The 72089-nt window shown below is 43.5% G+C and overlaps 1 protein-coding gene and 1 long non-coding RNA gene across 2 annotated transcripts in view; one reads left to right on the top strand and one right to left on the bottom strand.

Annotated features, from left to right (window-relative positions):
• Positions 1-35886: 35886 nt before the first annotated feature.
• On the top strand, positions 35887-36324 carry LOC134934606 (uncharacterized). Its single transcript, XM_063930004.1, has one exon. It carries the CDS (start codon positions 35887-35889, stop codon positions 36322-36324), a length of 438 nt encoding a protein of 145 aa, XP_063786074.1.
• A 33226-nt stretch (positions 36325-69550) lies between these two features.
• Positions 69551-72089, bottom strand: part of LOC134935387 (uncharacterized) — a 9016-nt gene continuing 6477 nt past the window's right edge. The window contains exon 3 of the long non-coding RNA XR_010180104.1: positions 69551-69619. This is a non-coding gene — a long non-coding RNA (uncharacterized LOC134935387). The remainder of the gene's footprint in view (positions 69620-72089) is intronic.

Here is a 72089-nt window from a genome sequence, read left to right as displayed (position 1 = left end):
TCTGAGGGACTTCAGTGCTTGATTCTGACTATGTTCCTCAGGTGAACGAATGAGAATTTGATTGTGGCTGATATTTGATGTTTAAGTGTCAAGCCACCATCCAGGACAACGCTAAGATTCCACACACGATCAGGGGTTTATAATTCTGAATCCCCAAGTGTAAGTCCAGTTGGTTGGTTATGCTGCAGTTTTGTCCTTTGATGTTGCAGTCCTATCATAAGGACCTCTGTTTTATCCAGGTTCAGTCGCAGCCAACTGACACTCATCCACTCCTGGAGCTCAGCTAGACAGCCATTTAGGGATGTTATTGGGTTATCAGTGCCCAAAGCAAAGGACAAGTACAGTTGTGTATCATCTGCATAGCAATGGTAGACCAGGCCATGGCGTCTTATTATTTCACCCAGCGGGAGCATGTATACTACAAAAAGCATGGGGATAATACAGAACTTTGTGGGACACCACATGGCAATGGCACTGATGGTGATGAGTATACTCCAGACGACACTCTCTGTGACCTCCCTGTTAGAAATGATTTTAACCAGCTTAGTCCACAGAAATTTATCAGTCGCTCAATCAGAAGCCTATAGTCCACGGTATAAAATAAAGCAGAGAGATCCAGAAGGATTAATATTGAACAGTCACTTCTGTCTCTTGCCATCAGAAGATCATTCAACACACACCAGGGCTGTTTCAATGCTAAGTCTTCTCCTGAATCCTGATTGGAAATTGGATTTGCAACCACTTTCTCAATAACCTTTCCTAGAAAAGGAAGGTTTCATACCAGTCTATAGTTGGTCATGCAGTCGGAATCGAAATTAGTTTTTTAAGAAGAGGTCTAACAATTGCTTCCTTTAGGGGTCCAGGAAAAATGCCTGTCTGCAAAGAGCATTGAACAATTTTTGCAAAGACAGGACCAATTATATCCATACAACCTATTAGAAGTTTGGTTGAGGCAGGGTCCAGATCACAGGTAGTGGGACGCAAAATCCGAGCAATTTCAGCAATGTCCTCTACATCCACTGGGTCAAAGATGGTCCATGAAGGCAGGTGGCTTACATTGGCAGGCTTTGTAGTTTGGCACTCCTTTGATGGCACTGTAGAGATTCCAGCTCGGATGGTGGATATTTTATCTGCAAAGAAGCTTGCAAACTTATTGCATCATGCCTGGGAGAGGATTTCATCAGTCTGCAGGCATGCTGGCTTGCAAAGCATCTCCATTGTGCGGAAAAATTGATCTGGCCTATTGTTTGCTGCTGTGATCTCATTTGACAGGAACTGTGATCTCTTATGGGTGATTGTCGATTGATAGTCTTCATTATGCTTTATTAGTTTTATTTTGTCATCCACTAGGTTAGTCTTCCTTCATCGTCTTTCCAGTCAGCATCCCCATTTCTTGAGCTCACTAACACTGTTGTTGAACCAGGGAGCTCGACGTTGTGGTTTACGAGGTCGTATACACACAGGGGTGATAATATCAGTTGCAGCCGTAACATCCCTATTATAATAACGGACTAGGGAACAGGGATCTTCACAGGCACCCAGTATAGCAGAGAGATCCAAATTTGCTGCAAGAGCCTGGGGAGTCATACCCCTTCTTCTTGGACGATACCTGGTCAATGCCATGAGCAAAGATCTAATTTGAGGGGTTGCAAATGAGGGTTTTAGATTGCATAGCAGGTAGCCCATATTATTGGGATAATCGGTTTAGGCCCTGGCTAAACTGCTGCTTTGTTCCCCATGTCTTTGGCCACTTCAGGGCAAATGGAGTGTGAGTTGCCAATTACAGTGCTGACAGATAAATACAATCTTAACTTGGGATATAATTCAATAATGTATAGAATAAATACAAAAACTTGACTGCTGGTTTCCTCATACAAGAAGATCTGTGTATTTTATTTTACTGTTTGCTCTTGGCAGGACTAGATTTCAATGCAGACACATATGTGGGTTAAGGATTATAGTGGCAGGATTGATTGATTGATTGATAGATAGATAGATAGATAGATAGATAGATAGATAGATAGATAGATAGATAGATAGATAGATAGATAGATAGATAGATAGATAGACAGACATGGAGAATAATCTTCCTTTACTGTCACAGTTATAGCTGAACTTATTTTTATGCAGTATTTCTTACATTCATAGACATGTCCTTTGGAGTTTTAAGATATATATATTGCAGTCTTGATGTGACATCATATCACATTTCTGCTCCACATATCTAATCTCCTATGTCTCCTACTTTTGGAACATCTTGATAATACCCACTTGACTCATTTCCTAATCTCTCACTGTAGTCTGCAGCCAGACTTAACTTACAACATTCCAATCAGACAGCACTGATTAATGTGGCCAGTGATCAGTCAGTCTGCCATTATATCATCAGCATTCTCTGTTCAGTTCCTTGAAACATTTAATATTGTTTAATTAAGTGCCCAACTGTATACTAGTATTCTTATGAAATAGCTGTTGTTCAAATAAAATTGATAATTGATATTAATCATATTATTAAATACTAGAGATGAGCGGGTTCGGTTCGACGAGATCCGAACCCCCCCGAACTTCACGTGTTTTACACGGGTCCGAGGCAGCCTCGGATCTTCCCGCCTTGCTCAGTTAACCCGAACGAGGCCGTACGTCATCATCTTGCTGTCGGATTCTCGCGAGATTTGTATTCCATATAAAGAACCGCGCGTCGCCGCCATTTTCACTCGTGCATTGGAGATTGAGCGGAGAGGACGTGGCTATGTTCTCTGCCTGAAAAGCTCAATATCTGTGCTCAGTGTGCTGCATTGTGGTGACCACCAGTGTATCCATATCTGTGCTGCATTGTTGTGAGCAGACTATAGTAGTACAGTGCAGCATTTTGGTGACCACCAGTCTATAGTTGTACAGTACAGTAGGCCATTGCTCTATCTTGCAGCTCTGTATCACTTCAAGTATCCATATCTGTGCTGCATTATTGTGAGCAGTATATAGTAGTACAGTGCAGCATTTTGGTGACCACCAATATATAGTTGAACAGTACAGTAGGCCATTGCTGTATCTTGCAGCTCTGTGTCACTTCAAGTATCCATATCTGTGCTGCATTGTTGTGAGCAGTATATAGTAGTACAGTGCAGCATTTTGGTGACCACCAGTATATATATAGTAGTACAGTACAGTAGGCCATTGCTGTATCTTGCAGCTCCATGTCACTTCACGTATCCATATCTGTGCTGCACATTTGTGAGCAGTATATAGTAGTACAGTGCAGCATTTTGGTGACCACCAGTATATAGTTGTACAGTACAGTAGGCCATTGCTGTATCTTGCAGCTCTGTGTCACTTCAAGTATCCATATCTGTGCTGCATTGTTGTGAGCAGTATATAGTAGTACAGTACAGTAGGCCATTGCTATTGATATAATAATATTACTGGCATATAATTCCACACATTAAAAAATGGAGAACAAAAATGTGGAGGGTAAAATAGGGAAAGAACAAGATCCACTTCCACCTAGTGCTGAAGCTGCAGCCACTAGTCATGGCAGAGATGATGAAATGCCATCAACGTCGTCTGCCAAGGCCGATGCCCAATGTCAAAGTAGAGAGTGTGTAAAATCCAAAAAGCAAAAGTTCAGTAAAATGATGACCCAAAAATCTAAATTAAAATCGTCTGAGGAGAAGCGTAAACTTGCCAATATGCCATTTACTACACGGAGTGGCAAGGAACGGCTGAGGCCCTGGCCTATGTTCATGGCTAGTGGTTCAGCTTCACATGAGGATGGAAGCACTCATCCTCCTGCTAGAAAAATGAAAAGAGTTAAGCTGGCAAGAGCACAGCAAAGAACTGTGCGTTCTTCTAAATCACAAATCCCCAAGGAGAGTCCAATTCTGTCGGTTGTGATGCCTGAACTTCCCAACACTGGACGGGAAGAGGTGGCTCCTTCCACCATTTGCACGCCCCCTGCAAGTGCTGGAAGGAGCAGTTCCTGATATTCAAATTGAAGATTTCACTGTTGAAGTACACCAGGATGAGGATAAGGGTGTTGTTGGCGCTGAGGAGGAAATTGACAAGGAGGAATCTGATGAAGAGGTGGTTTGCTTAAGTCAGGCACCCGGGGAGACACCTGTTGTCCGTGGGATGAATAAGGCCATTGACATGCCTGGTCAAAATACCCCAAAAAATCACCTCTTCGGTGTGGAATTATTTCAACAGAAATGCGGACAACTGGTGTCAAGCCGTGTGTTGCCTTTGTCAAGCTGTAATAAGTAGGGGTAAGGACGCTAACCACCTAGGAACATCCTCCCTTATACGTCACCTGGAACAAATTCATCAGAAGTCATTGACAAGTTCAAAAACTTTGGGTGACAGCGGAAGCAGTCCACTGACAACTAAATCCCTTCTTCCTCTTGTACCCAAGCTCCCAGTGGAAACCACACCACCAACTCCCTCAGTGTCAATTTCCTCCTTAGACAGGAACGCAAATAGTCCTGCAGGCCATGTTACTGGCAAGTCTGACGAGTCTTCTCCTGACTGGGATTCCTCCGATGGATCCTTGAGTGTAACGCCTACTGCTGCTGGCGCTGCTGTTGTTGCTGCTAGGAGTCGATCGTCATCCCAGAGGGGAAGTCGGAAGACCACTTGTACTACTTCCAGTAAGCAACTGATTGTCCAACAGTCCTTTGCGAGGAAGATGAGTGAAACAGGGAAGAATAAGGACTACATGACAGTGACAGCCCACTGGGTAGATGTATTGCCTCCCGCAGCAACAACAGCAGCGGCGGCACCAGTAGCAGCATCTTGCAAACAACAACTCGTTCCTAGGCAGGCTACGCTTTGTATCACCGCTTTCCATAAGAGGCACACAGCTGACAACCTCTGACAGAAACTGAGGAACATCATCGCAGATTGGCTTACCCCAATTGGACTCTCCTGGGGATTTGTGACATCGGACAACGCCACCAATATTGTGCGTGCATTACATGTGGGCAAATTCCAGCACGTCCCATGTTTTGCACATACAATGAATTTGGTGGTGCAGAATTTAAAATAAAAATGACAGGGGCGTGCAAGAGATGCTGTCGGTGGCCCAAAGAATTGCGGGCCACTTTCGGCATTCAGCCACCGCGTGCCGAAGACTGGAGCACCAGCAAACACTCCTGAACCTGCCCCGCCATCATCTGAACCAAGAGGTGGTAACGAGGTGGAATTCAACCCTCTATATGCTTCAGAGGATGGAGGAGCAGCAAAAGGCCATTCAAGCCTATACATCTGCCTACGATATAGGCAAAGGAGGGGGAATGCACCTGACTCAAGCGCAGTGGACAATGATTTCAATGTTGAACAAGGTTCTGCAACCCTTTGAACTTGCCACACTTGAAGTCAGTTCAGACACTGCCAGCCTGAGTCAGGTCATTCCCCTCATCAGGCTTTTGCAGAAGCAGCTGGAGAGATTGAAGGAGGAGCTAAAATGGAGCGATTCTGCTAGGCATGTGGGACTTGTGGATGGGGCCCTTAATTCGCTTAACCAGGATTCACGGGTGGTCAATCTGTTGAAATCAGAGCACTACATTTTGGCCACCGTGCTTGATGTTCAAAGACCTGCTGGTAAGACACTTGTCAAGTCAAGCGGAACGTGACCCACCAACAGCTCCTCCTTCATTTTCTCCCACCACTGGAGCTGCCAGGAAAAGGATCAGATTTCCAAAACCACCCGCTGGTGGTGATGCAGGGCAGTCAGGAGCGAAAACTGACATCTGGTCCGGACTGAAGGACCTGCCAATGATTACTGACATGTCGTCTACTGTCACTGCATATGATTCTGTCACCATTGAAAGAATGGTGGAGGATTATATGAGTGACAGCATCCAAGTAGGCACATCAGTACGTATACTGGCAGGAAAAAGAGGCAATTGGAGGCCATTGCACAAACTGGCTTTATTTTACCTAAGTTGCCCCCCTCCAGTGTGTACTCCGAAAGAGTGTTTAGTGTAGCCGCTCACCTTGTCAGCGATCGGCGTACGAGGTTACTTCCACAAAATGTGGAGAAGATGATGTTCATCAAAATGAATTATAATCAATTCCTCCGTGGAGACATTTACCAGCAATTGCCTCCAGAAAGTACACAGGGACCTGTGATGGTGGATTCCAGTGGTGACGAATTAATACTCTGTGAGGAGGGGGATGTACATAGTGAAAGGGGTGTCAAAGTCAGAAAAATGTCTCTATGCACGTTGCCATATTTGCACCGCACACTGGTCCGCGCTGCGCATGCGTACGCTCTCCCGTGAAGGCGCATACCCGCAATAGCGTGCACTCGCAGGCGCGGTATGCGTATTTACGGTAGAGTTTATGTAGTCGTAGCGTGTGACTCATTCGTTACATATTTTCACAATTAATGTAGTTTGTAGATCATGATCTCTTTGATAGATTCTGAAAGTTTGGTTAATATAGAATGTCCCTGAGCTGAGGAATCCCTCTTTGCATCGTACGAAGGGTCTAACAGGAATCATACAGCAGTGTTTGGTACCCATCGGAAGAGTATTTAATTAGCAATATTCCGGTGTTGGTTTGGAGCGTATTAATCGCTCGTGCGAATAGTTATGGACATAAGAAGTTTATGTCCATTTCTATTATTTACACATACTCAGGTATGCGGCGGGAAACCCAGTTTCCCACCCACCTGAGCTGTTGGAAATCGTCACAGCCCACCTGTATGAATCACCCTATGACCTTTTGTTATGATGCAGGGCCGAATTCCTTCGGCCAATGGACAATGGGATTGTAGGACCAGGAGATTGCATTGTGTGTGGGGCATAAATAGGCAGGCCGACCACATCCAGCTCTCACTCTCTCATCAACGGTTATCTGCTGATAGCCGGGAGCTGGATATCGAGGCGCAGGCGATCATACCCTTTGTGCGTAAGTTTCTCTCCGTAATCATTGTCTTTCTGTGAGCCAATTTCTCTCATCTCTCTCTCTCTCTCTCTCTCTCTGTTCTGTTTCTCTCATATCTCCCCTAGACTAGGCTAGTATTGAATTAGATAGTATTGTATTGTATTGCATTTAGGTCAGTGTAGTATTGTCTTTTTGTATTTATTGTTTAGTTCTGTGGTTAGGAAGTCTCTGTTATATTGTAGTGTATCATTTGTACTGTTATCCCCTTTTTCAAATATATTAGATATAATACAATTAATAGGCTTTGGAACCTAAACCAGTATCTGTGTATTTTCTATAGTGTTAAGTGTTCACTTGAGCGTCGGTGACGCTCAAGCAGCTTTGTAGTTAGTCAGGTTACACAAGGTTGCACTTACACCCTGTATTCACATTAAGTTATTCTGTGTATTTCATTGGTATAAGGTTTAAACATTAAGGTATAGCGTTGTGAGCGTCTGCGCCGCTGGTGACCTCCTCGTGGTCTCGAGCGTATGCTACGCCATAGCGAATCATTACTCTAGTCATAACCAATAACGTGTCCTGTGATCACTGGGCCGTGAGCGAACGTGACGCTTGAGCGTCTCGCCTACGGCGGAGCGATCATTACGCAAATAGCGTACCATTACGGTACTTCTTAAGCAAGCAGCGTACAGTGTTCTTAGACTTCATAAAGGGTTGTTTATACGACAAAAGTATTTAGAATTGTCAGGGGTGAGGAATCGGAGGATGATGATGAGGTCGACATCTTGCCTCTGTAGAGCCAGTTTGATCAAGGAGAGATTGATTGCTTCTTTTTTTGGTGGTGGCCCAAACCAACCAGCCATTTCAGCCACAGTCGTGTGGCAGACCCTGTGGCTGAAATTATGGGTTTGTTAAAGTGTGCATGTCCTGTTTATACAACATAAGGGTGGGTGGGAGGGCCCAAGGACAATTCCATCTTGCACCTCTTTTTTTATTATTTATCTTTGCATCATGTGCTCTTTGGGGCCGATTTTTTTAAGTGCCATCCTGTCTGACACTGCAGTGCCACTCCTAGATGGGCCAGGTGTTTGTGCCGGCCACTTGGGTCGCTTAGCTTAGTCATCCAGCGACCTTGGTGCAAATTTTAGGACTAAAAATAATATTGTGAGGTGTGAGGTTTTCAGAATAGACTGAAAATGAGTGGAAATTATGGTTATTGAGGTTAATAATACTATAGGATCAAAATGACCCCCACATTCTATGATTTAAGCTGTTTTTGAAAAAAAAACACCCGAATCCAAAACACATCCGAATCAGACAAAAAAATTTAAGGGAGGTTTTGCCAAAACGCGTCCGCATCCAAAACACGGCCGCAGATCCGAATCCAAAACCAAAACACAAAACCCGAAAAATTTCCGGTGCACATCTCTATTAAATACTGAAATATCCATCATTACAACTGAGGTGTAAAACATAGTGTACTTTGTGACTGTCAATAGCATATATAGAGGTCAGACACTTATGTTCCATGACAACGTCAAATGGATGGTTATTGTAAGCAGATAAAGTATACGTGGGTCAGGTAACTATGGAGTCAGAAAACAAGGGAGAGGAGAGCAGAGTTCTGTCCTTAATGAATTTCGACTGGACATGCTTTTGAAATCTTTTAAGTGCTGGATGGACATCACAAGGAATTCAATGCCTCCCCAACACTGACAATAAGAAATGCCTGTTATGTTCTCATGTGTGGCAGGAAGGAATGTCATACATACTTGAACAAGTAAATAATGGGACCTACATTAAGGTGATCAAAAGCAATGAGTATTTTTAACTAACCACAACAAGGATACACCACAGGGGTCTAAAATTCCTAAAACTTCAAGAAGTGATTGTGTTACTGATTGTGATTGGTGCTAGCTTTATATTAACTAAATGCCCTATCACTTACATTCTTCACATATATCCTTCTCATTACTATATAAACTTATGTAATAAATAAAAACACAGACAGCAAGGGTTGGCTTTAAAAAAAATGAAGGTCCAATTTCTTTTGACAGGTCGAATTGCTAACTGAGGGGTGTACTAAGCCTTGGAGAGAGCTAAAGTGGATGGAAATAAAGTACCAACCAAAAAAAAACAAATACAGCCTGTGACATAACAGTTAGGAGCTGATTGGCTGGCACTTTATCTCTGTCCACTTTATCTCTCTCCAGGGCTTAGTACATAGACCTCTGAATTATTAAGATTTAATTTATTTAAACTAAAGCTAAAGTTTATATGTTGGTGGAACAAGAACAGATGACAAAGACAACAAAAACAGTCATACAAATTAAACGATAGTGTTTAACTCTCCATAAATCAATAACACACCGAGGCAGTTTGTATTAATTCCCTGGGGGGGACATTCATTTGGCCATTGCATCATATAAATTAGAGTGCACCTACTAAAACTTATGCTATATAAAACAATACAGCCATTGTACAGCCACCTATCGAGCACACAACATATATGAATACAAAAATATATGGAGGGTGGGATTTCCAGACAAAAAGGAGGAAAACTACTAACTGACAATCACCTAAAACACATACTTTCAACTAGAGATGAGCGGGTTCGGTTTCTTTGAATCCGAACCCGCACGAACTTCACTTTTTTTTTCACGGGTCCGAGCGACTCGGATCTTCCCGCCTTGCTCGGTTAACCCGAGCGCGCCCGAACGTCATCATGACGCTGTCGGATTCTCGCGAGACTCGGATTCTATATAAGGAGCCGCGCGTCGCCGCCATTTTCACACGTGCATTGAGATTGATAGGGAGAGGACGTGGCTGGCGTCCTCTCCATTAGAATAGATTAGAAGAGAGAGAGATTGTGCAGACAGAGTTTACCACAGTGACCAGTGCAGTTGTTGTTAAGTTAACTTTTATTTAATATATCCGTTCTCTGCTATATCCGTTCTCTGCCTGAAAAAAACGATACACAGCAGTCACACAGTGTGACTCAGTCTGTGTGCACTCAGCTCAGCCCAGTGTGCTGCACATCAATGTATAAAAGCTTATAATAATTGTGGGGGAGACTGGGGAGCACTGCAGGTTGTTATAGCAGGAGCCAGGAGTACATAATATTATATTAATTTAAAATTAAACCGTGCACACTTTTGCTGCAGGAGTGCCACTGCCAGTGTGACTAGTGGTGACCAGTGCCTGACCACCAGTATAGTAGTATATTGTTGTATACTATCTCTTTATCAACCAGTCTATATTAGCAGCAGACACAGTACAGTGCGGTAGTTCACGGCTGTGGCTACCTCTGTGTCGGCAGTCGGCAGGCAGTCCGTCCATCCATAATTGTATAATTATATACCACCTAACCGTGGTATTTTTTTTTCTTTCTTTATACCGTCGTCATAGTCATACTAGTTGTTACGAGTATACTACTATCTCTTTATCAACCAGTGTACAGTGCGGTAGTTCACGGCTGTGGCTACCTCTGTGTCGGAACTCGGCAGGCAGTCCGTCCATCCATAATTGTATTACAATATATACCACCTAACCGTGGTTTTTTTTTCATTCTTTATACCGTCATAGTCAGTCATACTAGTTGTTACGAGTATACTACTATCTCTTTATCAACCAGTGTACAGTGCGGTAGTTCACGGCTGTGGCTACCTCTGTGTCGGCACTCGGCAGGCAGTCCGTCCATCCATAATTGTATTACAATATATACCACCTAACCGTGGTTTTTTTATACCACCTAACCGTGGCAGTCCGTCCATAATTGTATACTAGTATCCAATCCATCCATCTCCATTGTTTACCTGAGGTGCCTTTTAGTTCTGCCTATAAAATATGGAGAACAAAAAAGTTGAGGTTCCAAAATTAGGGAAAGATCAAGATCCACTTCCACCTCGTGCTGAAGCTGCTGCCACTAGTCATGGCCGAGACGATGAAATGCCAGCAACGTCGTCTGCCAAGGCCGATGCCCAATGTCATAGTACAGAGCATGTCAAATCCAAAACACCAAATATCAGAAAAAAAAGGACTCCAAAACCTAAAATAAAATTGTCGGAGGAGAAGCGTAAACTTGCCAATATGCCATTTACCACACGGAGTGGCAAGGAACGGCTGAGGCCCTGGCCTATGTTCATGGCTAGTGGTTCAGCTTCACATGAGGATGGAAGCACTCAGCCTCTCGCTAGAAAACTGAAAAGACTCAAGCTGGCAAAAGCACCGCAAAGAACTGTGCGTTCTTTGAAATCCCAAATCCACAAGGAGAGTCCAATTGTGTCGGTTGCGATGCCTGACCTTCCCAACACTGGACGTGAAGAGCATGCGCCTTCCACTATTTGCATGCCCCCTGCAAGTGCTGGAAGGAGCACCCGCAGTCCAGTTCCTGATAGTCAGATTGAAGATGTCAGTGTTGAAGTACACCAGGATGAGGAGGATATGGGTGTTGCTGGCGCTGGGGAGGAAATTGACCAGAAGGATTCTGATGGTGAGGTGGTTTGTTTAAGTCAGGCACCCGGGGAGACACCTGTTGTCCGTGGGAGGAATATGGCCGTTGACATGCCAGGTGAAAATACCAAAAAAATCAGCTCTTCGGTGTGGAGGTATTTCACCAGAAATGCGGACAACAGGTGTCAAGCCGTGTGTTCCCTTTGTCAAGCTGTAATAAGTAGGGGTAAGGACGTTAACCACCTCGGAACATCCTCCCTTATACGTCACCTGCAGCGCATTCATAATAAGTCAGTGACAAGTTCAAAAACTTTGGGTGACAGCGGAAGCAGTCCACTGACCAGTAAATCCCTTCCTCTTGTAACCAAGCTCACGCAAACCACCCCACCAACTCCCTCAGTGTCAATTTCCTCCTTCCCCAGGAATGCCAATAGTCCTGCAGGCCATGTCACTGGCAAGTCTGACGAGTCCTCTCCTGCCTGGGATTACTCCGATGCATCCTTGCGTGTAACGCCTACTGCTGCTGGCGCTGCTGTTGTTGCCGCTGGGAGTCGATGGTCATCCCAGAGGGGAAGTCGTAAGCCCACTTGTACTACTTCCAGTAAGCAATTGACTGTTCAACAGTCCTTTGCGAGGAAGATGAAATATCACAGCAGTCATCCTACTGCAAAGCGGATAACTGAGTCCTTGACAACTATGTTGGTGTTAGACGTGCGTCCGGTATCCGCCGTTAGTTCACAGGGAACTAGACAATTTATTGAGGCAGTGTGCCCCCGTTACCAAATACCATCTAGGTTCCACTTCTCTAGGCAGGCGATACCGAGAATGCACACGGACGTCAGAAAAAGACTCACCAGTGTCCTAAAAAATGCAGTTGTACCCAATGTCCACTTAACCACGGACATGTGGACAAGTGGAGCAGGGCAGGGTCAGGACTATATGACTGTGACAGCCCACTGGGTAGATGTATGGACTCCCGCCGCAAGAACAGCAGCGGCGGCACCAGTAGCAGCATCTCGCAAATGCCAACTCTTTCCTAGGCAGGCTACGCTTTGTATCACCGCTTTCCAGAATACGCACACAGCTGAAAACCTCTTACGGCAACTGAGGAAGATCATCGCGGAATGGCTTACCCCAATTGGACTCTCCTGTGGATTTGTGGCATCGGACAACGCCAGCAATATTGTGTGTGCATTAAATATGGGCAAATTCCAGCACGTCCCATGTTTTGCACATACCTTGAATTTGGTGGTGCAGAATTTTTTAAAAAACGACAGGGGCGTGCAAGAGATGCTGTCGGTGGCCAGAAAAATTGCGGGACACTTTCGGCGTACAGGCACCACGTACAGAAGACTGGAGCACCACCAAAAACTACTGAACCTGCCCTGCCATCATCTGAAGCAAGAAGTGGTAACGAGGTGGAATTCAACCCTCTATATGCTTCAGAGGTTGGAGGAGCAGCAAAAGGCCATTCAAGCCTATACAATTGAGCACGATATAGGAGATGGAATGCACCTGTCTCAAGTGCAGTGGAGAATGATTTCAACGTTGTGCAAGGTTCTGATGCCCTTTGAACTTGCCACACGTGAAGTCAGTTCAGACACTGCCAGCCTGAGTCAGGTCATTCCCCTCATCAGGCTTTTGCAGAAGAAGCTGGAGGCATTGAAGAAGGAGCTAACACGGAGCGATTCCGCTAGGCATGTGGGACTTGTGGATGCAGCCCTTAATTCGCTTAACAAGGATTCACGGGTGGTCAATCTGTTGAAATCAGAGCACTACATTTTGGCCACCGTGCTCGATCCTAGATTTAAAGCCTACCTTGGATCTCTCTTTCCGGCAGACACAGGTCTGCTGGGGTTGAAAGACCTGCTGGTGACAAAATTGTCAAGTCAAGCGGAACGCGACCTGTCAACATCTCCTCCTTCACATTCTCCCGCAACTGGGGGTGCGAGGAAAAGGCTCAGAATTCCGAGCCCACCCGCTGGCGGTGATGCAGGGCAGTCTGGAGCGACTGCTGATGCTGACATCTGGTCCGGACTGAAGGACCTGACAACGATTACGGACATGTCGTCTACTGTCACTGCATATGATTCTCTCAACATTGATAGAATGGTGGAGGATTATATGAGTGACCGCATCCAAGTAGGCACGTCACACAGTCCGTACTTATACTGGCAGGAAAAAGAGGCAATTTGGAGGCCCTTGCACAAACTGGCTTTATTCTACCTAAGTTGCCCTCCCACAAGTGTGTACTCCGAAAGAGTGTTTAGTGCCGCCGCTCACCTTGTCAGCAATCGGCGTACGAGGTTACATCCAGAAAATGTGGAGAAGATGATGTTCATTAAAATGAATTATAATCAATTCCTCCGCGGAGACATTGACCAGCAGCAATTGCCTCCACAAAGTACACAGGGAGCCGAGATGGTGGATTCCAGTGGGGACGAATTGATAATCTGTGAGGAGGGGGATGTACACGGTGATATATCGGAGGGTGAAGATGAGGTGGACATCTTGCTTCTGTAGAGCCAGTTTGTGCAAGGAGAGATTAATTGCTTCTTTTTTGGGGGGGGTCCAAACCAACCCGTCATATCAGTCACAGTCGTGTGGCAGACCCTGTCACTGAAATGATGGGTTGGTTAAAGTGTGCATGTCCCGTTTTGTTTATACAACATAAGGGTGGGTGGGAGGGCCCAAGGATAATTCCATCTTGCACCTCTTTTTTCTTTTCTTTTTCTTTGCATCATGTGCTGATTGGGGAGGGTTTTTTGGAAGGGACATCCTGCGTGACACTGCAGTGCCACTCCTAGATGGGCCCGGTGTTTGTGTCGGCCACTAGGGTCGCTAATCTTACTCACACAGTCAGCTACCTCATTGCGCCTCTTTTTTTCTTTGCGTCATGTGCTGTTTGGGGAGGGTTTTTTGGAAGGGACATCCTGCGTGACACTGCAGTGCCACTCCTAGATGGGCCCGGTGTTTGTGTCGGCCACTAGGGTCGCTAATCTTACTCACACAGTCAGCTACCTCATTGCGCCTCTTTTTTTCTTTGCGTCATGTGCTGTTTGGGGAGGGTTTTTTGGAAGGGCCATCCTGCGTGACACTGCAGTGCCACTCCTAGATGGGCCCGGTGTTTGTGTCGGCCACTAGGGTCGCTAATCTTACTCACACAGCTACCTCATTGCGCCTCTTTTTTTCTTTGCGTCATGTGCTGTTTGGGGAGGGTTTTTTGGAAGGGCCATCCTGCGTGACACTGCAGTGCCACTCCTAGATGGGCCCGGTGTTTGTGTCGGCCACTAGGGTCGCTAATCTTACTCACACAGCTACCTCATTGCGCCTCTTTTTTTCTTTGCGTCATGTGCTGTTTGGGGAGGGTTTTTTGGAAGGGACATCCTGCGTGACACTGCAGTGCCACTCCTAGATGGGCCCGGTGTTTGTGTCGGCCACTAGGGTCGCTTATCTTACTCACACAGCGACCTCGGTGCAAATTTTAGGACTAAAAATAATATTGTGAGGTGTGAGGTATTCAGAATAGACTGAAAATGAGTGTAAATTATGGTTTTTGAGGTTAATAATACTTTGGGATCAAAATGACCCCCAAATTCTATGATTTAAGCTGTTTTTTAGTGTTTTTGGAAAAAAACACCCGAATCCAAAACACACCCGAATCCGACAAAAATAATTCGGTGAGGTTTTGCCAAAACGCGTTCGAACCCAAAACACGGCCGCGGAACCGAACCCAAAACCAAAACACAAAACCCGAAAAATTTCAGGCGCTCATCTCTACTTTCAACGAATTGGTTAAAATCCTTATTACTTATTTTCCAAACAAAATCATCAAAGGAACACAATAAGAGTTTATAAGGTGCCATACTTGAAAATCTTGAGGGTTTGATTATGCTCATTCAGATCCCAGGCTTGCACTTCAACTATAATAACATTCATATAATAACATATCAAATGAACACTACTACATAAGATTCTGAGCATAATACATAATAAAAAAAGACAGCATACATATTTGGTAAGCATAGAATCATAATATGGTTACAATACTTGTAGATTTCTGTTACCATGGTGCAGTAATTGAGCTCCTTTTGTTTAATGTGAAATCACTTTATAGAGTTGTACAGAACACCACAGTATAGCACTTGGCATAACATGGTAATATTTTCCTTATACATTAATATAGTAGAAGACTATAATACTGGGTATACAGTAGCTATAATGAATGACACAGTATCCTATTAGCAGATATTAGTGGAGGAAGTTGTACAATTTGAGTATATAATATAAACATGCTTGCTGTTATGGGTTAAATTAATGGTCTCTACGTAAATTGCAGATCTCAAATGAATACAGCCACAATATTTGTTTTTCCATCCCTGTGTAAGGCATATAGCAACACTTGACAGCAGTATACTGTAGTTAGACCCTGCTCATTATGTTCAGTTTTCCACATTGAATTTGTTATTTCAAATTCAAGCTCTAAGTTTGACTAAGGGTATGAGGAACAGGTTCTATGCATACGTTTTCAGTTTTCCTTTTTGTCCTTCCATTGTATTCCTTAATGCAATACCTGCTGCAATGACCTCATCCTGTCTGCGGTGTTACAGATCTCAATTTATTACCTGCAACCTTTAATAAGGAGGACCAACTGAGAAGGAACCCAATCCAGATGTCTCTTCCACAGGAAGAACAAGAGACTGTTAGTAATCATGCCAGTAGCCCTCAGAAAACTTTGATGTAAGAAACCACTGACTCACCTGTCTTGTAGGTACAATGCTATACATTATTTACCTGAGATTAAAAGGTATATACAGGTGTCATTAGTTTAATATACCAATTTAATATAACGTCCCTCTCTATTCAGGATTTGGACTAATGCAAATACTATATGAGCACTTTTTCAGATTTTAATTGTTGTGCTCTATAAATAATGTGCACTTCTTATTCCAATGCTCTTGTGCTTAAAGATGTGTGATCACAAAGGAATATGAACTGGCAGATTAGATCTACAAATGATTTCTTTAAAGTAACATTGGATTTAGTTACTCGGTAATTATAATTTTAGTGTACATATTGAGATTATTAATGCTATCTTAAGGTGGGTACACACTTAGCGATAAAGTAAACTATATAGCTCATTTTCCACCTCCTGAGCGATATGTAGCCCAGTGTGTACGCAGTCAGCGACGAGCGATGCACGGCCCCACGGGTCGTTAATGACCCTCGATCTTGGCCGAGCATGCAGCTCAATTTGGACTCATTGCCCAAAGCTGCATGCTCCAGCCGGCCACAGCATGATGTCACTGCATGGTATCGTTAGTGATATAGCACAGTGTGTATGCCCGCTGTCGGGTGGCCTTGCCTGGGAGTGGAAAGACTAGGCAATGTCGCTCACCGAGCACATCGCCTAGTATTTACCCACCTCAGGTACTTTTAGGATATCAGCTTTGCAATAAATAATATATAATATTTACTATAGTGTTCAACACTTCTATTTAATATTGTGGATTTTATATAACCATTGTCTTCCAGCAGGATGATACAGCCAGAAGACCATGGTTAATTGCTAACTCCTCATTCCTATGCTATAACATCTCAGAATAAAACAAGTATTACAACATTAACATTGCAAACATAAGTCTCGGCCTTGGCTGCTCTTCCCAAATCAGACTCCAACAGGTGTTTTCTTCTCCATATCTGCTAAGTGACAAATTTACCACACTAAAGCTATAACAACAATAGACTTCAAGTATTAGAATAATAGTTACAACAATCAGGGAAGATGGAAGATGTTTCAGCTTATATTCTTTGCTGAAATGACAGGTGACTGGCTGCTGTAGAAAGATACATTGCAGCTAACCCCACATCTCAAAATTTGAGGAATTTGAGGAAGCGTCCCGTTGCACCGAGAAACGTGTTGCAGAGACACAAGCACTTTCTTTCATGTGAGAAATCCATTTCTATTTTTTATTTATTTAACTTTTGTCATTTTATTCACCTACCCAGGGATCGGGTTTTGGTGCTCTGGTGAGGCTACTGGTTATCGAGGCTCCTCGCCATTCCTGTGACTACCAGTGCAGTAAAGTGATGTTACAAAGTGGCAGCTCACTTTACAGCACCGGAGGTCACAGCAGCAGGGCACCCTGGTGACCAGCAGCCCTCCAGGAGCATCGATCACTGATCCCTGGATAGGTGAGTATGATCAGCAGTAGTAGGTTGATCACGGCAGGGGAGGTGCTCGATGGAGTCAGTAGCAGCGATGTCAGTGGTGGTGCATGCGCAGCGCATACTGTGGGTATTTTTATTAAGGAAACCCCCGATAATGTCGCTGAGTTACATCACAGGGATATAGCTTTCTCGCAAGCTCTGTCCCTGCATGTGATAACTGATACATCCACCTATCTCATTACAGATTGGGTTGATTTTATCACATCACATCCCATCCTCATCATCAGAAGGAACCAAGCCATGCTTCCGTTTGACTCAGTATCCCAAAATTCAGTATTGTTGGATTAAAACCACTTATCTCTAGCTTGAATATTTTTAGCAGGGAAGCAATTGCAGTATTGAAGGTACAGATGTTTCTACACTTACTCGGTGGCCATATGCCATATGGCATGAGACACCTGGCGTAACTGAGACTCTTTAAGAGAGGAGTAGAGTACCATATTTTTATTAACAGGCAGGCATATTTTCTTAAACTTATGAGGGGCTGTTCAAATCTTATCCACAATAAGACTTGAACAACACATGAATAACCCCCCCTTTCATGCATCGGAAAGATATTACTAAATTGATTCAGCAGCTACAATGTTATATTGCGGCTCCTACTGCTAACAATGGGGGTCATTCCGTGTTGTTCGCTCGTTATTTTTTTCTCGCAACGGAGCGATTAGTCGCTAATGCGCATGCGCAATGTCCGCAGTGCGACTGCGCCAAGTAAATTTGCTATGCAGTTAGGTATTTTACTCACGGCATTACAAGGTTTTTTCTTTGTTCTGGTGATCGTAGTGTGATTGACAAGAAGTGGGTGTTTCTGGGCGGAAACTGGCCGTTTTATGGGTGTGTGTGAAAAAACGCTACCGTTTCTGGGAAAAACGCGGGAGTGGCTGGAGAAACGGAGGAGTGTCTGGGCGAACGCTGGATGTGTTTGTGACGTCAAACCAGGAACGACACTGACTGAACTGATTGCAGATGCCGAGTAAGTCTGGAGCTACTCAGAAACTGCTAAGAAGTGTCTATTCGCAATTCTGCTAATCTTTCGTTCGCAATTTTGATAAGCTAAGATTCACTCCCAGTAGGCGGCGGCTTAGCGTGTGCAAAGCTGCTAAAAGCAGCTTGCGAGCGAACAACTCGGAATGACCCCCAATATCAGGATCTGTCATGAGGCTATCATATCCTCACCAGCTATTGGTAGGTGGCAATACTATTTCCCTATGGACAAACTGAGATTGCTGATCATCACTTCCTACAAATCTGTCAGCTCAGCTATTAAGTAGCATTGCTTCATTAATTTAAACATGAGAAATGTAATCCTTATTTATGGAATTAAGGGTGGAGACATGCAAATCTAAGTAAAGCCATATACCCAACATGCATACTGCTGTTTACTAGTTTATTAGGTTTAATTAGTGCAAAATATGGACTTAAAAGTAACTGAAAAGACATATATATAGTAAATAAATGACAGTAATAGTCTTATTATAACAGAAGTTATTTATATATCACTGCTATAAAAAAGTATTGCCTCATAAGTCAATACATAAGAGTACTGGGGCCTGATTCAAAGGTGGATGCAACTGGGTCCACTTTTGGCTGAGTTGCAGGGTAGATAATATGGTAATGCTAGTTTCAGCCTTCCCCTGGTGTAATTGTTGCACCGAAGTGTACACTGCCTGGCAGTGGCATTTCTAGAGAGGAGGGGACCCATGTGCAGACTCCGTGTGTGGGCCCCCCTCCTCTCCCATAGCTGTCACCGCTGCTGCTAGTGCTCTCAGCACTCAGACTCTGTCAAAGTGCCAGAGTCTACAGCGAATGAGCAGGACTCAGAAAAATGGCTACTACGCCATTTTTCCGAAGTCCCGCGCATGCGCTGTAGACTGGCACTGTGCCAGAGTCTCTAGGACTCAGTGCACTAGCAGCGGCAGTGACTGCTACGGGAGAGGGGGCCCATCCACAGTCACCGATGGACGCCAGAAAGGTAAGTATAGGAGAAATGGGTGCAGTGTGTGTGGTGTGGGCCCCCCTGGGACTCAGGGACCCATGTGCACCACACACACTGCACCCATTATAGATATGCCAGTGCTGCCTGGTAGTCCTGACACGCTGCCATTAGTGCACCATCCATTGTGAGTACCATGAACCCTATGGCAGGTGCTGTGTCTAGCTCTGAACATGGCCTCTGTGGCAGCGGTTGTGCATCTGTGATAGCGCCAGGAGACGTGGGTCCAGACATTGCCTAGGAGCCAGGATGCTGCACCACTCACTGACCCCCGCACGGCACCTAGCAACAGGCAGATGCAGGGAGCAGGGTCTCCTGGTACCTGCTCGGCACCTAACAACAGGCTGACACCGGGTGTTGGGAGCTGCCAGACTCCTAACAATGGGGACACTGCAGGCAGACGGCACTCCCCATTGCTTAGGAAATAGGTTACGTGCAGCAGGGCAGCTGCACTTATTTTGCAATTAGGGTTGGAGGACATTTATATGCAGTTCACTTCCCAAATTGCTGGTGATAGTTCCTGCTCTAAGTGAAAAGCTGTCAGCCTGTGAATACCTGTGATTCAGAGACCCTGTCTGACTGCTTTCCTGATCGGATCCAGCAAGCCTTGTATTCAGGTTTTGGTATGGAATTTCCACCCAGGCACTGTCTTTGCCTATATTTTATTTTCTCCACCTTGTGCATTGTTGCATTTATATTTGATTAAGTTGCTTTTCATATCCTGTGCATTGTTGCATTTACAAATCATTTGTGTAACATTCATTTCATCCTGTGCATTGTTGCATTTACAAATCATTTGTGTTAAATTTATTCCATCCTGTGCATTATTGCATCTGCAAGATCATCTGGGTTAATTTTGTGAATTTACCCCTGCCCAGCCTCCAATAGTCACCTTGTCCATACATAAAACCTGGGGGCATCTGAGTACGGGGTGGGCCTTATTCATCCTGAAAAGGTGGCAGCTATAGGAGAAGCCTAGCATTGCAGAAGGCTAAAAGACTGCAGTGGGTAGAGTGTCACAAGGCACTGCCTATAAACCTACAGAACTAAGCATAACAGTCTGGGAATGCAGCTGCTATCACTGAAACGCTGGTGACACTGCCATAACATATTGACAAGAGATCCATTTTTTTAATTGACTTCAGGCCACCTCCAGTCACTGACCTGGATCACCCATCACTTTGTCTATTAGTCTCTGGTACTCTCAGAAGCACCTTTGTGCATATACTTAGGGTAATACATGCGTCATATGGGTTTTGTCAAATTTTCGTACATGCACTAAGGTATTGCATATAGCTTGTTTGTGACTTAAAATCACACCCTTAATCCTCAATTAAAGAATTGTGGACTAAGAAATGTTAATCATTCCTTATATGGATATAGAGGCTCTCACCACTGAGTACATAGTGGAATATATGCATTTTACATAAAGCTGTTTCAAGATTATTTAAGATAGATTTACTACCGTGTTGGTTTGGTGGTATTTTCAACCCACTGTCCATGGCAGGCAGTTTTTCACCTCCAAGCCGCCAGATTTTTAATTTGGTGGTTTGGACAACGTTTTAACCACACTGGCAATGTGTGGCGAGTTTAAAATGGCCAAACTGCTGGTGGTTTACCGTTTAGCCAAACTGGTGGTGGTTTCCTATAAACCAGTCACACCTGTACTGTATGGCCAATCAGAAGGTGAGGCCTTTCAATACAGTTTTATTGAGGCAATCATTACAAAATGATGAAGGAGGAAAATAACATCAAGAAAATTATTGAGGGCAATATTATTTTATTAAAATAATTATGTGCAAAAATAATGTTTCATTTTGATTAAGAGATCACTCTTCGTAGGCAAACGCAAGGGAGGTTTCTGGTTGCCTGGAAACCCCCCTCTCTAGCCCACACCATGAACACTATAGCTATTGTATATAATACAATTTTACTAGAGATGCATGTTTTAAAATCTCCTCAGTATTACATATAAAATAATTAGCACTACCGGTGGATCATTTAAAAAGTGTCTGCCAGAAATGAATACATGCGTATACACCAACAAATAGAGGTGCTCTGCTATAGACCATCTATAGTGTTAATGATTAATACTGTAATGTGTACATTTATGTTCGGGGCAGTTTCTAGGTTCTTCTGCCTTTCCCCCAGACTTGCTCCAATGCGCTGGATTGGTGCCCACATCTGATATAAAGCATTCAGCTCAGGCAGGATGTCCCTACTGCCACATCTAATGGCTTACTGTGATCGCTGGCCCTGTATATGTGGGAATTATGACATACAGTACATTGCACTTTGTATGATGCATGTTATAGCTGCTTCAGTGCTAATTTTGGATTCTTCATGAACTGGCCACATGCACTCCAACATCAAGCAGTTGGAAACCCCCAATTAGAAATCCTGCGTTTGCCATGCTCTTATGTATTAATTATATTATAGGAGCTGTATTAGTCAATTGATCTTAAAAAAATTAATTTAAGAAGATGGCGACATTTATTATTTTATGATGTGTGCTCCATTTGTAAGAAATGTTGTATCTGGGCCTGGTTCAGAGATGTACGCAAATGCATTCGCAGCTGCTGTGTGAAATTATGCAAATGTCTCTGCCACCTGAATTTGTATTGAGACGCCCACAGAAGGCTTTGCAAATTCCAGCAACTCCATACAAAGACACTGTACCCGCCACAGATTAGTCAGTTATCATAATTCAGAGTAGCTGTATGCTCGCCAGAAACACTGCTCTTGCTTACGAAATAGCAGATGCAGTCTCAAACACTACCCCAAAACGGTCCCAACACGCCAGTCCCCATTACCACACACAAACACTTCCTGACTGTCAATCAGTTTGGAAATAAATCCTCTCTGCGACAGCCATGACAAGACCATTGTGGCACATGTGCAGTACGATTTAGACCTATGCACTGATAGAAAATAATTGGTCAATTGCAAAAAACTCGGGTTTGCGTACAACTCTGAATCAGGCCCACTGTCATTAATTTTGTATCCATGTATATTCATAAAATAATACTGCCACCATAAGAATATTAGGGGTCTATTCATGAGGCAGTGAAAATCGTGGAGTATTGAGCCAGTGGAGAAGTTGCCCATGGCAACCAATCAGCTGCTCTGTATAATTTTCTAGTATACAAATTATAAATGTTACTTCAATGCTGATTGGTTCTTCTCCACTGGCTCACTTCTCCACAGTTTTCACTGCTTCATGCATAGACCCCTTATTCATTTAAATTTTTCTCCTTCATCAATACATAATAATTGCCTTCATTAAAAGTGCAGTGAGCCCAACCAGCATCTTGTTTATGCTATTTCACTAGTCTCAACTGCTTTTATTGTATGGTACGGTTTCTGGTGTTTTTTTTTTTGTGGTTTACAAAACTGCCCATCAATATATTTAATGATTTCTAGCCTATAATAACAGAAAATCTGGATGGCGATGTGTTTGATGGCTGTTAAACTTCATGTTTCTGTCATTTTTTTGGGCAGTTTTACCTTTAAACTACTGAAAATCTAAAAGGAATTCTGGTGGTTTTGGTTCACTTTAGTAAATCTACCCCTATTTATCTCTCACCTGTGTAAGATATACAAAATTAAAGGAAATACTGTATATGGTATGAACCTTGCAGTGAATTCAACGTGCCAAAGTGTAAATATCCCTGTTTATCCTAACAAAAACATATTACCTGACTGAGCCTTATTTATGGCTTGAATAAATTGATAAAGTGAGGAGACGTCGGTGCTTGTGTCAGTTTTATGCATGTGAAGTGTTTCATTAAATTGTATTGGAGTGCGCACACCCTGCCAACGTGCAACATGGAAAACGAAATGGGATCATTGATTTAGTCAATTCCAGAGACTGACCGCAGTTTTGGTCCTTATTTCACAGAGCCGGCGCTGTTTAAAGTACAAAATCTATAAGTAAATAGAAACCGAGGGCAAGCTCATGACGTTTCCCCGAACCTCTATCAGCTCCAGGGATATTCCTAAGAAACTGAGGGGCAGATTTATTAAGCCTGGTGAAGTGATAAAGTGGAAGGTGATAACGCACCAGCCAAACAGCTCCTAACTGCCTTTTTTTAAACCCAGCATGTAACATGGAAGTTAGGAGCTGATTGGCTGGTGCGTTATCACCTTCCACTTTATCACTTCACCAGGCTTAATAAATCTGCCCCTGAATCTTAGGTGGCCTCTCTATTCTCCTTGGAGGTCCTGCAGTTATGGGATTCTTCTTGGAAAACAGAGATCCTTCTACCAACTTCATTTGCATGTGTAGAGGAAGAGTTTGAGAAAAGTTCCATGTTCACTGCAGTAGTGAAAACCTATCACAGGCCGTTCAGGCAGTACTAGTACCTCTATGGGGAATTGTTTCCTATAATAACCAATCCGATTCTACTTAATAATTTATCTACCACCTACTAAAATATAATAGCTAGAATCTGATTTGTTGCTATTGGCAACATCTTCTTTTTTTAAACCCGCACTTCAGTGAATATACCCATAAGTGTCAATAATGCATATCTGCACGCAAATCAAAAATACTTAACCAATAGCAGATACTTTAACAATTCCATGACTGGTTTTATAGTCACTAGCACCAATATAGGTGGTGCAGACAAAGGCCACATATCAAGACAGTGCTAACAAATCCTGTACTGTACATTTGCATTGCATATGCCTAAGAACCCACTTGCCATGGGAGCACATTACAACTGGCTACTCTGCAGTTCCAGCAATACTTGTTAAATATTCGTATGCGTATGGGGAGTCTTTAGTGGAAAAAAATAATGCCAGCTGCTTTACTGCTAGAGAGGGATATAGTTAATATCCTGACACTCAGGGTCCCGATGGTCAGAATGCCTACAGTGGCATCCTGACCGTCAGAATACAGATGGATCCCGATGGTAAGTACTAAGGTTAGGGTTAAGCACAAGGGGGAGGGTTAGGCTGCAGGGGAGGGGGACAGTTAGGGTTAGGCTGCAGGAGGGGTGGGTTAGGCTGTGAGAAAGGTGGGTTAGGGTTAAAATACTTGAATGTTGGGATGCCACTGTTGGCATTCTGACAATCGGGATCCTCTGAGCCAGGATATTGTTACCAACCCGCCAGAGATAACAGGGTTATAACCTAGATAGCTGTATGGGGGAGAGCAATGCTGTAATGAAAGCCATAAGTGGTGAAATAGGCTATTTGTCCTTTGATAACTAGAGGCCCATGTATAATAATCTTCTCACAGTTAAACAACTTTGGTGCATACTTGCCTACCCTCCCAGTAGCTGCGGAAGACTCACGATTTTTGTGTGTAGTTCCTGGAAGTACAGGCAGTTGTCCTACATCCCACCCGTTTCTAGTGAACCGGACAGGATGCTGAGATAAAGCAGGGATCTGCGTCTCTGTGTATAGGGTCTAAATGATGTAAAATTGCATAATTTTAGTCCAGCAACACCTACAGGGAGCCTCAAATTGCAGCATTTTACTGCTAATGGGGTGGGGGCTAACACGCAAGTGCCCAACCCCTTCCTATCCCCCAATACTGACTGCATCTCCTCTATGGGCTTCTCCTGGAAAGGAGAAATAAAAAGGTGGAGAGTATGTTTTGGTGCATACCATACCATAGCAGCAGGATGCAAATTAAATGCTATGTTTCAAGTTATTTATAAGATTGCAGATGTGGAGGTCAGAAGCAAATATTAAAGCATGCAAAAAGAAAAAGGTAGGCAGACACAAGTTCTAGGTCGCTAACATACAGACATACACACTTACCTAGTTTCTCAATCATTTCTGAAAGGCTGCAGCAGAGGTTCCCAAACTCAGCCCTCAAGGCACCCTAACAGTCCAGGTTTTAAGGATATCCAATTTAGAGATGTGCGGCGGACACTTTTTGGGTTTTGTGTTTTGGTTTAGGATCTGGATCTCTGTTCGTGTTTTGGTTCTGGATTGGTTTTGCCAAAACCACATTTTCGGGTTTCGGTTTTGGATATGAATGTTTTAAAAAAAAACCACAAAAACAGCTAAAATCACAGAATTTGGGTGAAATTTTGATCCTACGGTATTAGTAACCTCAATAACATTCATTTCCACTCATTTCCAGTCTATTCTGAACATCTCGCACTTCAAAATATTGTTTTTAAGCCAAAAGGTTGCACCGAGGTAGTTGGATGACTAAGCTAAGCGACACAAGTGGGTGGCACAAGCACCTGGCCCATCTAGGAGTGGCACTGCAGTGGCAGACAGGATGGCAGATTGAAAAAATAGGCCCCAAAGAGCACATCATGCAAACAAAAAAGAGGCGCAAGATGGAATTTGTCCTCCCACCCACCCTTATGTTGTTTAAACAGGACATGCACAGTTTAATAAACCCATCATTTCAGCGACAGGTGTTTCCCCTGGAAAAAAGCTTGCCAAGTTCTCCGAATTATAGCTAGCTACAAACATACCACCTCCATCTTTGATTACCTTTCACATTATGAGAAGAGGCAAGAGGAAGAGGACAGTGTTGAGAAGGTTATTAAAAATTAAACCGGCACACGCAATCAGGAACAACACACAGGCTTTCACCTCCACTCCTATATTGGTGTGGAACGGAAAGATCTTCAACCAAGCAAATATAGTATATAATTACCACATTACTAGACAAACTGAAAAACTAGGGGCCAAAGATTCTGAATTTGTACCCCCTTCTCCATTTTAAGGGATTAAGATAATCTCGGATTTAATGCTGGGATGCAAATAAACTGGTGTATACCACAGGATCAAGATTGGATATTTTCCCCTCCAGGGGGAGTCTGGAACTTATTTTGTGGGTTTCTTGCATTTTTATTTACATATTTTGTGGCAGATGCCTTATTTTTGTTTTTCACAGCTCCCAGTTACACGCATGTGAGCATACCTGTGTGTCCCAGTTACACACATGTGAGCATACCTGTGTGTCTTTTTTTTTTTTTTCATATTTAATTTTTTTAATAAATCAGCCCCTTATTTCTTTTAACAGCCCCTCCTGAGCCCCCACAGCAGCCCCGGATGGGGCAGGTTGAGTTCGGGTGAGTTCGGTACAGTACTAATCAGGACTGTGCAGTGACTTTTTTGTTATTGAGCCCCTGTCCTAGTGGAGCTTACCACTCTACAGTCGAAAATAATTTCATACTATAAGTAGTACTGTGGGAGGAAGCAATGCTAACTTCTGTGCCCACAGCATGCCTCAGCCTGGCAAGCCAGACATCTTCTTGGCTGTAGGCAGGGCCAGACTGGGACTAAAAATAGGCCCTGGCATTTTTGAAGCACACAGGCCCACCTCGGTGACTCCTCCCCTTATTATTCCTGACTCCTCCTACTTCCTAGTCTATGTGCTCTATAACACATACAAGTGTACATCATTTTATATTAAAACATACAAAACCAGTGGTTGAAGTGGAAATTTTGAAGTGGGGGAATGGAAAAGTGAAGGATGTAACTAAGCGCGCGCGCTCCGGAAAAGGGAGCGTGCCCACTCGAAAGGGGGCGTGTCCTTCCATGTAGTTTACCACTCCACATACCCCTTATGCACATTATGCACCACAATAGTAGGACCCCTTATACTATCTAGTACAGGTGCTCCTTTCACGTTATACCACACAGTTATGAGCCAAAATTCACATTATAGCACACACGATATGAGCCGAAATTCACATTATAGCACACGGTATGAGCCAAAATTCACATTATAGCACACGGTATGAGCCGAAATTCACATTATAGCACACGGTATGAGCCGATATTCACATTATAGCACACGGTATGAACCGAAATTCACATTATAGCACACTGAATGAGACGAAATTCACATTATAGCACCCGGTATGAGCCGAAATTCACATTATAGCACCCGGTATGAGCCGAAATTCACATTATAGCAGAAGTGACATATTATGAGAAATTCTAGCCTAATATACATTTTTCACTTCATATAGCAGAAATGTGGTTTGCAGATATTAGTACTAATTATGCAATTCCTTAAAAAAACACAAGTGACATAATCAAACAGCAAAGGGCATCAAAACTATAAAGAAAGTGCAGCAGTGGCAGTACCTGCCCATGGAATGTGAAGGGAAGAAGCTGTGCACCCAGCAGATGAGCAAAGAAGGCTGGAGCCAGTGCATGTGCTGCTTGCAGCAGCAGAAGTCTGCAGTGCAGTTTGAGACTCAGAGCGCAGGCAGGCAGGTGCATGATCTATGCATCTGTAGACGGCGCCCGCTGAGCTCGTCCCGCCCGCACCTTTTACACTCAGGCCGGCTTGGTCGCGTCCCACTGCCCGATCAGCTCCCCCCACCCGCATTGCTCTGCTCCCCTCATGGTTGATCCTAGATTCCCTCCGCTCATACCCCGGAGGCTTAGCCGCATCACTATGCAAATGACTCGGCCACTCAGCACAGTGCCACCCAGGAGGCGGTGCTGCTGGTCTTGTAATGGATGGACAAATTGGCCCACCTGGCCATCGGCCCTTCTGGCATTTGCCAGAAGTGCCAGATGGCCATTCCGGCCCTGGCTGTAGGCCACCATGAGACTCCATACTGGGCCTTATTCAGTAACTGTTTGTGCCTCACATGAGCTTCTGGCCCATCTATTGCTGCAGTGTAATGGCAAGCTGATGCAATACAAGATCACTGAAACTTTGTTCTTCTAACACCGCAAGGTCTTGCGATAACCCTACGCAGCCCTTAGGAAAAGAACCCTGTACAACAAATGCGCATTTTGTAAATAAATAATCCCAAAATGTGAAACATTAATAATAAATCAAAATTAAGGTTGACTAATTGGAGCCATTCATTTGAGGGAGTCCCTAACATGAAATAATTGAGAAGAACCTCTCTCTAATGCTCTGGCAGAAAATCTCTCTTTTACCTCTCCGGCAGTTGAGCTGGATTCTGATTCTGAGATTGACTGACTTTGGCCACAAATGTAGTCTCATTGGAAAATACTTTGTCAGAATTGCAATTTCCATTTCCACCTTTGTGGCTATGTTTTCACAAATATGTTTGTGATGTTGAAGCTTGTTTCATATCTGCTCTAGGCTTTAATTTAAACCTAGGATCAAGTACAGCAGCACCCCTGGAATTATACTGCAGCACCCCTGGACTTGTACAGCATAGGCAGCACCCCTGGAGAATTACACAGCACAGCAGACAGGCAACAGCACCCCTGAAACGGCAGTGGGGCAGCACTACTGGACTGATAAGGCAGAGGGGCAGCACCCCATGTAAGGCAGCATCCTGGATTGATGTGGGAAAAAAGACAAGCAAGATGAAATTGTCCTTGGGCTCTCCCACCCACCCTTATGATGTATAAACAGGGCATGCACACTTTAACAAACCAATCATTTCAGCAACAGGGTCTGCCACATGACTGTGGCTGAAATGATTAGTTTGTTTGGGCCTCCACCAAAAAAGAAGAAATTAATCTCTCCTTGCACAAACTGGCTCTACAGAGGCAAGATGACGTCCTCATCTGCAGATTCCCCCCCCCCCCCCCCCTTCAGAGTTTGCATCCTCATCCTTACAGAGGAATAATATTCAAACAAACCACATCATTTAGGTGTCAGTGGACTAACGTTTCTGAACTTGACAATGTCATGATAAATGCGCTGCAGGTGACATATAAGGGAGGATGTTCTTAGGTGGTTAACGTCCTTACCCCTACTTATTGTGGATTGACAAAGGCAACACATGGCTTGACACCTGTTGTCCAGATTTGTGGGGAAATAATTCCACACTGAAGAGGTGTCTTTTTTTGGTATTTTGCCCAGGCATGACAATGGGCTTTTTCATTCCCTGGTCAACAGCTGTCCCCACTGATGCCTTATCTAAACAAACCACATCACCATCAGAATCCTCATCATCAACTTCCTCCTCAGCGCCAGCTTCACCAATATCCTCCTCATCCTGGTGTACTTCTACAGTGACATCCTCAATCTCAATATCAGCAACTGGACTGGCGGTGCTCCTCCCAGCACTTGCAGAGGGCGTGCAAATGGTGGTAGGAGCCTCCTCTATCCGTACAGTGTTGTGAAGGTCAGGTCTAATCATCGCAACTGCGGACAGTGCCAGCACCCCTGTATTTTACCAACACCCCTGTAATTTTACAGCTTACAGGACCAGTGTAATTTAATTTAGTTTAACAACAGCACCCCTGTATTTTTACAGCATACAGGACCAGTGTACTTTTATTTTAACAACAGCACCCCTGTATTTTTACAGCATACATGACCAGTGTACTTTTAGTTTAACAACAGCACCCCTGTATTATTACAGCATACAGGGCCAGTGTACTTTTATTTTAACAACAGAACCCCTGAATTTTAAAAGCATAGAGGGACAGTGTACATTTATTTTCACTGCACCCCTGATTTTTTTACAGCATATAAGACAGGGCCAGTGTACATTTATTTTCACTGCACCCCTGAATTTTTAAAGCATACAAGACAGAGCCAGTGTACATTTATTTACACTGCACCCCTGGATTTTTACAGGATATAAGACAGGGCCAGTGTACATTTATTTTCACTGCACCCCTGATTTTTACAGCTTACAAGACAGGGCCAGTGTACATTTAAGTTCACTGCACCACTTAATTTTTACAGCATACAAGACAGGGCCAGTGTACATTTATTTTAACAACAGCACCCCTGAATTTTTACAGCATACAAGAAAGGGCAGGTGTACTTTTATTTTAATAACAGCACCCCTGAATATTTACAGTATACAAGACAGGGCCAGTGTACTTTTATTTTAACAACAGCACCCCTGAATTTTTACAGCATACAAGACAGGGCCAGCACCCCTGTATTTTCACTGCATACAGGAGGACAGTGCCCCTGCCCCCTGTACAACACAGTGTCAGCCAGGACAGCAACACCCATGTACAGCTGCAGCACCCCTAACAGCACATGAATCACCAGTGACAGACAGGACAGCACCCCCAACATCACAGGAACACCATAGTGACAGGAACAGCACCCTACAGAGCACACACTGACCCCACCCGACGCCACCACCCACAGAGAGAGACAGAGGTCTGTCTCTCTCACTCTCCAAGTCCAGAGTAAAAATGGCAGCGACGCGCATCTGTTTATATGGAATCCAAAACCGACAGCGGGATGATGACATTTTGCCTCGTTCTGGTTTCTGAGTCTGGCAGGAAGTCCTGAGCCGGACTCGATTTGGTTTTCTGAGAACCGAACCTGCTCATCTCTAATATCCATGCTTGTCCACAGATCGTATAATCAAACTGACTGAGGTACTAATTCATAGAGATGTACGCCAACCCCATGTTTTGGTTTTGGACCAGTTTTAGCTTTACCCTTTACACCCCCCACAAGTATACCTGTGCTGTGGCTGGCGGCACTATCTTCCCAGTGATCTCTTTGGGAAGATAGTGCCGCACATAGATAGTGCCGCACTGTGCCAGAATCTGTGCTCGCTAGTGGCCAGTGTTACTTCACAAATATCACTGGTAAGATGGCACTGGCCGGGGGGAGGGAACTGCTTCCTGGTCAAGTAAGATAGGAAGCGGGTGCCCTCCCCCATGCCCCCCCACCACCCTTTTTAAGATAAGCCCCCTTAATGGGGACCCGTGAGGCTCTCTATGCCCCTGGGGTTGGACACAGTGCAGGTCAGATACAGTGCTGGACAGATACACCAATAGTGCACTTGCTGTGACAGGGGGTGCTGGCGGTGTCCTTATTGCAGGGGTGTTGGCAGTGCTGGCGGTGCTCTCAGTGCAAGGTTGTCGGCAGTGTCCTCAGTGCAGGGGTGTCGGCAGTGTCCTCAGTGCAAGGGTGCTGGCAGTGTCCTCAGTGCAGGGGCACCAGTGGTGTTGGCAGTGCGATGGTTCCAGCAGTGCGGGGGTGGCGGTAGCATCAGAACTGTGGCGATGCCAGCATTGTCCTCAGAGCAGGGATGTAAGTGGTGTCCTCAATGCGGGGGATCCAGCAGTGTTCTCAGTGCAGGGGTGCCGGCAGTGTCCTCAGTGAAGGGGTGCTGAGAGTGTTGGCAGTGCGAGGGTGCTGGCAGTGCAGGTGTGATGGTAGCGTCAGCAGTGGGGATGCCCGCGTTGTAGGCAGTGTGGGGGTGCCGGTAGTGTCTGCAGCGGGGATTCCAGCATTGTCCTCATTTTGAGGGTCCTGGCAGTGTCCTCACTGCAGGGGTGCCAGCAGTGTTTGCAGAGATGGGGTGCAGGCAGTGTCCGCAAAATGAGTGTAGCCAACATCTTGCCTCCACTCTGCCTGCCTGCCCTTCCATGCCCGTTAAAGTCAATGGCAAAGCACTTATTTGGCTTAGTGCCGCGATTGACGACCAATCAGCGGTAACCCCATTGATGTAAATAGGACTGGCGCCTGAATACTAACCCAGTGTGATCTGCGGGAGAATTATGTTTTGCCTCGAATTGAGATCAGAGGCTGGCTGGCCGATCTAAGCCTCACCTCGAATCCTGAAAGGTTAGGTGGGCTTGGTTCTCTGAGAACCCGAGCCCGCTCAGCTCTACTGTTAGGGTGCCTTGAGAACCACGTTTGGGAACCACTGGGCTACAGTACATTCATTAATATTAACTGGTCATACTTGTAAACTCCAACAAGTTTTGCAACACTGATCAAATTTGTAATCAAGTTATATTAACTGAAGCACTCACATCTTGCTTTCCAGCTTTTTATGCATTGATAAATAATACATTTACGGGTTATTTACTGTTATATTGTGTACTCTTGTTATTTTAGTTGTTTTCTACTAACTGGACAGGCAAAATCCTGTAGAAAGTCTTGAGCTGTACATCATATGAGTCTCACAGTCCCACATAAGAAATCAGTAAAAAGAGTGTTAGGATACGGTGTGGGAGCGGATCTCAGCTACAGAGACTCACAGCATTCTGTTGCATGTATTGCGGCTCCGGAGCCGACGCTGAGCCAGGCACCACATCTTCTCTACAGCGGGAGACAGACTGCACAGCTGTGCAGTCCTCCATCCCTCACCAGCGGAGACAACTCCTGATAAGTACCGCTACCACTGCTGTTACCTTGTATGATATAAGGGCCCCTATTTGCCTATATCAGTATTACATCTGAGTCACCTGTGTTCACTGAATAAACCTGGATTACTGTTTAAGTCATTAAGCGTGTGGACTGACGTCACTGCACCAGGCAATTCAAATACACTCTGCCAACAGGTTATGGGCCCAGTCCTGCACCCCAGATCCTCCTGTGCCTGAAGATTAACCCCCTGAGTGCTTTTAAATAATCACACAGACAAAGTTTAAAGTGACATTTTATACAAGTGAAGAAAGGCTGTATAACACAGGACACAGCATGATCTTTGCTAAGCTAAAAAGGTTCAGAGAACTATGCTACATGGAAGTTTGCCATGGAGATGCAGCTTAAGCGGGAAAAGTTGCGAAAGGTTACTATAGACCCAGGAGCAGGTACAAACCCAGATGACGTAGACAGAGCCATCGGGACGATTTAGGTTTAGCTGTGGAGCAGCATGTCTATTCAGTAGTCAGTGGGAAAGTGTCAGCTAAGTACATGTCAACAGCCCTGCAAAATGCATATGAAAATAAAGGTCTAATGAGAAGGATAAATTTGATACGCATGCTATATGGAACAAAACTGAGTGCCTGCAAGGACATGAATGATTACATTGATAAGTTATTGTCGATAGCTCAGCAGTTGGCATCTGTGTGGGGCACAGGTGGACGAGGAAGAAGTGGCAGTGACTATGTTACAGAATCTGATGCCAGAATTTGGTGGTTGCTTTAGAGTCAAATGACACTAAACTGACAATAGAGATTGTAAGGGCCAAGTTGCTGCAGTTCCAAGAACGTATTCCAGTCGAGACCATAGCTGAGGGTTTTGCCTTGATCACAAAGGGCACAAAGTCCAAAAAGCACAGATTCAAATGTTTTGTATGTCACAAGATAGGACATAAAGCTTCAGATCACAGAATAAGAAATTCCAGTGGTGCACAGAAGCAGTATGACAAGCCAAATGAGTCAGCACTGAATGTAACAGACAGTCACAGGAAGGATTGCTGGTAAATGGACTCAGGGGCAACTAGACATTTCAGTTGATATAAGCATTGGTTCAATTCTTTTACACCATGTGTTCCCACTACAGTTACAGGGATTGGAAATAAGGTCCTTACTGCATTGCAAGCTGGGACAATCACAGTACGTTTAAGAATTAGGAGAAACAGTTGTTACAGATATCCAAGATGTGTTGTATGTGCCTGATTTAGGAAGTAATCTCATTGCTATCAGCGTCCCAGAGAAAAAAGGCTACAGATTCCAATTTTAGAAGGGCAAATGTATGGTGCAGAATAAAAGAGGGACTGTTATTGCTTCAGCAACCTGGTGCAACCAACTATATGTCCTGGACACTAAGGAGGGTACTGCAATGATGGCTACTGATGAAAAACAGTCAATGGAGCTGTGGCACAATTCTTGGGTAATCTGGGATCTAAAAACAACCAGAAACTGCTAGATGAAATGGTAACAGGGATCACCGTGAGAAACGCTGTAAGACCCATGTGTGAGAGTTGCATAAAAGACAAGCAAACTCGCAACCCATTTCCAAAGTTAGTTAATAGAGCAGAGACACTGTTAGTGTGTGTGGTCCAATGGAGGAAGAATCAATCAGTGGATACAGGTATTTCATGACTCTCATTGATAACGCCACAAGAATGACACACATGTATTTCCTTAAAGAAAAGAGTGAAGTGGTCAACAAAATTGTGGAATACAAAAACCTGGTGAAGAATCAGACAGGTCTGAAACTAAATATCCTGAGATCAGACAACGGTGGAGAGTATGATAACAAAGTCTTAGCCGCATTCCTTAGGAAATATGGCATAAAGCATCAGCTAACAATTGCCTACACACCGGAACAGAATGGCGTGAATGAGCAGGAAAACCGCACAATTTCTGAGAGAGCACGAACTATGTTAAGTGATGCTGGCCTGGAAAATAAGTTTTGGGCAGACGCAATATCTACTGCAGTATACCTAAAGAATTGTGCACCTACAGTGGCCGTCAAAGGTAAAATGCCACTGGAGGCGTGGTCCAGGAAAAAGCCAAGTGTCAGTCATCTTCGTGTCTTTGGGAGCAAAACTTTTGCACATATACCAAAGGAGAAAAGGAGAAAGCTAGATTCAAAATCCATAGAATGTATAATGCTCGGGTACTGCGACGAAAGCAAAGGATACAGACTTTGGGATGTTACAAGTAAACATCTTCTTAAATCCAGAGAGGTCGTATTCTACGAGGCAGCAAAACTAACTGGAGCAGTGGAGCAACAAGAAAATGTATCATTGGCTATACAAGCAGCAGAAAGCGTGTCTGAATCTGAGAGTGTCAACGCAGACAACAAGTCTAGGAACAGAAGTTCCATGAGGAGCAACAAAGGTGTTCCAGCCAAGAAATACAGTGAGGAGTATGCAAACATAGCTTCCTGTGAACCTCAAAACATACAGGAAGCAAAGTCAAGCAGTGACTGGACAGAGTGGAAGTCAGCAATTGATACAGAGCTGTCAGCACTAAATGAGTACAGTACATGGACTATTGTTGATAGACCAAGTGACCGTAAAATGATTAAAAACAAGTGGGTTTTCTGCAAGAAGTTGAACGCAGATGGTACAGCAGCTCATTACAAAGCCCGGCTTGTTGCCAAGGGATATACCCAGAAGTATGGAATTGATTACGGAGAGATCAACTCACCAGTCACAAGGTATAGCACCTTAAAGTTAGTGATTGCTGTTGCTACACTACATGATCTACTGTTAAATCAGTTAGACTTTGATTCTGTATTCCTGAATGGAGAGGTAGTTGAGGAAATTTACATGGAACTGCCTGAACACTACGATATGGATATATTCTAAAATGGGACAGTTTGTCTCTTAAAGAAGTCACTACACGGCCTCAAGCAAAGTGGTAGTTGCTGGTATGTAAAGTTGGATGCAGCGTTACTAGACATGAACTTTGTTAGGTCAGAGACTGATCATCACTGCCTATACCACAAAACTATTGAAGAAAAGTTGTTCATCATAGCTATCTATGTGGATGATTTACTTTTGGCAGGTCAAGAAGATCACATCACTGGTGTCAAGCACCAGCTTAAACAAAGATTCAAGGTGAAAGATCTAGGCCCTGCAAATCATCTATTAGGTACGAAAATTGTACAAAACCTGCAAGAGGGAACTGTCACAATTGACCAATAAACATTAATTGAGGCAATAATTTCCAAATACTGAATGACAGATGCAAAACCAGTAAGTACTCACATTTATAAAAGTACAAAGATGGTCAAGGCCATGTCACCAAGTAGCAAGGGGGAGATAGAGGAAATACAAGAAATCGCTTTTCAAAATGCAATTGATAGTTTGATGTATGCAAGTATTGGGACACGACCTGACATCACACATGCAGTGAGTCAGGCAAGCCAGTTCACAATCAATCCTGGGAGACAACACTGGATAAAGAGAATACTAAGGTACCTAAAAGGTACAAGTTCACTAAAGCTGAGATTTACAAGATCAACAGATACCAGCTTAAAAGTATTCTGTGATGCCGAATGGGGATCAGATGAGGATGATAGATGTTCTTATACTAGATACCTGTTTGCACTGGCAGGTGCAGCCGTCAACTGGGCAAGTAGGAAACAACCCACAGATGCTCTTTCTACAACAGAGGCAGAGTACATGCGCTCACAGACACTCCAAAAGAAGAGCTTTGGATAAGAGTGACTTTATGTGAATTAGGTCTACTTTACCACAGTGAGATCATCAACATAAAGTGTGATAACAAGTGAGCAATTGATCTTTCTTGTAGCACAAAGCATCATGGACGGTCTAAGCACATTGCTATAAGACATCACTTCATCTGTGAGTTGGTGGAAAGTAAGTTCGTCAATGTGGAATACAGTATGTTGCAAGTGAAGAAAATATTGCCGACATGTTGACAAAAGGACTGTCATCACACTTGTTACATGCATTCCTGATGGAATATGGACTAGACTATGGTTAATGTTGATTTATTCTTATTGTTTTGCATCACATTATATTTTCGGTTACATGAATGACAATTGATTTGTTTGATAAAATGTCATGTTCTTTAAATTTGTGACTGGAGACAGTCTTAAGCGAGGGGGAGTGTTAGGATATGTTGCGCTCTGTGTCTGTCTCCTTCTACACAGCAGTCTATGGGCGAATCCCCTAGTGTTAATTCCCTAGTGCCAAGAGTTCCTTGGAGGCGGAGCTATGTGATGTAATCCCAGCTCCTCCATTTTAGAGTGAGTGAGAGAAACTGAGTACTAGTGTGTGCAAGCATGTGAGCTGAGACCGGGAGAGGATCTCGGCTACATAGCCTCACAGCGTTCCATTGCATGTATTGCGGCTCTGGAGCTGACGCTGAGCCGGGCACCGCATCTTCTCTACAGTGGGAATCAGACTGCACGGCTGTGCAGTCCTCCATCCCTCACCACCGGAGACAACTCCTGATAAGTACCGCTACCACTGCTGTTACCTTGTATGATATAAGGGCCTCTAATTGCCTATATCAGTGTTACATCAGAGTCACCTGTGTTCACTGACTAAAACTGCATTACTGTTTAAGTCATTAAGTGTGTGGACTGACGTCACTGCACCAGGCAATTCAAATACACTCTGCCAACAAAGAGCCCCATACACCAGGGACGGATTGTCGCAATTCAGCGATTCCCATATGCCTGGGTTGTTGAATTGCTGAAATCCAACATGTTAGATTTCACAGATTTGGGGATCAAGATCAAAATATGATTAGCAAATCTGTCATTTTTTACATAGAGAATTTGGACGTTCCTCTGATGGATCGGCGATCATCCGTGGATCATCATTTCTGATCTGATTAGAGGATCGGGAAATCAGGCATTAGGTTAAGGGGGCCTTAAGTCCTCTGTGCTGAATCCTCTCCGCAGCTCTGTATATTTTTATTTCCCATTGATCTTTCAGGTAAGATAATAATTAGATTTGCTTTTCTTTAGCCAGCCGACAATTGCATGTGTGTCTTATTTATATCTTATAGTCTGTATTCAACATAAAAAAAAATTCTACAAAACATTGACAGTCACCAACAGTGTTGAAGAAAAAAGGAGTAATTATATCTTTGTACATTTCCTTGTAGATCTTGTATTGTACATGACAGGGCTAAATTCTCACTAATGACTGACTCAGACATGCCTTATTCCTACTACATTCCACCTTCTACACAGGGGAACTTTAGACTTTCACCCAGCGTTGTAATGACTGATCTCATGGGAAGATACATATAATAGCTTGTGTTTTTTTCCAAATTTATTATGCATGCCTCTAGATAATGTAAATCAATTAGAAGCTAGTTTAAGCATGTAGTAAAATCAACAGTGGGATGACATATCTCTTTTATGAGATAAATCATCAGAGGTGAAGAATGTTTAAAAACTGACACCACAGATCTGTTTCAGATAGGAGAGATATGGCCTTCCATTATTGCGAGCCAAGCATGAACAAAAGTATGAATATGGCATAAGTGTTAGGATAATTTATGGCAAGGTATGTAAAGATCTAAAACATTGAGACATACTATGGATGCTTTCAGGAATCCCATTAACAGTGATATTTAAATAAATAAATCCTTTAAACAGGATTCATGTATAGGAGGTGTATCCCACTCCCTAGAGAATATTCTCTACCATAGGCTGGGCCATACAGAGAGTTGTGCTACCCGAGTGCAGCACAGCCTCCCATCTCTCTATTCACCCACATCCCCGTCTGCTTGTGGCTGGCTCATAGAAGGGGAAAACCTGGGTTTTTACTGCATCTTTCCTTTAGTACATCCCAACCAAAAATACATTAGATAAGCAAAAAGTTGTAAATGACCACGGCTTATTGGATACGGCACTGTTCTGCGTGGCTAATTCCCTGAGTGCTGCCATATGAACTTCTATGCAGATCACATAATAGCACACACAAGAGCAGGTACCTATGAGTAGAGACTTCCTGATGAGTGCACCCCCCCTCCGCCCTTACCTTTCTGTTATCTTGTGGGTATAGCCGTTGCCCCTGTGCAGCGGCTATTGCTGCCCCTTCCCCCGGAACATCATGCCATGCCACTTTGCGACCCACGTGTAACTGCATTAAGAAGTGCCATGGCCACTCCTCCCCCTGGCCACTCTATACGGCCCTGAACATGTCTCCTGGCCTCTCTATACGGCCCTGAACATGAACATCTTCCTAGTTCACCTCACAGTTTTACCCCACCCCAGTCCTTTATACTGTAATACACCTTTCAGACTGCATTTGGTGCTTCCCAGGTGACCAATCTCGGGTGCAATCCACCTTGGCCCCTTTCACAGCGGCATCCCCAGCCTGGCATATTGCCTGGTTGGTGATGTCAGCGGTGATGAGCTCGGAGGCGACACTTGGAGATCAGATGATTTCCATGCGCCGCCCATCCATAATTTCTGAACGGGAAATGGGCTGCATCGACACGGCAACCTGTTCACACCGCACAGCGACCAGGGTTGAATGGTGTCCAACCTTGGTCGCTACCAGGGTTGAAATACCGGGTCGCTCGACCCAGGAAATTTCCTCTGGGCCCTTTCAGACTGCACAGCAACTCAGGTTAAGCGCACTCATGTGCAATAACCCAGGTTACAAGCTGGTCGGTCTGAAAGGGGTATCAGCTTTCACAAGCTGGGCCCTCTGCCTTCTTGTTCTCTCCCCGCACTATCCCTATCACAGTCTTTGATCCTTTCTACCTGTTCTTTCCAGGACACTGGGTTATTCACTACTGTTGTGGTTTGATGTTTACCCATGTATTGGCTGAACTTATTTATACTATATTATATTGTTTGTTTACACTGTTGTAATTCTCCTGGTATGTTACTATGAACACTTATTGATGACATATAAATAAAAGATAATACTACTATTATTATTATTATTATTATTATTAATAATAATAAATAGATATTATTATTATTCTTCTATCTCCATCATATGGGAATCTTAAATACAGGAAATGCGATCAACCATTGCAAGAAGGTACATTTCATTTCTTTTATAGCAATGATGCAAATAATATAATAGAAAACGGTTATATTCACTCTTTATTTGTGGTATAATAAGATCTTATTCTGGTGCCATTGTGGAAGACTTCAAGAATATCTCTTAAAATGTATGGAAGTGTGTGGAGCTGAAGATAAAATCAACTTCAAGGAAGTGTATGAGCTATACTAATGGTTCATCAGGATACAGTGAATGCTTCATTACAAGTAATTGAGAGTATTATGATTCCTCAATCTAATGAAGTTCATCTTTTGGCAGTCTTTGACCTTTTTATTGAATATCCTTCTTTCAGCTCTGAACTCTCAATCATAACCATTGTATGCTTTAGCAACTGCTCACGCCTGCTTTACACTAAGATTCTAGGTTAAGCTTTAATGCCAGTATTATCTCCAGTGCTTGTTAATGTCTACTTTGCATTTTAACAGCCTTTGTCTTAAGAAGCCTAACAATGTGACATTATAACCATTTCAATAAGAAAATGCACATGCAATCTTATGGAACTGTAAACACTATATTTACAAGGTCATAGTGTTAAATAAAGGCAACAATTTTGTTTAGTCTCTTCACTAATGGCATTTAACAGATGGTACTGTAGCTCTGCAAATCATACACTGAGCAATGAATTATGCACATTTCAGAGCAATAAGCCAGGGATCCCTTGTTGTTCATTCTGTGCACATATTGCATGGGCTACTGCAAATGGCCAACAAGTGACACTTACTAGTCTTCTGCCCTTAATATAAAAGGTTGTGATAAGGTATTCTCATCTATGTCTTACCCAGGGGCATTTCTAGAAAGGAGGAGGACGTGTGCAGGCTCAGTCTGGGACACTTTCCCTCTAGACAGCAGCAGCGCTTAGCTCTGGGCACTAGGGTCCCTAGGGGATCCTTGCGCTGTCCCAAAGTCTACAGCACATGGGCAGATCTCCAGGAAAATGGTGCGGCAGTAATTTTTCTGCTGCGCATGTGCAAAACACTGGGCAAATAGCGCTTAGCCATTTTCCCAGTGATTTCTGCAGCACTGCTGCTGTGCCGCAGGACTCCGGAGGGTAAGTATTACAAATAATGGTTGCATGGTGTGCGGTGTGAGACCCCCTGGACCCCAAGGGCCCCTGTGCAGCACATACACTGCACCCATTATAAATACGCCGGCGGTCCTACACACAAACCCTAACGAAGAGACCAGTTCCTTCCAGGTGTCAATCAGAACTCTGTACTACCACCCCATGTGCAGAGCAAGGGTGGAGTTCCTCAATGTGAAGTAACACAGACCAAACCAAAATTATGGTGTATAGAATTATGTGCTTTTACCATATTGTATCTTCTACATAATGGCTTTAAAGCTTTCCATCTGTTTGTATAATTAAACGTTTAAGTTGATCATTCTTTTCTTGTCCTCTTACATTCATGGGGTGATCAGAGGGAATTTGCACCACTGTCCATGAGTAACTTCCTATGCTTTTGCAGTAGTCAGTTCAAACCACAGAGCTTTGCATACAGTGCATCAGGAAAGTATTCACAGTGCTTCACTTTTTCCACATTTTGTTATGTTACAGCCTTATTCCAAAATAGAATTAAATGATTTTTTTCACTCCAAATTCTACACACAATACCCCATAATGACAATGTGAAAACAGTTTGAGATTTTTGCAAATTTATTACAAATAAAAAAAACTAAGAAATCACATGTACATAAGTATTCACAACCTTTGCCATGAACCTCACAATTGAGCTCAGGAGCATTCTGTTTCCACTGATCATCCTTGAGATGTTCCTACAGCTTAATTGGACTCCACCTGTGGTAAATTCAGTTGATTGGACATGATTTGCAAAGGCACACACCTGTCTATGTAACATACTTACCGACTTTTCAGCTGCTCTCTCCGGGAGAGAGCAGCCAGTTCGGACCAGCAGGGGCCGGGGAAGGGTAGTGACAAGGAGAGGGGGTGGAATAATTGCATGGCGGAGGCATGGTGGGGGTGTGGTTGAGGTATCACGTCATTTAAGCCACGCCCCCTATTGCATAATGCCGCTATTACCAACATTATACTGCAGGGGGTGTGGCTATGACACGATTCAACAAGAATCGCATCATCGACTGCCCAGACCGCCCACTTTATTCACTAAGTGGGTGGCCGGGCGGGGGGGGGGGGGGGGAGGGGGGGGCTGCACAAGAATCGGGAAACTTACCTGCTTTTCCAGGGGGCCAGGAGGGTCACCCAATTTTCGGGAGCCTCCCGGCCATTCCGGGAGAGTAGGCAAGTATGCTACGTAAGGTCCCACCCTTGACAGTGCATGTCTGAGCACAAACCAGGCATGAAGTCAAAGGAATTGTCTGTAGACCTCCGTGACAGGATTGTCTCATGGCACAAATCTGGAGAAGGGTACAGAATAATATCTGCTGCTTTGAAGGTCCCAATGAGCACAGTGGCCTACATCATCCCTAAATGCAAGAAGTTCAGAACCACCAGGACTCTTCCAAGAGCTGGCCATCCGTCTAAACTGAGCGATCAGGGGAGAAGGGCCCTAGTCAGGGATGTGACCAAGAACCCGATGGTCACTCTGGCAGAGCTACAGCTTTCCTCTGTGGAGAGAGGAGAACCTTCCAGAAGGACCAACATCTCTGCAGCAATCCACCAATCAGGCCTGTATCATAGAGTGGCCAGATGGAAGCCACTCTTTAGTAAAAAGCACATGGCAGCCCTCCTGGAGTTTGACAAAATACACCTGAAGGACTTTCAGACCATGAGAAACAAAATTCTCTAGTCTGACGAGACAAAGATTGAACTCTTTGGTGTGAATGCCAGGTGTCATGTTTGGAGGAAACCATGCACCATCCCTACAGTGAAACATGGTGGTGGCAGCATCATGCTGTGGGGATGTTTTTCAGTGGCAGGAACTGAAAGACTAGTCAGGATAGAAAAAAAGATGAATACAGCAATATACAGAGACATCATGGATGGAAACTTGCTCCAGAGGGCTCTTGACCTCAGACTGGGGTGATGGTTGATCTTTCAGCAGGACAACAACCCTAAGTACACAGCCAAGATATCAAAGGAGTGGCTTCAGGACAACTCCGTGAATGTCCTTGAGTGGCCCAGCCAGAGCCCAGACTTGAATCCAATTGAACATCTCTGGAGAGGTCTGAAAATGGCTTTGCACCGACACGTCCCATCCAACCTGATGGAGCTTTAGACGTGCTGCAAAGAGGAATGGGCAAAACTGCCCAAAGACAGGTGGGCCAAGCTTGTGGCATCATATTCAAAAAAAGACTTGGGGCTGTAATTGCTGCCAAAGGTGCATCAACAAAGTATTGAGAAAAGGCTGTGAATACTTATGTGCATGTGATTTTAGTTTTTTTTTTTTTTAATAAATTAGCAAAAATCTAAAAAAAAAAACTTTTTTCACATTGTCATTATGGGGTATTGTTTGTAGAATTTCGAGGGAAAATGAATTTATTCCATTTTGGAATAAGTCTGTAACATAACAAAATGTGGAAAAAGTGAAGAGCTGTGAATACTTTCCGGATGCACTGTATGTCTGGGAGCCACAGGAGAGGTACAGCTGTAAGAATGGGAATTGTTTCAAAGTAGTTCTCTAACTGGATGGTCAAACTGGTTCTAAAGTTTTACATTTCATAATAAATTCTCAAACTTACATTTCAGTAAAACTCAAGTAAGGTGAACAATCTTGAATATTTTCAAACTTAATGGCTTAATGGCTACACAGGGGGATATGTACAGTACTAAACCTTGGAGAGTGACAGAGCTGGCCTTAGGCATAGGCAAACTAGACAAATGCCTAGGGCATTTGGTATGCCATGGGCCACAAGCAGCTTCTGTTGATTAAAATGATATGCAGCATGCCTATATTCTGTGTGTGACTGTGGCTGTGTCTACATACGAAATGCTATATTACAGTGTATTCATGGAAATCACTGTAACGTAGCATTTCGTATGCCGATACAGTCACGGTCACACACAGAATATAGGCATACCATATATCATTTTAATCAGCAGAAGCTGCTTGTGCAACCTAGCCACATAGTAATGCAAATAAGATGTATTTTAATTAAAAAAAGCGCACCACGTTAGCAGAGCTACCAGCTGACTCACACCAGGCATCTCCTGCTGCATGGCGTATTGAGGAAAGATGTATGAGGACACATCTGTATCCAAGCAGAGGCAGAGGGCACAGTGTTAGCAGCCGTGTGAGTGCTGTGTGCCAGTGGGTTGGTTGTGCAGTAGTGTTCGGCATAGGTGTAAGGGGCATTATGCATGGCATGTGTATAAAATGCATTGATAATGTGCAGCAAATGTGTAAGGGACATTATGTGTGTCATTGTGTGTATAAAGGCATTAATAATTTGTGGCATATGTGTAAGGGACATTATGTGTATAAGGGCATTAATAAAGGTTGGCATAATGTGTAAGGCGCATAATGTTTATAAGGACATTAATAATGTGTGTCATATGTGGAAGAGGCATTACTGTGTGGTATTATGTGTTTTAAGGTATTGTATTAAGGCAGAGGTTCTCAAACTCGGTCCTCGGGGGCCCACACAGTGCATGTTTTGCAGGTCTCCTCACAGAATCACAAGTGAAATAATTAACTCCACCTGTGGACCTTTTAAAATGTGTCAGTGAGTAATTAATACACCTGTGCACCTGCTGGGTTACCTGCAAAACATGCACTGTGTGAGCCCACGAGGACCAAGTTTGAGAACCTCTGTATTAAGGCAAGGAGCAATTCAATGTGATGTAATGTGAATAAGGGGCACTACTGTGAGGAGTAATATTTATAAGGTAAAGTGGTACTACTATGTGATGGAACGTGAATAAGGGACGCTATCACATGATATAATGTGAATAACGTTGCAGTACTGTGTGGCATAATTTGAATTGGGGGTGCTATTGTGTAGCCATGCCCTTTCCCAGCAAGAACACACCCCTTTTTGGGATGTGTGCCGCATGTGTTCCTATTTAAAATATAGAGGGTAGGAACACCATAATGAGGACTGCTATGGGTGAGGGGTGATGGTGCTGGGAAAGGAGTGCAGGGTCAGAGGCAAAAATTTCTAGGGGGCACCAGCCAAAATCTTGCCTAGGGTATCATATTGGTTAGGGCCGGCTCTGGAGAGTGATAAATTGGAGAGAGATAAAGAACCAACTAATCAGCTGCTAACTGCCATGTTACAGGCTGTGTTCGAAAACTGACAGGAGCTGATTGTGTAGTATTTTATTTTTCTCCACTTAATCACTCTCCAAGGCTTAGTAAACCTTCTCTACAGTATAGAGTTTTAATGGTTGTACATGCAAAAGTGAAATCTCACTGTATAAATTGAAAAAAACAGCCAGAATAGTCATTTAAGCTTGATCAGACATTTGATGTTTCTATAAAGGCCTTTGAAATGCACTTACCTTTCTCCCAGGTGGTCTAGGGCAGATGTCCACAGCTCTTCATGAGCTTCTCAGTGGTGGACCTACATTTTTGGAGCCCTGAAGCTTGAACTATTATGGGAGCCCCTTTGCAAACAGCAACAATAGGGCAACATCCAACAAGGTCCAAAGGGCCCTGCTGCCCTTGCAAGGACTTTGAGGCCCAAATGGCAGACAATGGGGTGGTGGGGTGGAGTCCTTGAAAATGGGCCATACAGTGAGCCCCTTCCCACAAGCCTGTGTCTGTGGGGACAGGTCATGTATTTGGCATGGTGAGAGAGTCTGTGGGGACAGATGTGGTTGGTGATAGAGTGAAAGAATCTGCGGGGCACATGTGGTGGGTGACAGGATGAGAGTCTGTAGGGCAGGTCTGATTACAGCACCCCCTGGTCCCTTTAATGTCTACCTCTCATAGCACTTCCCCCTTTAATAACAACCTAACAGCACCCCCTTGAGTAATCAACTCACAGGCACCCCCACTTTCAATAATCACTTCTCAGAACCCCCACTTCAGTAATCACCTCGTAGCAGCCTACCCCCTAACCCACCCACCTCTTCAATAAACACCTGACAGCACACACCGCTCAGTGCCAGCAAAATTGAGATGCAGGTGCTGCCACCAGTCACGATGATACAAGTCTGTCAACGTCATCTACTAAGGCTGGTGCCCAAGGGCATAGACGGCTTAATTTAGGACAAGTAAAATCAAAGTCAGATTAATGAAAGTCAGATTAGTGCAATAACCAATAAGAATTGTTGTCTATGCCCTCAATGATTAATTTTAATTTTTAAAATCAAACAAATTCAATGAAATTACTAATCAATCCTTCCTCCCACTACATACATACTCTACCTTCCTTGGGTCCCAGATCTAGTTAACTAATTAATGCAAAAATGAGTTTGCATATTAGTCAAAAACATACATATTTGCAACATGGTACATACTGTGTATAAAGCTGGCTAAGGAAGCCTGAGACGCTCCACCCATTGTTGACAAACAACTTTCAGGAGGGCCGGCAAACAGCATGGATCCCGCGAGTTATAGTTCAGCTGGAGAGCCACTGGCTGCTTTTCTCTGATGTAGAACAGCAAATCTTGGTCCCATTATCCTCAATAACCACCCAGAGCCCAAAATAAACATCTGTTTACAGTGTGTACTTTTAGCAACTCCACAAACAAGGCCACCACCTTTATATTAGCCATACAAAAATATATAGCATAGCTGTCAATCATTCACACTGGAAGCATGCTTCCTATGGTTATAAATAAATTTAACGGATGATTAGTGAACCATCTCCAGGTTGAAGATCTCTTTCAGCAACAAAAGAATCTGATCCTACTTTGAAAATAATTATAATGGATGATTAACAAACATTCTCCAGGCCGAATTTATCTTTCAGGCATAGAAGAACTTGATCCTACTTTGAAAATATTTTTAACAGATTATTACAGCATTTAAAAATATATTGTTAACTGCCACATGATTGCTGCCCGTTGCTGTCACTTAGATTAATCATCCAGCTACCTCGGTGCAACCTTTTGGCCTAAACTGGATGAAACCAATATTGTGAGCTGTGAGGTGGTCAAAATTGACTGGAAATTATTGGAAATGAATGTTATTTAGGTTAATGATACTGTAGGAACAAAAACAGGCCCAAATTCTGTTATTTTAGCAGTTTTTATGATTTAAAAAAAATCAAACAGATCCAAAACCAAAATTCGCAAGGGCGGTTTGGCAAAACCAATACAGATACAAAACACATAGGAGATACAGATCCTAACTAAAACCAATATCCAAGTTTTGTGCCAGAGCACATCACTAGCAATAACCCAGCTTTGCTTGCCACAGGTTCTATTCCCACTTGGTTGGTGGCATGGACCCACCAACCGAGTGGGAATTACGGGTGGGTGTCGGTATTCCGGCAGTCAGTGAAATGCCATCTGTTGGGATTCCTGCGCCGTTCTCCTGAACGCCGGGATCCTGACAGACGGCATTTTGACTGCAGCCCATTGCAACAGTGGTAAAGCGGTATTAGAAGGGTTTGTGGTGTGAGCTGGATGCTGAGTTTGTTTCAAGGGCGATAACAAGGGCACTCTCTGCACCAACTGTAGTTATGACCATGGAAATATAGCAGCATCAGGGAGTAATAACATTTTATTATGGCATTGGCTGTTTATAATCTGTTACCCTTAGCTATCCTTGTATTTGTTTTACCTCCTGCTAAACGTGTAGGAAAACATGTCTCTAGCAGTTCTTTGCACAATACTACATTTGTTTTATAAATTTCATAGAATTTTGGGAACAAAATGTAAGAACAATTTTATGTGTGATATGATGTTCATATGTCTTTCCATCCAATGATAATTGTGTATGCTATTATGGAAGAATTTTGAAATTATTGATGCCACACCTGTAGCTGTGGTCATGTAATAAAGTGCACAAAATTACTCATTCTAGCAGGCACAAAGGATGTTCCTTGCCAGGTTCAAAGTAAATTCTGCGATGCTGATGCTGAGTTGGCCATAATTATGCCCCATATCACAGGGGGATCCGGTCTCTAGGTCAACAAGACTTAGGTCGACAAAGTCTAGGTCAACCACTATCGGACAACAGTAAGTAGGTCGACATGGTTTCTAGGTCAACAGGGACTCTAGGTCGACATGTACTAGTTCGACATGACAAAATATCAACATGAGTTTTACACATTTTTCTTCATTTTTTTAACTTTTTCATACTTTACGATCCCGTGGACTACAATTGGGAACGGTAACCTGTGCCGAGCGCAGCGGTAGCAGAGCAAGGCACCTTGACCGAAGCATGGCGAGTGAAGCAAGCCATGCGAGGGGACAAGGTGCACTAATTGGGGTTCCCGGTCACTCTACAAAGAAAACAACACCATATTTTTTTTAAACTCATGTTGACCTTTTTTCATGTCGACCTACTACATGTAAACCTAGAGTCCCTGTCGACCTAGAAACCATGTCGACCTACTTACTGTCAACCAATAATGGTCAACCTAGACACTGTCGACCTAAGTCTAGTCTATATAACATACCACACCCATTACAGGCGTACTGTAAAGTATGTTACTAAGGTCTGTCTGCATGTACTAGACTGTACTCTGGGGCTAATTCAGACCTTATCGCTGCTGTGCATTTTCGCACAGCAGCGATCAGGTCTGAACTGCACATGCACCGGCGCCGCGGTGCGCCGACGCATGCCAGACAGCCGACAGCTATCTTAGCCCTGCAATCGCCTCTGCCTGACTGACAGGCAGTGGCAATCGTTGGGCGGGAGAGGGCAGGCCAGCGGTGTTTGGCCGCCGTTTAGGGGGCGCAGTCCGGGCAACACAGGCATGCCCAGACCGATGGGGGGGGCGGGCCGCGGTGGCGGCTGCATGACATCACACGCAGCCGCTGAGACCCGGGCACCAACGAGTAGCTCCTTGCCAGCGCGCAGGAGCTGCGCTGGTAGGGAGCTACTCTTCCAGTACAAAAGCATCGCCGCTGCGCGATGCTTTTGTACTTGTGCGGGGAGGACAAGCCTGACATGCGGGGTGGATTAGCCCTGTGCTGGGCGTCCCCCCGCATGTCTGAAGACTGATCGTAAATGTGCTAAATTTAGCACATCTATGATCAGGTCTGAATTAGGTCCCCTGCTAGGTGGTAAATAAAATTGCTGCTTTGCTTAAGGGGCCGATTTATCACCATCTGCATCTGATGATACGGATGACAGGTGAGAATATGAGCCAAACTTGCAATGCGATAATTGAGTACATCGCATGGATGTATCAATAATTGCATGCAGAGACAGAGCTTGCGAGAAAGCTCTGTCCCTGCTATGCCTCTTCACAGCATCATTGGGGTGATTTTTGTAAATAATACCCAGATGACCTGCTGCGCATGTGCCGTCGTCCATCGCTACCGTCGCTGCCGGGATCCCTCCCCAGTTGCGACTACCCCAGTGCCACAAACAGCCCTCCCCTGGGGATTTATACTTACCAGTCCCTGGAGCTAGTGTCTGCTGCTTCCAGGATGCTGCCTGTAGCCGGATTCTGCTTCTGTGCTGTGACCCCCAGTGCTGTAAAGTGAGCTGCCGCTTTGCAGCATCACTTTACTGCAAATGGGTCGCAGTGCAGCACATGGAGGACCCTCTGCACGGCAGCGCTCACCGGAGCACTGATCCCAGTCTCTTGGCACTGGTAAGTATCACATTTTTTTTTTTTTTTAACCGTGATCAGCTTGTGTGTTTATTGGACTCACAGATATAATCACCGGAGCTCTGTTGGGGGCAGAGAAAGCTGTGCAAAAGGCTGCTTATGGCAGCGCTGCCCTGCTGGAGCTGGCGTAATTAACACAGGGCACACTGCAGTGTTTTTTCACTTTTTGTTTTTTATAAATTCGGCCATATATGACAATTAAAGGGTTTGGAGCAGTTTTTCATGAAAACTGCTCCAAAAGCACTTTAATACTGCTTGTGTGTCCAATGAACACACAAGCTGATCACCTTTTAAAAAAAAAAAAAGTCATACTTACCAGTGCCAGGAGCCGGGGATCGGTGCTCTGGTGAGCGCTACCGGGCACCAATCCTCCATGTGCTGCGCTTTAACTCCTTTGCAGTAAAGTGACACCGGTGATACTATAATAATGTAAAAAGGGTGTGAAAACCCTTTTACACATTTTTTTTGTATACATAATGTTAATAAGTATGCCCCTAAGTCTGGTAAATGTACCAGTTTTTATAGCTTTAGAAACAGTATTTAAAGTAAATATATATATATATATATATATATATATATATATATATATATATATATATATATATATATATATTTATTAGAGATGAGCGTGTTCGTTTTCATGGAAACCGAACTCTCCCAAGCATACTGATTGCAAAGAGATTCGATTCCCGGCTCAGATCTCTGCACCATTTTTGGAATCCACAATGAGGCTCTAACATCATCCTCCCACATCGCATTCTCACAGGACTTGATATCCATAAAAGGCACCGTGGCCGGGATTCAGCACCATTTACATCTAGTGCATGCTACCATTAGCTGCACTGTACTGGCTGTGTATAAGAGGCACGTTAGCTGCGCTGTACTCTACTGTAGGGGCTTTGTATAAGAGGCATGCTTACTGTGCTGTGTCCTACTCCAGACCCACAAGCCATATTTGAGCACTTATTACAATGTTTCTTGTTCCAGCATGAATACATTTGCGTAAGCTGGTGCCGTACTACTACCCATGGCGCAGCCAGATAATTGAAGATAATAGAACGCGTCAAATAAAACGTAATTCCTTGTTAGGACAAAGCGTAATAACTGTAGAACAGAGCTCTGTCAAACGTAAAAAAAACTATTACCTAAACTGTTGATGAACTTATCCACTGCAGAAAGACCTTAAGAATGAGGAATAGATGTATAGAGTGACGTAACGATGATTGTACAGAGTAGAGTGTTCACATCCAGATCTCTAAACTGTTCAATTTTTTGCAAAAATGTCATGGTGTCTTTTAGATATGTTTCACACTGTCACATGTGGCTGCAATAGACTGTCAAGCAACTCAGCAGTCGGTTGGTACAAGGAACCCTTTGCGTAGACAATTGGCCTACCTGGGGGAATATGGAGTGACTTGTAGATTTAAGGTAGCGTGTAAAAACACGGCGTAACTGGAAATTTTGGAATCTGAGCCTTCAAGGTCTTTTCTGAAATAATAAGGTTAGAAACAGCTTGGGTCAGAATCCCTTCCAATTCTTTTTGATAGCGTAATGTAGGATCACTATCCAGCTTTTGGTAAGTTTGAGGGCATGATAGTTGACGCATGGCCTCAGTTTTGTATTGAGATAGATCTTGTAATACTACGCCCCCGCCTTTATCTCTATAGTGGAATCTTGACCAAGATCTTTAATAGCTTTTCTATGAGAAGCTGTCAAATTTGGATAAATCCGTTGTGTTGTAGTAGTGTAACGATTTACTGAGTCATTAACTAAGCGACCAGATGTTTTCAAGGATGGATTATAGGAGACAGGGTCAAATGAAGATTTGTTATATTTACATAACATTCCATTGAACGGTTCCCGGTTGCTCGCGGGGGCTTGACATTGAAAAAATTCTTTAAGCCGTAGTTTACGTCCTAGCTGGTGTAAATCTGAATGCCATTCGAATTCATCATGTATATTAGTAGGCATGAAAGTTAGTCCTTTATTAAGATCCAATTCCTCAGCAGGTGCCAGAAGCTTTGAGGAGAAATTGAAAATCAGTTTTTGGCTTTCTTTATTGCCGCTGCTCTTGAAGATCCTCTCATTTTGTCCGGACCGCCTTGTTGGTTTGGGCCAGCCTCTGCCCTGGTAGTGGCCCCTAAAGGGGGATGTTGCGATACCATGGGATCATCTTATTCAACGATGTTGAAATTTCTTTAGCTGTTTGATGTATAGTTGCCTTTTTCGTTTAATCGCAGATTACAGAAAGAGCGTCACGAAAAAAAGGCACTAACACAACGGATTTATCCAATTTTTAGAGCTTCTCAGAGAAAAGCTATTAAAGATCTTAGTCAAGATTCCAGTATAGAGATACGCCCCGCAGATAAAGGCAGTGGCATAGTATTACAAGATCTATCTCAATACAAAACTGAGGCCATGCGTCAACTATCATGCTAGTGATCCTACATTACGCTATCAAAAAGAATTGGAAGGGATTCTGACCCAAGCTGTTTCTAACCATATTATTTCAGAAAAGACCTTGAAGGCTCTGATTCTGAAATTTCCAGTTATGCCGTGTTTTTACACGATACCTTAAATCCACAAGTCACTTCATAATCCCCCAGGTAGGACAATTGTCTACACAAGGGGTTCCTTGTACCAACCAACTGCTGAGTTGCTTGACAGTCTATTGCAGCCACATTTTCTGCAATGGAGAAGTTCATCAACAGGTTAGGTGATAGTTTTACATTTGACAGAGCTTTGTTCTTACAGTTATTATGCCTGATCCTAACAAGGAATTACTTTTTATTTGACGGGTCCTATTATCTTCAAATATCTGGCTGCGCCATGAGTAGTAGCGTGGTGCCACCTTACGCGAATGTTTTCATGGTGAAACAAGAAACATTGTTTTTCTTTAATGAACCAAACATATAAACAACATATTATCTGGCTAACAAGGTACATAGACAACCTGTTTATGTTATGGCAGGACGAAGCTGGCTTATTTTGCGATATGATGAACTCAGTCAATGCATTACCATCTCCGATTAAATTTACTTATGCATATGATCAGCATAAAACCAATTTTTGGACGTAATGGTACGTAAAACAGAGGGACGTCTTATGTCATCAGTATTTTATAAATCGACTGATCGTAATACATTACTTGAGGTAAGCAGCCACCATCCAGCTTCCCTAAAAAAGGTCACCTATATTCGCAAATGTTACGTGTCGTGCGTATTACTAGTAAATATTCCAATCTGTCAGCAGCTCTTGATATTGTGGTAGATAAATTTAAAAATAGAGGCTATAACTGGAAAGATCTGGCAAAGACCAAAGTTAAAGTCATGAATATGGAGAGAGCCTCACTGTTGAAAAGTAATAGTAAGAACAAAGATATGAGTAATAAACTCATTTGGACCACCAAATTTTCAACAGCTAGTCCCATTATCCAGCAAGCCACATAAGCGTTGTGGCCAATTGTGCAAACAGATGCCTCCCTACTGGGGTTCCATAACACACAAATTATGAAGTGTTATAAGGGAAAGTTTGGTGCAGAAAAACCTAAAATTGCCAGCCACATTCAACCACATTCAGTGGCAAGGAAAGGCTGAGGCCTTGGCATTTATTTATGTCTGGTGGTTCTGCCTCTTATGATGATGTAAGACCTTTTCCCTGTATAAGTGTAAAAAAAATCAAACTCATTAAAGGCACAGGAACCAACTGTGAGCTCAGAAACATCACAAATCCCTCAGGAGAGTCTAAGTGTGTCCGCGGGTGCCATGTGTGAGCCTAACCTTTCCAATACTGTACTTGAAAAGGAGGATCCCTCCACCATTTGTGCGCTCTCTGCAAGTGTGGGGATAAGCAGCACAATTAAACATGCTGACATAGAAATTGAGGATGATACTATAGAATTGCACCTTGATGAGGAGGATATTTGTGTAGCTGGTGCAAATAAGGATGTTGATGATGAGTATGTTGTTTGTGTAAATGAGGCAACAGTGGAAACAGTTGTTGCCCATGGTATGAAAAAGCCCATTGTTATGTCTGGGCAAAAGACAAAAAAATCCACCACTTATGTGTTGGATTATTTCTACCCAAATCCTGACAACTACTGTCAAGCCAGCTGTAACCTTTGTAAAGTCATTGTAAGTAGAGGACCATAACAATCTACAAACCTCCTTCCTGTTACATCACTTGCAGCGCATTCATCAAACTTTTTTGACAAATTCAGAAATTTTGGCTAAAAATGTAACAACCAGTCCAGCTTCACCTATCTCCCTTCTCTCTATTAGATCCAAGCACCTGCAATCTCCAGCACCCTCATCAGCAATATCCTCAATCATTATCGGAAATAGTCCTGCATCCAATTTCATAAGCATGACTGAATCCTCTCCTGTCCAGGATTCTATAGAAGGATCCTTGAGAGCTACGCCTTCTGCACAGCGGATTATTGATGCTATAACAACTATGCTGATATTAGATGTGCATCCAGTATCCCCCATTAATGCAGTGGGTTTTAGACAGTTGATTGAGGTCCTGTGTCTCAGGTACTAAATCCCGTCAAGATTCAACTTCATTAGAAAAGCAATGCCAAGCTTGTACAAGGAAAAAATTTAAAAAAAGCATTATTAGTGTCCTCCGAAATGCCATTGTAACCATTGTTCACTTAGCCACAGATATGTGGAAGAGCAGAACAGGGCAAACTGAAGACTACATGAGTGTAACAGCCCACTGGGTAAATTTATTGCCTTCATCAGCACCAAAAGCAGCAACATCTTACAAATGCCTTCTCATTCAGAGACAGGCTACTCTGTGTATCACTATATCCACTAACAGGCATACCGCTGACAACATTTTAGAAACACTCAGGAAAATCATCCTCTGGATTTGTGACTTTTGACAATGCCACCAATATTGTGAGAGCATTATATTTGGGTGAATTCCAATACATCCCATATTTGGCTCACACAATTAAGTTGGTGGTGCAATTTTTTTTTTTTTAAATGACAGGGTCATGCAGGAGATGCACAACATTTTGGGACATTTTCGCCATTTTGCAAGTGTATGTAGAAGATTGCAGCACTTGCAAGAACTATTGAACTTGCCCTGCCATCAGCTGAAGAAAGAGGTATTAACTAAGTGGATTTCTACCCTTTAAATGCTTTAGCAGATGGAGGAGCAGCAAAAAGGTCATCCAAGGCTACACAATGACCTATGACATAGGGAAAGGAGGGACAATGTACCTTTCTCAAGTGCAGTGGAGAATACTTCCCATGTTGTGCAATTTTCTCAAACACTTTGAAGTTGCCACAGCTGAGCTAGTTCAGACACTGCCAGCTTGAGTCAGGTAATTTCTCTTATTAGACTGTTAGAAAAGCAGCTGCAGAAACTGAAGGAGGAGCTGAACTGAAGCAAGTACGCTAAGCAAGTCGGATTTGTAGATAGTGATGTGCACCGAAAATTTTTCAGGTTTTGTGTTTTGGTTTCGGGTCCGCGGCCGTGTTTTGGATTCGGACGCGTTTTGGCAAAACCTCCCTGAAAATTTTTTGTCAGATTCGGGTGTGTTTTGGATTCGGGTGTTTTTTTACAAAAAACCCTCAAAAACAGCTTAAATCATAGAATTTGGGGGTCACTTTGATCTAGAGATGAGCGCCGGAAATTTTTCGGGTTTTGTGTTTTGGTTTTGGGTTCGGTTCCGCGGCCGTGTTTTGGGTTCGACCGCGTTTTGGCAAAACCTCACCGAATTTTTTTTGTCGGATTCGGGTGTGTTTTGGATTCGGGTGTTTTTTTCAAAAAAACCCTAAAAAACAGCTTAAATCATAGAATTTGGGGGTCATTTTGATCCCAAAGTATTATTAACTTCAAAAACCATAATTTACACTCATTTTCAGTCTATTCTGAATACCTCACACCTCACAATATTATTTTTAGTCCTAAAATTTGCACCTAGGTCGCTGGATGACTAAGCTAAGCGACCCTAGTGGCCGACACAAACACCGGGCCCATCTAGGAGTGGCACTGCAGTGTCACGCAGGATGGCCCTTCCAAAAAACCCTCCCCAAACAGCACATGACGCAAAGAAAAAAAAGAGGCGCAATGAGGTAGCTGTGTGAGTAAGATAAGCGACCCTAGTGGCCGACACAAACACCGGGCCCATCTAGGAGTGGCACTGCAGTGTCACGCAGGATGGCCCTTCCAAAAAACCCTCCCCAAACAGCACATGACGCAAAGAAAAAAAAGAGGCGCAATGAGGTAGCTGTGTGAGTAAGATAAGCGACCCTAGTGGCCGACACAAACACCGGGCCCATCTAGGAGTGTCACTGCAGTGTCACGCAGGATGTCCCTTCCAAAAAACCCTCCCCAAACAGCACATGACGCAAAGAAAAAAAGAGGCGCAATGAGGTAGCTGTGTGAGTAAGATAAGCGACCCTAGTGGCCGACACAAACACCGGGCCCATCTAGGAGTGGCACTGCAGTGTCACGCAGGATGTCCCTTCCAAAAAACCCTCCCCAAACAGCACATGACGCAAAGAAAAAAAGAGGCGCAATGAGGTAGCTGTGTGAGTAAGATAAGCGACCCTAGTGGCCGACACAAACACCGGGCCCATCTAGGAGTGGCACTGCAGTGTCACGCAGGATGTCCCTTCCAAAAAACCCTCCCCAAACAGCACATGACGCAAAGAAAAAAAGAGGCGCAATGAGGTAGCTGTGTGAGTAAGATAAGCGACCCTAGTGGCCGACACAAACACCGGGCCCATCTAGGAGTGTCACTGCAGTGTCACGCAGGATGTCCCTTCCAAAAAACCCTCCCCAAACAGCACATGATGCAAAGAAAAAAAGAGGCGCAATGAGGTAGCTGTGTGAGTAAGATAAGCGACCCTAGTGGCCAACACAAACACCGGGCCCATCTAGGAGTGGCACTGCAGTGTCTCGCAGGATGTCCCTTCCAAAAAACCCTCCCCAAACAGCACATGACGCAAAGAAAAATTAAAGAAAAAAGAGGTGCAAGATGGAATTGTCCTTGGGCCCTCCCACCCACCCTTATGTTGTATAAACAGGACATGCACACTTTAACCAACCCATCATTTCAGTGACAGGGTCTGCCACACGACTGTGACTGAAATGACGGGTTGGTTTGGACCCCCACCAAAAAAGAAGCAATTAATCTCTCCTTGCACAAACTGGCTCTACAGAGGCAAGATGTCCACCTCATCATCATCCTCCGATATATCACCGTGTACATCCCCCTCCTCACAGATTATCAATTCGTCCCCACTGGAATCCACCATCTCAGCTCCCTGTGTACTTTGTGGAGGCAATTGCTGCTGGTCAATGTCTCCACGGAGGAATTGATTATAATTCATTTTAATGAACATCATCTTCTCCACATTTTCTGGATGTAACCTCGTACGCCGATTGCTGACAAGGTGAGCGGCGGCACTAAACACTCTTTCGGAGTACACACTTGTGGGAGGGCAACTTAGGTAGAATAAAGCCAGTTTGTGCAAGGGCCTCCAAATTGCCTCTTTTTCCTGCCAGTATAAGTACGGACTGTGTGACTTGGATGCGGTCACTCATATAATCCTCCATCATTCTTTCAATGTTGAGAGAATCATATGCAGTGACAGTAGACGACATGTCCGTAATCGTTGTCAGGTCCTTCAGTCCGGACCAGATGTCAGCATCAGCAGTCGCTCCAGACTGCCCTGCATCACCGCCAGCGGGTGGGCTCGGAATTCTGAGCCTTTTCCTCGCACCCCCAGTTGCGGGAGAATGTGAAGGAGGAGATGTTGACAGGTCGCGTTCCGCTTGACTTGACAATTTTCTCACCAGCAGGTCTTTCAACCCCAGCAGACTTGTGTCTGCCGGAAAGAGAGATCCAAGGTAGGCTTTAAATCTAGGATCGAGCACGGTGGCCAAAATGTAGTGCTCTGATTTCAACAGATTGACCACCCGTGAATCCTTGTTAAGCGAATTAAGGGCTCCATCCACAAGTCCCACATGCCTAGCGGAATCGCTCCGTGTTAGCTCCTCCTTCAATGTCTCCAGCTTCTTCTGCAAAAGCCTGATGAGGGGAATGACCTGACTCAGGCTGGCAGTGTCTGAACTGACTTCACGTGTGGCAAGTTCAAAGGGCATCAGAACCTTGCACAACGTTGAAATCATTCTCCACTGCACTTGAGACAGGTGCATTCCACCTCCTATATCGTGCTCAATTGTATAGGCTTGAATGGCCTTTTGCTGCTCCTCCAACCTCTGAAGCATATAGAGGGTTGAATTCCACCTCGTTACCACTTCTTGCTTCAGATGATGGCAGGGCAGGTTCAGTAGTTTTTGGTGGTGCTCCAGTCTTCTGTACGTGGTGTCTGTACGCCGAAAGTGTCCCGCAATTCTTCTGGCCACCGACAGCATCTCTTGCACGCCCCTGTCGTTTTTTTAAAAATTCTGCACCACCAAATTCAAGGTATGTGCAAAACATGGGACGTGCTGGAATTTGCCCATATTTAATGCACACACAATATTGCTGGCGTTGTCCGATGCCACAAATCCACAGGAGAGTCCAATTGGGGTAAGCCATTCCGCGATGATCTTCCTCAGTTGCCGTAAGAGGTTTTCAGCTGTGTGCGTATTCAGGAAACCGGTGATACAAAGCGTAGCCTGCCTAGGAAAGAGTTGTCGTTTGCGAGATGCTGCTACTGGTGCCGCCGCTGCTGTTCTTGCGGCGGGAGTCCATACATCTACCCAGTGGGCTGTCACAGTCATATAGTCCTGACCCTGCCCTGCTCCACATGTCCGTGGTTAAGTGGACATTGGGTACAGCTGCATTTTTTAGGACACTGGTATTGATTTATAGAATCATATTTATGAATATTAATATTTAATATAACATATATGGTTATTAATATATGGATATATTTAAATTAATATGCGTTATCATATATATCTGCAAATATATTATGTCAGGCTTACAAATTAATTGGCTGATAAATATATGCAGTCCTTATATATATATATATGACTTATGAAATTATGAAGTTAAGATTCCTTAAAGAGAGTTCAAGCTTGAATATTACCGCTCTTTTTATATGATTCTTTATTTACAGGCAGATCAAATCGTACAGAATAAGATATACACAGTAGTGATATATATACTAATTATAATTATATTAAGCTATGCTATGTTTCCTTCGTTACATAACATAAAACAACATGACATAAGTTTCACAAACAGTTTCAATTATTATCATATTTATACTTGCAAGTTAAAGATTGCCATCCCAAGAATCATTCCTTCTGCATGTTCTCCATGACTTCTCCTCCTGACCGACCTTCCTTCTCCTCCTTCCTTCTTCCTCCCTTCTCCTCCTTCTTCCTCTAACTCCTAACTACAAGTCTGGTCCTTTTATCTCATATTTTACCAACTCAAACTATCATATTCTCATAGTTTCCAATGGAATAGGTAATTATAGGTTTGTCAGATTCCAAGGTGTAATAAAACAAACATTGAACTGGGCTGTCGTGTCCTGTTCACGGAGGCATGGTGTCATAAAAGTGTGGTGTCCACACTGCCTTAAGCAAGTATAGTATTGTAAAATCTGGAATGTCTTTTCATCCAAAGTTCTGTTGTATTGACAAGTTTTCCTGGGGTCGGTTACACAATGTTTTATCAATGGATGTGATCTCTTTTCATAGTAGTTAATTTATGCTCCCTAGCTTTTAACCTTCACTGGACAATAGACAAACCAGTAGATTCTGATCTACTGTAAGCACACCTGTGGATTCCAATGACCAACAGAGCTCTGTCACATACCTATTATCATTTATGGCCTAATACCTTTTCTCTACAATGACTCTTGATCTTACTGTAACCTCTCTGGCCTTATTTATGACTAGAGCAGAATAAACCTGTTCCCTACACTATTTTTTACCATCTTGCAGTAAAACACAAATATACAGTATATCTATATAAACACATACACAAACCTAATTTCTTAAATCAGCTAAACATTACCTCATACATTCAAACTTATTTCATATCTATTCCTTACTATATATATCCACTATACTGTCCACTATGGTAACATCGCCTATTTATAATGAATTATATTTTGATTCAGACAACATCTATTGCCCTAATATTAGACTAAGTGCAGACAATTACCTATAAGGCAACAGTGGTGACTCTTTTTCTGAGGTCTGTGTACATTTTCGGTATCGCCTGCCTAGAGAAATGGAACCTAGATGGTATTTGGTACCGGGGACACAGTACCTCCAACAAGTCTCTAGTTGGCTCTGCAGTAATGATGGATACTGGAACCACGTTTCTCACCACCCAGGATGCCAAGGCCTCAGTTATCCGCTTTGCAGCAGGATGACTGCTGTGATATTTCATCTTCCTCGCAAAGGACTGTTGGACAGTCAATTGCTTACTGGAAGTAGTACAAGTGGTCTTCCGACTTCCCCTCTGGGATGACCATCGACTCCCAGCAGCAACAACAGCAGCGCCAGCAGCAGTAGGCGTTACACACAAGGATGCATCGGAGGAATCCCAGGCAGGAGAGGACTCGTCAGAATTGCCAGTGACATGGCCTGCAGGACTATTGGCATTCCTGGGGAAGGAGGAAATTGACACTGAGGGAGTTGGTGGTGGGGTGGTTTGCGTGAGCTTGGTTACAAGAGGAAGGGATTTACTGGTCAGTGGACTGCTTCCGCTGTCACCCAAAGTTTTTGAACTTGTCACTGACTTATTATGAATGCGCTGCAGGTGACGTATAAGGGAGGATGTTCCGAGGTGGTTAACGTCCTTACCCCTACTTATTACAGCTTGACAAAGGCAACACACGGCTTGACAAATGTTGTCCGCATTTCTGGTGAAATACTTCCACACCGAAGAGCTGATTTTTTTGGTATTTTCACCAGGCATGTCAACGGCCCTATTCCTCCCATGGACAACAGGTGTCTCCCCGGGTGCCTGACTTAAACAAACCACCTCACCATCAGAATCCTCCTTGTCAATTTCCTCCCCAGCGCCAGCAACACCCATATCCTCCTCATCCTGGTGTACTTCAACACTGACATTTTCAATCTGACTATCAGGAACTGGACTGCGGGTGCTCCTTCCAGCACTTGCAGGGGGCGTGCAAATAGTGGAAGGCGCATGCTCTTCACGTCCAGTGTTGGGAAGGTCAGGCATCGCAACCGACACAATTGGACTCTCCTTGTGGATTTGGGATTTCGAAGAACGCACAGTTCTTTGCGGTGCTTTTGCCAGCTTGAGTCTTTTCAGTTTTCTAGCGAGAGGCTGAGTGCTTCCATCCTCCTGTGAAGCTGAACCACTAGCCATGAACATAGGCCAGGGCCTCAGCCGTTCCTTGCCACTCCGTGTGGTAAATGGCATATTGGCAAGTTTACGCTTCTCCTCCGACAATTTTATTTTAGGTTTTGGAGTCCTTTTTTTACTGATATTTGGTGTTTTGGATTTGACATGCTCTGTACTATGCCATTGGGCATCGGCCTTGGCAGACGACGTTGCTGGCATTTCATTGTCTCGGCCATGACTAGTGGCAGCAGCTTCAGCACGAGGTGGAAGTGGATCTTGATCTTTCCCTAATTTTGGAACCTCAACATTTTTGTTCTCCATATTTTAATAGGCACAACTAAAAAGGCACCTCAGGTAAACAATGGAGATGGATGGATACTAGTATACAATTATGGATGGACTGCCGAGTGCCGACACAGAGGTAGCTACAGCCGTGGACTACCGTACTGTGTCTGCTGCTAATATAGACTGGATGATTGATAATGAGATGAAATCAATATATATATATGTATGTATATATAATATCACTAGTACTGCAGCCGGACAGGTAGATAATATATTTATTAGGTATTGGTAATGATGACTGATGACGGACCTGCTGGACACTGTCAGCTCAGCAGCACCGCAGACTGCTACAGTAAGCTACTATACTATAGTAGTATGTACAAAGAAGAAAGAAAAAAAAAAACCACGGGTAGGTGGTATTCAATATTATATATATATATATATATATATATATATTATATACAATTATATATATATTAAACTGGTGGTGATTGATTATTAAACTGGTGGTCAGGTCACGTTGCAACTTGCAACTAGTACTCCGAGTCCTAAGCAGACAATCACAAAATATATTATTATACTGGTGGTCAGTGTGGTCACAACAATGGCAGTGTGGCACTGACTCTGGCAGCAAAAGTGTGCACTGTACGTTATATGTACTCCTGAGTCCTGCTCTCAGACTCTAACTGCTCCCCACTGTCAGTGTCTCCCCCACAAGTCAGATAATACACTTACAGTCACACTATCTAATCTATAAATATCACTTCAGCAAGTAGTATAGTAGTATACAGTATAGTAGTACTCCTCCTAATAATGCTCCCCAAAATACTGTGTCTCTCTCTTCTCTAAACGGAGAGGACGCCAGCCACGTCCTCTCCCTATGACTCTATAAATATCACTTCAGCAAGTAGTAGAGTAGTATACAGTATAGTAGTACTCCTCCTAATAATGCTCCCCAAAATAGTATACTGTGTCTCTCTCTTCTCTAAACGGAGAGGACGCCAGCCACGTCCTCTCCCTATGACTCTATAAATATCACTTCAGCAAGTAGTAGAGTAGTATACAGTATAGTAGTACTCCTCCTAATAATGCTCCCCAAAATACTGTGTCTGAGTAGTATACAGTATAGTAGTACTCCTCCTAATAATGCTCCCCAAAATACTGTGCCTCTCTCTTCTCTAAACGGAGAGGACGCCAGCCACGTCCTCTCCCTATGACTCTATAAATATCACTTCAGCAAGTAGTAGAGTAGTATACAGTATAGTAGTACTCCTCCTAATAATGCTCCCCAAAATACTGTGTCTCTCTCTTCTCTAAACGGAGAGGACGCCAGCCACGTCCTCTCCCTATGACTCTATAAATATCACTTCAGCAAGTAGTAGAGTAGTATACAGTATAGTAGTACTCCTCCTAATAATGCTCCCAAAAATACTGTGTCTCTCTCTTCTCTAAACGGAGAGGACGCCAGCCACGTCCTCTCCCTATGACTCTATAAATATCACTTCAGCGAGTAGTATACAGTATAGTAGTACTCCTCCTAATAATGCTCCCCAAAATAGTATACTGTGTCTCTCTCTTCTCTAAACGGAGAGGACGCCAGCCACGTCCTCTCCCTATGACTCTATAAATATCACTTCAGCAAGTAGTAGAGTAGTATACAGTATAGTAGTACTCCTCCTAATAATGCTCCCCAAAATACTGTGTCTCTCTCTTCTCTAAACGGAGAGGACGCCAGCCACGTCCTCTCCCTATGACTCTATAAATATCACTTCAGCAAGTAGTAGAGTAGTATACAGTATAGTAGTACTCCTCCTAATAATGCTCCCCAAAATAGTATACTGTGTCTCTCTCTTCTCTAAACGGAGAGGACGCCAGCCACGTCCTCTCCCTATGACTCTATAAATATCACTTCAGCAAGTAGTAGAGTAGTATACAGTATAGTAGTACTCCTCCTAATAATGCTCCCCAAAATACTGTGTCTCTCTCTTCTCTAAACGGAGAGGACGCCAGCCACGTCCTCTCCCTATGACTCTATAAATATCACTTCAGCAAGTAGTAGAGTAGTATACAGTATAGTAGTACTCCTCCTAATAATGCTCCCCAAAATACTGTGTCTGAGTAGTATACAGTATAGTAGTACTCCTCCTAATAATGCTCCCCAAAATACTGTGCCTCTCTCTTCTCTAAACGGAGAGGACGCCAGCCACGTCCTCTCCCTATGACTCTATAAATATCACTTCAGCAAGTAGTAGAGTAGTATACAGTATAGTAGTACTCCTCCTAATAATGCTCCCCAAAATACTGTGTCTCTCTCTTCTCTAAACGGAGAGGACGCCAGCCACGTCCTCTCCCTATGACTCTATAAATATCACTTCAGCAAGTAGTAGAGTAGTATACAGTATAGTAGTACTCCTCCTAATAATGCTCCCCAAAATAGTATACTGTGTCTCTCTCTTCTCTAAACGGAGAGGACGCCAGCCACGTCCTCTCCCTATGACTCTATAAATATCACTTCAGCAAGTAGTAGAGTAGTATACAGTATAGTAGTACTCCTCCTAATAATGCTCATCAAAATACTGTGTCTCTCTCTTCTCTAAACGGAGAGGACGCCAGCCACGTCCTCTCCCTATGACTCTCAATGCACGTGTAAAAATGGCGGCGACGCGCGGCTCCTTATATAGAATCCGAGTCTCGCGAGAATCCGACAGCGGGATGATGACGTTCGGGCGTGCTCGGGTTAACCGAGCAAGGCGGGAGGATCCGAGCCTGCTCGGACCCGTGGAAAAAAGCTGAAGTTCGGGCGGGTTCGGATTCAGAGGAACCGAACCCGCTCATCACTACTTTGATCCCATAGTATTATTAACCTCAACAACCATAATTTCCACTCATTTTCAGTCTATTCTGAACACCTCACAATATTATTTTTAGTCCTAAAATTTGCACCGAGGTCGCTGGATGGCTAAGCTAAGCGACACAAGTGGCCGACACAAACACCTGGCCCATCTAGGAGTGGCACTGCAGTGTCAGGCAGGATGGCACTTCAAAAAAATAGTCCCCAAACAGCACATGATGCAAAGAAAAAAAGAGGCGCACCAAGGTCGCTGTGTGACTAAGCTAAGCGACACAAGTGGCCGACACAAACACCTGGCCCATCTAGGAGTGGCACTGCAGTGTCAGGCAGGATTGCACTTCAAAAAAAATTGTCCCCAAACAGCACATGATGCAAAGAAAAAAAGAGGTGCACCAAGGTCGCTGGATGGCTAAGCTAAGCGACACAAGTGGCCGACACAAACACCTGGCCCATCTAGGAGTGGCACTGCAGTGTCAGGCAGGATGGCACTTCAAAAAAATTGTCCCCAAACAGCACATGATGCAAAGAAAAAAAGAGGCGCAATGAGGTAGCTGTGTGACTAAGCTAAGCGACCCAAGTGGCCGACACAAACACCTGGCCCATCTAGACGTGGCAATGCAGTTTTCTAGCGAGAGGATGAGTGCTTCCATCCTCATGTGAATCTGAACCACTAGCCATGAACAAAGGCCAGGCCCTCAGTTGTTCCTTGCCACTCCGTGCCGTAAATGGCATATTGGCAAGTTTACGCTTCTCATCAGACGCTTTCAATTTTGATTTTTGGGTCATTTTACTGAACTTTTGTTTTTTGGATTTTACATGCTCTCTACTATGACATTGGGCATCGGCCTTGGCAGACGACGTTGATGGCATTTCATCGTCTCGGCCATGATTAGTGGCAGCAGCTTCAGCACGAGGTGGAAGTGGATCTTGATCTTTCCCTATTTTAACCTCCACATTTTTGTTCTCCATTTTTTAATGTGTGGAATTATATGCCAGTATCAATAGCAATGGCCTATTACTATATATACTGCGCACAACTGAAATGCACCACAGGTATGGATGGATAGTATACTTGACGACACAGAGGTAGGTAGAGCAGTGGCCTTCCGTACCGTACTGCTATATATACTGGTGGTCACTGTCAGCAAAACTCTGCACTGTACTCCTCCTATATAATACAGCTGCTCCCCAGTCCCCACAATTAAGCAGTGTGAGCACAGATATATGCAGCACACTGAGCACAGATATGGAGTGTTTTTCAGGCAGACAACGTATACTGGTGGTCACTGTCAGCAAAACTCTGCACTGTACTCCTCCTATATAATACAGCTGCTCCCCAGTCCCCACAATTAAGGAATAAGCACAAATATTTTTGCATCAAGATTAATAAACGGAGAGGAAGCCACGTCCTCTCCCTAACGCAATGCACGAGTGAAAATGGCGGCGACGCGCGGCTGCTTATATAGAATCCGAATCTCGCGAGAATCCGACAGCGGGATGATGACGCTCAGGCGCGCTCGGGTTAATCGAGCCATACGGGAGAATCCGAGTATGCCTCGGACCCGTGTAAAATGGGTGAAGTTCGGGGGGGTTCGGTTTCCGAGGAACCGAACCCGCTCATCACTACTTGTAGATCAGTCCCTTCATTTGCTTTGCCAGGGATTCAAGAGTTGTCAATCTCTTGAAATCAGATTACTATATTTTGGCGACCATACTTGATCCTAGAGTTAATTCATACGTTGTATCTTTTTTTCCAATAGACACAAATCTAAAGAGGTGCAAAGAGCTGTTGGTGAACAAATTCGCAGCTCAAGCAGCATGTGACACAGCAACATCTCCTCCTTCAGTTTCTCCGGCAACTGTACCTGCCAGGCAAAAGTTCAATTTTCCTAAGGGACCCACTGGTGGTGAAGCAGATCAGTCAGCAAAACCTTATGCCATCTGGTCAGGCCTAAAAGAACTGCCTACAATTAGTGACGTGTCTACCGTGACTCCATCTGATATGGTCACCATTCAAACAATGGTTGATGAATATTTTAGCAATAGCATCCAAATAAGTATGTCAGACAATCCATTTCACTACTGGCAGGGAAGAAGGCAATTTGGAGGCACTTGCACAAACTGGCTTTACTTTACATAAGTTGTCCACTCTCCAGTGTGTACTCAGAAAGAGTTTTCAGGCAGTCGGGAACCTTGTCAGTGATCGGTGTAGGAGGCTACTTCTCGAATATGTGGAAATGATGATGTTCATCAAAATGAATTACCAATTTTTTGAGGAAAACCTTTACCGGCAATTATGTCCAAAAAATACAGAGGCACCTGTAATGGTGGATTTCAACAGGGACAAATTAATATTGTGTGAAGAAGATGATGTACACACTGATCGGGATGAGGAATCAGATGATGATGATGATGATGATGATGATATCATCTTGCCTATGTAGAGCCAGTTTTAGAATATCAGCAATGTTCCCTGCCTATTTGCAGCTTGTTTTGTGGGGGCCCAAAGAAGCCAATCATTTCAGCCACAAGTGGCAGTCCCTGTCGCTGAAGTGATTAGTTTGTTAAACATGCGCATGTCCTTTTTAATATATACAACATAAGGGTGGGTGGGAGGGCTCAAGGACAATTCCATCTTGCACCTCTTTTCTCTATGCACTGTTTGGAGCATTGTGTAGATGACAAACATTTTTAGTTTCACAGTTGATACTTATACCCTTCTGCCACTACAGTGCCATTTGGTTCCCAGATGTGCCATGTTGGAAATATAAGTGCAACATGTTTGTGCTGACCAGTTTTGTCACTTAGCTTAGTTATCCAGATACCTCAGTGCAACCTTTTGGCCTAATCTGGATGAAAAAAAATATTGTGAGCTGTGAGGTGGTCAAAATTGACTGTAAATGAGTGGAAAGGAATGGTATTGCGGTTATTAATACTGTAGAAACAAAAATAGGCCAAAAAGTCTATAATTTTAGCCATTTTTATGATTTTTCTAAAAAACGAAATACAGATCCAAAACCAAAACCTGCAAGGGCGGTGTTGGCAAAACCAAATACAGATCCAAAACATGAAGGAGTTATCAATCCAAAGCCAAAACCCATGATTTGGGCCGGCGAGCATCCCTAGTATCTCCTACTCTAGTGTATCAGTGACTTTCTCTAGTAAATTGGCCTTGGGAAAGGAATGTGTGATAACCCGTCCTATTCCCATATTTTTTCTCTATTCTGTAGAGGTGATTTCATATGTTGCCCAATCTCAATAAACCACTGTTATATATCAGAATAATGACATAACTTTGAATGGCTATCATCTTTATTTTTCTCTGTTTGACTTAATCTGCTGATTTATTCCTGTTCCTACCTTCTGTTTCTCTTTTTATCACCTACGTCTTCTCATGTATCACTTTCCACTAACTGCAAGCACTGAACAAAAGGCTCAGCTGTTGAGTGGTATGACACACAATATGTTAGCCAACCTGTACTTACTCTGACAGACTATTAAGAAACACTTATCCAGTGATCAATGGGTGATCCTATTTTACTATGCTACACACCAGTGATGAAAAGGAAGAAAAAACCTTGACTAGGCCTCAAGTGACTTAGGTCTGATAAAGCCCTTGTAAGGGAATGTAAACTGAAGAATGATCATCTTTACTGCAGCAGGCTTTGTGTTCTTGTAAAATGTCATAAATCATGTACGATCCAAACAAGAGCTCAGTGACAACAAAGCCAGCACCCTGGAGAATAAATAACTGTGAGCCCCAGACAATACTGAAATGCGCTGACCTTCTTTCCAGTCATGCATTGTTTAAGCTAAATACAAGCTGCAGACTTACCTTAAGAGGCACTATCCGGTTAGCAAACACTTCACACCATCCCTAACCTCTGGTGCCCCAATGATTTCTGTCAGTTTGTTAATTCATCTAATCCTATATTTAATTTTACACATAAAAGTATTAATATGCTCACAGTCAGCTCTATGCCATCTTCCCACTTCTACAATACACAGAGGTGTAGCTAGGTGCCATGGTGCCCGGAGCAAGGGTATATTTTGGCGCCCCCTGCCCTGTATGGAATTGGGGGCCTGGTCAACATGTGGTGGCATGTTATATTTGAAAATAAAAAATATTTAAAAATTCTAAATTGGTGACAGGGCTGGTTCTAGACCTTGTAGAGCTCAGGGCGAAAGTTTCCTCTGGGCACCCCAAGTTTAAAACAGGGACAGCGCGTGCCCCAGGCACGCAACAAATATATAGGGTTGTGGATTCATGGGGTATGGGTGTGACCACAGAATAGTACCAGTTCACATTACACTGCACCGTAGTTTCTGTTAATCACTTTACACCACACAGTAGAGATCGTTATTCACGTTACACCACACAGTAGAGACGCTTATACATGTTACACCACACAAGAGCTGTTTATACACGTTATGCCACAGTAAAGCCCCTTATACACGTTATAACACACAGTAAAGATGCTTATATACGTTACAGCACAGTAGAGCCCCTTATACACGTTATGCCACACAGTAGAGCCGATTATATATGTTACACCACAGTAGAGCCACTTATACATGTTACACCACAGTAGAGTCGCTTATACACGTTACACCACAGAAGAGCCATTTATACATGTTATGTTGCAGCTTCTAACGCAGAGAGAGGTGCTGCAGCAGCAACAGCTGGGGCATAAAGAGGTGCTGCAGCATCAATGTAGAGAGAGGTGCTATAGCATCCGGGATAGAGAGGGGTGCTGCAACAGCTGGGGCAGAGAGAGGTCTGCAGCAGCCGAGGCAGAAAGTGGTGCTGTAGAAGCCAAGGCAGACTGAGGTGCTGCAGCAGGCGGGGCAGACTGAGGTGCTGCAGCATTCAGGGCAGAGAGAGGTGCTGCAGCAGCCGGGGTAGAAAGAGGTGCTGCAGCAGTGAGGGCTGCAGGACTAAAGTAACCCGGCTGCACAGCAACAGGTTCTATTCTCCCTCTATAGGTGTCATGGACACCCACATAGGGAGACTAGCCTGTGTCTCTGGTATTCTGGCAGCGGCATTTCACTGCTAGTCAGGATTTCGGAGTCAGCATTCTGACTGCCAGGATCCCAACTAGCGGTATTTTAATCACTTCCCATATCAATCTGCATATAACAAGTAGTTCACATTCAGTTATGGAGAGTATATAAAAAGACAATAACCCAAAGTGTTCTCCCAACACATGTGCCAAAAGGGTCATCACTGTTCTCTGTTTGGTTTGCTCAGTTTGTTTGGTTCATTATACCCTAATGTTAAAGTTTTGTAGAGTGCCACTCAAATATTTTTAAGTTTATATCCTCCAACTGAAAATTGCAGCACTTTTTAATTTAGTGCTTGTATAGAGTACTGTTAAAAGGCTATGGATGACCTGTTGTACAGCAATTCTCTGGCTAATGGTAATGGGACCAAGCAGGTAATGGGGCCAAGCAGGGAGACCCTTGTGTTTGCTATAAGCAATGGACATGTTAGATTGAGAAGGGTTATCCAAAAGTATATAATCCCTTTAATAATCATAATTTACTGGAGCTACTTAGTCTAGTGGATGCTAATAATTTTGTATGCACACTATAATTGTAGCAGTTGATTTACCGACGGACACAATACCAACAGTCATAATCCCGACAGCCATTGACCGACAGTCAAAATACCAACACGGTCAAAATTCCAGCAGTCATTTGAAATGCCGACATGTCAAAATGCCGACATGTATTTTTTAGGAATTTTTTGCTCAAAAACAGACTTGTTCATACTTTACCATACCAGTGGACCTGGAGTAGGAATATAAGCATGGCGAGCACAGCACGTTCATGGTGTTCATGTCGACCTATGTAAACCATGACACAAAAAAACAAACAGAAAAAGTTATGTCGGTATTTTGACATGTCAGCATTTCAAATGTCGCCATTCTAACTGTGTCAGCATTTTGAACATATCGGCATAATGACTGTTGGTATTTTGACTGTAGGTCAATGGCTGTCGGGATTATGACCATCGATATTGTGTTTCCGTCAGTAAATTATACTGGACTCCACAATAATTGTGTTTACCATTCTCTAAAATACTGCTGTAGTCAGCCTTAGATTTGTCCTAGTGTTGGGGGTAATTCCAAGTTGATTGCAGCAGCAAATCTGTTAGCAATTGGGCAAAACCATTTGCACTGCAGGTGTGCAGATATACCATGTGCAGAGAGAGTTAGATTTGGGTGGGGTGTGTTCAAACTGGCATCTAAATTGCAGTGTTAAAATAAAGCAGCCAGTATTTACCCTGCACAGAATCAAAATAACCCACCCAAATCTAACTGTCTCTGCACATGTTATATCTGCCCCCCCTCCCCCTGCAGTGCACATGGTTTTGCCCAACTGCTATCAAATTTGCTGCTGCGATCAACTCGGAATTACCCCCCGTTATGTATGCCAAGTGACCAGAAGACTTAAGTTTACAAATCAATGATGATGATAATAATAATTCTGCACAGGTGTGTTTTTCCAGTTATTAGACAAGTTACTGTACAAGGCATCTGGGAGTAACTAACATGCTAGATATCCACTTTCACTGCAATACTTGTTAAAAGAAAATCGCATTTAAGTACTTAATACATACTGCTAAATTCCATAAGTAAGCATTTAACATGTTAAATGTACAGTATACAGAATGTTTCTAAAACAGAAAAATAACAGTGATGTAGACTAGCTCTTAAACCACTTACCATCAAGCAGCATTTCTTGTATCTAATCAACAGTCACTTGTGTGCCATTAATTCAAATTAGGAATTTAATTGTTCCCTAAGCTGACAACATCAGTGGAAACCTAGTTTATTGTACAAGGGGTGTGCTTAATCAGAGGTAATAAAATATTTTCTTGGCTAAAACTGATCATTATAACTTATAGCTAGGAGATCATTTTATATCTGAATGGATGCAGATTTGAAGGTCACGCACATTTTCCTAGATGAGTATATTTAAATTTATGTTCCTGGCACAGTGTATGTTCAGCTGCTTAAGTGTGACTTATATATGATTTCAATGTCTATATACTGTACGTATATGATTTTAGGGTATATTTTACCCCATAAATGTCATAGTGATGTAGTATCCTCTAAAGTCTAGATCAGTTTCAAAACGGTCATAATATATTTTTAGCATGTATGCAATAAAACACTTATATTGACATTTAGAAGCAATGGTCAAAATGATAGGTACAACATGTACTGCAAAGAAAGTCTTCAAACTAAACTGCAAGTAGCATCTTTCAAGTAGTAGTTTGTATAAACAAATATACTACTTTACTGAATAAGTGATAAAGGGGGTTATGCAGAGTGGTAAGCAAACCAAAAAAGTTAGCAATTGGGCAAAAATCATGTTGCACTGCAGGTGGGGTAGATATAACGTGCAGAGAAAGGGAGTTACATTTGGGTGGGTTATATTGTTTCTGAGCAGGGCAGGGTAAATGCTGGCTGCTTTATTTTTACACTGCAATTTAGATTTCAGTTTGAACACACCCCACCCAAATCTAACTCTCTCTGCACATGTTACATCTGCCCCACCTGCAGTGTAATATGGTTTTGCCAAATTGCTAACTTTTTTAGGGGCCCTACACATTTGACTATGCGCCGCCGAGGTGCCCGACGGCCGAAACGGCCGACGAGCGACCCGGCGGCGGGGGGGCAGTGACGGGGGGAGTGAAGTTTCTTCACTCCCCCCGTCACGCGGCTGCATTGAAGTGCAGGCAAATATGGACGAGATCGTCCATATTGGCCTGCATGCACAGCCGACGGGATACCAGCGATGAACGAGCGCGGGGCCGCGCATCGTTCATCGCTGGAGTCTCCACACTGAAAGATATGAACGAGTTCTCGTTCATTTATGAACGAGATCGTTCATATCTTTCAGAAAATCGGCCAGTGTGTAGGGCCTATTAGTTTGCTAACAAACATGAATAGCCCCCAAAGTACATTATAAAATCAGAACAAAGGTAGTAACATAACTTAAAAATGAAAGAAAAAATACTGCAAGAATGTCAAGCTGCTTCCTTTGCACATATGCAAATATGTATCTCTGTTAAAAAGACATAATTTATGAGAAAGACAATTACATGTTGCCACTTTAAGTAAGTGTTTTACCTAATAGTTATTCTGACAGCTTCAGAGTAATGGCAGACACATAGCTCAGCATCATACCTTCCAACATTTATACCAGCTTCTAGGGAACCCTAGTTTCTAGTGGACCCCTAAATAAAGGCTGGAAAAACTTAGCTGCTCTGTACAGGCAAGAAACATGCCCAGTATACACCATACT

This window comes from Pseudophryne corroboree, chromosome 6 (assembly GCF_028390025.1).
Source record: "Pseudophryne corroboree isolate aPseCor3 chromosome 6, aPseCor3.hap2, whole genome shotgun sequence".
Classification (NCBI taxonomy): domain Eukaryota; kingdom Metazoa; phylum Chordata; class Amphibia; order Anura; family Myobatrachidae; genus Pseudophryne; species Pseudophryne corroboree.
This window is presented reverse-complemented; position numbering and strand designations above follow the sequence as displayed.

What these genes read in the sequence shown, in the direction of transcription:
- LOC134934606 (XM_063930004.1), top strand. Translation starts at nt 35,887, where the DNA reads ATGGTCAAGGCCATGTCACCAAGTAGCAAGGGGGAGATAGAGGAAATA.